Source organism: Passer domesticus, chromosome 5, assembly GCF_036417665.1.
Source record: "Passer domesticus isolate bPasDom1 chromosome 5, bPasDom1.hap1, whole genome shotgun sequence".
Lineage (NCBI taxonomy): Eukaryota > Metazoa > Chordata > Aves > Passeriformes > Passeridae > Passer > Passer domesticus.
Genome location: NC_087478.1, coordinates 7,449,451 through 7,521,539, shown reverse-complemented (window position 1 = coordinate 7,521,539; position 72,089 = coordinate 7,449,451). Strand labels below are relative to the sequence as shown.

Below are 72,089 nucleotides of genomic sequence, written 5' to 3'. Positions count from 1 at the left end.
TCAAAACCAAAGGAAGAAATACGGGTTGCTGAAATTAAATTACTTCTGCACTTTTTTCCTTTGTGTAACTGCCATTGGATGTTGTTTCCAGCTCTGGTGCCCATGCTTGAGGATTTCCATGAGAGAGCAAAGAGATGGAGAATATAATGTATAATATTGTATTGAATCCATCTCCAGATTTATCATGTGTGTCATTAGGCACCTAATTCAGGCATCTCCAGTTTGGAAGAGAGTATTGCAGAGCCCTTCTGCAGTTACTACTGGTCGTTCAGTGGAAGGAAAGAGTTATGTCCAGAGGACAACAGTATCAACATAAAAGATTAATCATTCAGAGGAGGTCCTTGACTGCCTTTGGTGAGTATACAGAGGAGACTATATAACTAGAAATTTATCTGAGACCAGTATCTGTAAAAAACACCACAATATTTTAGGAAAAAAAAAACCAAAAAAACAAAAAAAAGACTTTAAACTGTATGAACACTAATGTTGTAAAAATGAATAGTTGAAACTGGAGTTAGAAAAATTAAAATCAGTAATTCACCAATGGTAATTAACTGTTGTAGTAATCTGGAATTTTTTATCAAGTGTTCTGTGATTAATTCTGTGACTATTAGATCTGAAATAGGAATGAACTCAGAATGAATGTAATCCTATATCCCGTAATTTTGGTTAAACAGGTTTATAACTGACGGCTACCAAGTTCTTTCCCTTCCTTCCAAGTAATTAAAAATTAAAATTAAAAATATAAAAATATAATTAAAATGAGAATAAAATTAAATTAAAAATAGACCTGTTCAGTACTTCTTTCAAGTCATAAAACCATGCTGGAACCAGATGGGACCTAATCATTCTTTTGAGCCAGCAACAGACTGTGTACTTATGTGTTCCTAACACTTTTAATGTCTGTGTTATCTGAATGCTAGATCCTCTTTACATGTTGTAGAGGATAAAACCATGCAAAATTTTGAACACAGACAGCAGATATGGAAACATAAATAATGCCTATGTTAATTACTGTTTTTTACAGGTGAAGCAGATTTCTTCTCTGCCTCTTTGTGCAGTGTAGAACAGTCCACATGAAGCCTTGGGAGCTCTGCAGGTGGGTGTTCCTGGAGCACAGCACAGACCTGGCTTGGGGAACCCAAACCACCACCTCATGGTTTTTGGCTCCAGGTGTGTCCTGGGAGCAGGGCCCAGGGCACTGCTGCTCTCTGCCTGCTCTTGGAATCACCTGGAATCACCTCTCAGCACAAACCATGCCAAGGACAATGCAGACCTCACCCAAGAAAGGGAGCCACAAGAGGCTTCATTCAACCACAAACATTCCACACTCATCTGTTGAGAAAGTGCATGCAAGCCTTAGACTTCCCAAAAAGAGCCATTCTCATGAACTTCCATCATTTTAGAAAGAAAAATATAAATTAAAAAAAAAAACAGAGGAAAAAACACTGACTCCTTTAAAATGGATCATGCACATCACTAAAAGAGAGTAGAAGTCCATTATTTCTCATAGGCCTTTCAGTGTCACTAACAAATCCAGGTTGGCCTTTTATGTGACTGAGTCAGTATCCACTCTAACATTCTGTGATTATAAACTTGGAATATATTTTAGCAATCCTCTCTGTTGTTTTTTTTTTTTTGTTTTTTTTTTTTTTTTTTTTTGTAAAGTTTTCCAGCTTTATGTAGCATTAAAAAGTTATTTAAGTTATTTTCTGAAATGTCTCAATACTGATTTCCCTGTTTCTTTCTACAATTCTGGTTAATTAAAGATAAATTAAATCCAACCATGTCACCCAATTACATTCACATTGCCCGTTTTATTACACGTGTCTAGGTTGACAGCATAAAGAATAGCCTTCAATAGAAGAAAAGCAAATTATTCTCAATTTAAACTGCTGGGACGGCATTTTAATTCTTTAACACTTGATAAGCACTTAATAGAAAAGGACAAAATTACCTTTAAGAATCAAACCTTCTGTTTTTCAATCGACTTCAGTAACATGAAGCTTTTTAATTAAGCACACCAGAGCAGTTTATTGCTTTAGCTGGTTCTCTGTACCTTTGAGTCTTCTAAAGTATAAACCCTTTTATGTGGTAATAACATTCCATATAGGTTTTCAGACAGCATAAAGGTATTGCTTTAGCCCATTTCTGCGTAGGTCTCTACATCTGCTAAGTAATTGCTTTTTTCTTAAATGAAATATTAGAACACTAGAGCATGTACTTTGTATGTATAGACACTGTGGATAGTGTATAATAAAATCATTCATGCTGCAATAATTAAAGCTGTGTCAGCATTTTCATTTCAAACTCCATTTTTCAGGTGTTTATAATTCAGCCATAAAAAATTTTCTTGGACTCTTTCCACTATATCTGAAGGCCAAGAATATATATCCATAAAGAAGTTTACAAGTTCTGAACACTTGTTTTGCAGGTGTAGAACTGAAAAACAGTTTTGATTTACAAATGAAGTTTGACAAGTAGCCACTGGCATTTTTAAACCCAAACAAATCCAAAACACTTGAGATTGTCAGGTTCATAAACCTGTATTTTCTGTGAAATTGTATTAATTGCTGCAAATGGCTGTTGTCAACCCTCATCATATTTGTGATTGGTCATGAAAATGCTGATAAATGCTAACAATAAGTAAATTTGTAGCCTACAAGATCTCAAACCTAATAATGTGAAGTGTGATTGACATATTATTTATGAATGCAAGTATATATAGATTTAAATTTTTATAAAAGTGTTAAATAAAAAACGTGTGCTAAATCCATACATTATTGAAGCTGGTGTGTATTTTGGCAGAAATTTCCCTCTGGAGACAGCAGTTATCTGGTTTTTTTTTCCCAGATCTAATCCTGCATGGGCATCAGCTGGGTCTGCTCTCCCACAATACCCTGTTAGTGTGTCTAAACTTGGTGTGAGGGGAGGCATGGCAGTGACAAGAGAGTAGCTCACTTGACATGTCATTAATTCTTTCTTCTGCTAAAAGAGCTGCCAAGTAAGGTCACCTGGAGAAATGATGAACCACAAGAAGTTACATGAAGGGTTTATTTAGCTTGGTATATCCCTGCCACCTCACCCATGCACTCATCAGCTTGAGGAAATTTGGCCTGTGAGGAGGTGGAAGCACTGATCCATGGACCATCAAGCTTTGTTGGCACGCTGTGCTCCTGTGGATGTGCAAGGAGCCCTAACAGAGCTGTTCTCTGCAGTGCTGGCCATCTGCACAGCCTCCCCAAATCTCTGTTTCATCAAAGGGAAATTAACACCATCTCTATTAAATTGAGGGTGGGGTTTTTTCCCCGCTAAATAGTTGGAATTGTGATTATCAGTTACTTCTGTCTTATCCTTCTCCATCCACACCACAGTACTCTATCACTTTCCAGCTGTGCATTAGCCAATGGAAGATTTGTTAGGGATCAGTCTTTGTCTCGGTGATCAAAACAAACCAAAACATGCTTTTCCCTACAGAGCAAAAAGCTCTGCAAACCATTGCCTTCAGGCCATGTTCAAATCCCTTCTGCTTATTAGTTGGCTTGGAGAAGCAGAAGTCTTCACATGGCAACACTATGACCCTAAAATACAATTTATTGTTTGTTTGTTTTCATCTTGATTTGTATGAAATAATGTGAAGTCTGTGTTTCAGCTGCTTGAATGGCATTTTAATGCATGATGTCTGAGATCATGAGGTGAATGTCCTATTTTGTGTTAGGGCAGGTTATACTAGGAAAACTTTTTGGAATGATGCTAGAAGACTCACATGGGACAGAGATAGTATTGTTGGTGACATACTCTTCTGCAACTTATGTGTCCTTGCAGAGAGACTTTTTCATTCTTCAGAATCTTTTCTAGGAGAGTAAGTCTGCCAGTGACTGCCCTCCCTCAACCAAATACAAGACTTCTTATTGAACAGTAATATACTCAGGCTTAAATAATAAATAATTTCTTTAGGAATTTTATAAAATAAGATTTAAAAAAAACAGGGGAGGGGTTTCCCCTCACACTGTCACAGAATTGAAAAGAAAGTCCATGTTTATGTGGCTGTATAGTGCCTATGATTTAAAAATCAACATTACTAAAAGTGTGTCATATATCAGTTCCCCAGAGGTAAGGGTGTATTTGCACTCTAAGAAAACCTATTGTGGTAAAAAAACTTCCAGTGGAAATCACATTACATTGTACAATGCCTTTCATTTTAGACAGTGTAAATTTTGAGGATAACACTAATTTTGTTATACAGGTATGACCCACATCTGTGACATGCACCAAGTGAATTTGCTGTGTGGATATTTCAAAGACTGGTTTACATTCATGGAGCTTTTGAAGTTCAGTACAACATTCTGGAAATGTAACAAACTAATTTTTGACCTCAGTCCTTCCTTTGTGCAGTACTGTTGGCCAATTTGCCCCAATTTTACAGGTTTTTAAATTTCAAAGTTGTCAGAGTAACAAAACTCGTAGCTGGTGTTACTTTAAAACCAATCAAAATAAAAATTGTGCCCTGCTGTTAACGCCAAGGAAGAAACTGAGATAACACCTAAATTAAATTTAAAATAGTAAATCCAAAATAAGATTTGATAAAAAACCACAAGATAATCTAGCCTAGCTGAATATTTTTTTCACTTTTAAATTTAAAGGAAAAAAAATAATGAAAAATAAATTATTCTGATTCATGGTTTCCTTACCACTGTTTTCTGAGGTTTTACACCAGAGTGCAAGCTACTGAATCAAACTCATAGTCATTGTGCATGGGATTTGTGCATATCATGGGGTTCATATATCTTTATCACCCTTTAAAGAACAGCAGTAAAAAACCCCAGAAAGCCTTTCCCATTAATCATTTCAAGTGAAGTCACATTTTTAGGAGAAGGAGAGAGGCATGTTGCTCTTAAAATGCACTCCTTTGCTGTTTGTTTTAATAACATTTGTACTCCAATGCCTCATAGGAGAAAAAAGGGTAGTATGCAGCTTGTCTCTAGAAAGGCATGATTTTCTATTTCTTCCTGAAGTTTAACTTCCATTATTCCTGAATATTTGTAACTGCTGCCATCAGCATCTAAGCTCCTTTGAAGATCAACCTACCATTAATTATGAGAAAGACCACTTCACGAACTGGTACTAAAGTATCAGAATGATAAATCAGAATGACAGCATTATTTCATACAGGCACTTTATGTGAACATCTGCAAGTCTATATATTAGGAGGAAAATTATCAACAATCAACAAATCAACACCTCTCTACTGTGATACCAATGAGTTAAATAAGCAAAAAGAACAGCTTTATGGTATTTTAAGGCTTTCATGTTGATATAGAGCAGCAAGACACAAAATATAACATTGTCTGAATCTACTAGAAATTTTGAAAATCATTTTTTTATAGTTAAGGTGATATAGTTTTAATATAGACTTCAGCAAGAAATCTTATTGTATCCAGATTCCTAAAATATTTTTTATCTTTAAATCAGACCTACTTGGTATTAAACCTTATTTTAAAAGTATGTGTCAGACATTCACTACCAAAAACCTAATTATCACTGGACTTAAGCTTTCTGGATCAAAGGCTTAGTTTCCATGGCAGTACCCAAAATGCCCTCTTAAGTAGCAGTTCATGCATCAAATCAGCATTGATATTTACTTAATGTAAGAAGAAAGAAAATCAAACCATGTTCACGCCTACATACATTCACAGAAGCATTGAAGACTTTGCAAAGTAAAATTTGCAAGTTTTCAGTGCATTGGTGCAAATTATTGGCGAGATTTTAATATTTATAGCACTAGCAATGCTTGCTGACTATACCTGCAGCACATGGACTTAGCAGAAAAATTATCTGAACTAGCTTATGATTGGTCCTTTATATGAAGAATAATAATACAGATGAAGAGGAACTTTCATCAGTGATTGCTTATGGAAAATATTTTAGATTTGTGGAGCATACACTATTTGAGGTTTTCCTGTAACCCTAGCTAATGTCTTGGTAATCTTTTGATGCTCATCAGTAACACATTGTTATGCCTATAAGCACTTTTTCTACATCTTTTTTAGTTTAAGACTCATTAAATCCTTAGCAGCCATGAGTAATAGTATCAAAGAAGATAAAACAGGGTTCATTTTGTCATACAATACCTATAGCTTCCACTACACTAGCAAGTGGGAGTGAAATTAAAGCCTTCTGCTGAAATGTTGGTTGTAGAAAGAAAAAAGATGTGGTGAATACTTCTGTCTGTAGTGGTTTAGTTAGTAAACAGTATAGTAAGATTATGTTTATTAACAAAATTTTCAAAATTACTACTGAAATTAACAAATTCTTTATTACTATAGTTAACTGATGTGTTAGGCATTATGCTTCCATTATAAACCTGAAGCATAACTGACAATTTGCCACTGGGCTCTTCTTTGAACATGGAACTCATATAGCAAAATATCTCAAATGTCTTTGCCTAAACTAAGCCATCCAGGGTTATATTCATCCCTTTAAACAAAAGGCCTAATAAAGAAAAATTTAAGTCTGAACAATTAAGTAAATAACATGTTCTCTATGATCGGGATTGGTTTTCTTTCAGATCCTTGCTCTTTTTTGAGTAAGGGTAATAATGACATAAACCCAAAACTCTGCTAGTCATGAGTTGTAGCTGAGGTCAAGATTCAGCTTTATAATATAGAAGTGCCATATTTTTTTCTTGTTGAAATTATTTTGAGCCAACAGAAGTGGTCTTGAAAGATCCAAAATTACATTTCAAAGTGTGCAGATGCATAGGACATAATATTTCTTGTGGTTATATGTGTATATGTTAGGGCATATATATGAAAAATGGTAAAAGAGAGAAAGAAGGTTAGATTGTTACTCTGTACACACTAAAACTCACAATATTATAAACAGAAAAAGAGGGAAGCACATGATGCTTATTTAAAATATTTTAAAGTTGTTCTGTTGCAAAAATGCTCTACAAAGTAGTAAATGGTGGTGTAACTGAAACGCAAATATGTAATGTCTGAATTAAAAACATGTTAAAACACAATAGCTAACACAGCACATATGATCAAAACACATGATGCTTCTTTAGCTTTCTTGAATTAAATAAACCAGAAAACTAGGATAAATTTTATCAGGTATGTTTATATAAATGGAAACATAAGTTGGTAGCATCATCATCCTTTTTTTCTTCCTAGCCCTAAACACCTTATAGAGCAATGGGTTGCCTTGAAAGCCATCTATGAAATACCACTAAAAATTCACTAGAATAGATGTGAATTTCACCCAAATGATCTGTCCCATAACTCTGTCACCTCACTTGTACTCGGTTGTACCTTAACCTCATGTCTTACGGCCATGTTTTACACAGTAATATTATCTGTGCCTTGTTGCAAAGTTGTATTCAAGATCTAAACATTCTGTAGCTGAGTTAATATTGGAGTTCTGGATGCTGAGAATTTAAGACTTTTCCTCAACTTAAGGTAAGCAGAAATGTTTTGTGAACTCATTCTTGGACTTTGTAACTATGAAAGAAGGCACTGCTGACCATGGCTTTTGAAATCTAAAAGCCATTTTCCCCTCGGTTCATTTAGAAGAGAGAAAATGCCTACTGTTATTTATTAGTTATGCTATTTATTAGTTCTTTGTAAATGACTTTCTGCTAATCACAGTTTTTCCCAGCCATTACAAGGCAGTTGCTGGAGCCAGAGAATAACTTCCATACTCAAGCATAAGAGTTGGAACTCTTACAGTGCTCATGAATGAGAGAGACAATGAAATTAGATTCTCTCCCTGTAGGGGGTAGACATTGACCACTGCCTGATGCCAGCAACTACAGTTCAAAATATTTCATCTGGAATGATTCTTTTACCTTCCCAAACTCTCCGCTTCTGAATTGCCATATTTAGAATCTTGGTGTTAACAGATTGGATGTTTTCAGCAGCAGATCAGGCTAATGGCTATCATGCACAAAGGATAACTGTAGCAGCCCCAAGACACGGCTAATTAAAAGAACCATATATAATTGTCTGTCCAAGAGCAAAGAGAATAACTCTTCTGCAGAAAGAAAGACTACTGAAAACATTTTATAGGCATAAGTGTGCAGACTCAATTCTTCCATTTCCAGTGTTGACAACAGCTTCCAACCTGAGTAATATTTCAGAATAAATTAAGTCTAAAGTGAGAAGTGTCATCTCATTGGATCGCCCAGAAAATAAATTCAGACATACTTCTGTGCATTCTTATAGTGTATCATCATCTGCTTGAGGTGCTGGCAAATCCCTTTTATAATGCATGTGTTTATTTCTCAGAGAGAACATTCTGTTTATGCAACGGACACATTCTTTTACATTTCACATTCCACCTGAAAGTCCATCACAGAAAGCTTGTTAATGTCCTTCAGGATATACAGTACAGTAGTAAACAGACTCCCAATAGCAAAGTAAATCTCTGGTAGGAGGCTTGAATAATATGTGCTTGCTAAGATCAAATCTTGACTTCAAGTTCAAGTGCAGTTTAACAGCAAATCCAAAGTTGTAAATGCAAAGTAAAGGCAATTTTAAGGCTGCTTTAAACCAAGCATGAAAGACTGAGTATTCAAAGTTGAGATTCTGTACATCTGGTTCTAATATGCCTCTTGCATTTTAGACAAGCAACCTTCTTTTCTTTTTTTCAAGCATTACTATCACTGTAGTTTATACAGTTTGTGAGTTTGGCAACAGGCTCAGTATGTTTGAATTAATGGTTTGGTAAACAAAATAATACAGCTTTCTTTTTCACATTAAATGACTTCCCTTTTTAATAACTAACATTTCTAATTCTTGTTTCCTCCTTTCCCTCCTCACCCTCAAACCCCTCCCTCCCCCCCACCCCTCAAAAAAAAAAAAAAAAAGAGGGGGTTTGGAGTATTTAACTTTTTTAGTTTAAACATTTTCATTTATTCATTATTTAATAAAAGTGATTAAACCCTACTTCTGGTCAGAAATCAGATATTGCACAGATGCATACTTTAACAGAGAGATAGACCCACTCTTACCGACACCATTTATAGCTCAGTTTTAGATAAGAAAGTTGCCTCAGCCCAGCTGTATGGACTGAGTAATCAAGCTGAAGTGGCAGGATAAAGGCATAAAATGAAACAGGAAGATATACACAAGGGATATGCATGCAAACATTATTCTGCTTCATTTCTGCACCAGCCTTTGGAGGATTCCCTCAAAAGTAAACACAGTTAATTAATTCCCAAGTAAAATGAGTAAATACAAATTCTCCACTTACTGTGTGCTGTGCTTTGTCCGTGCACTGAAGAGAAGAGGCAGTTCTGCAGTGCTCACCTAGATCCAGGTTGCTTTCTAAATTAGTCATACATGTGAGCTGGAGGAAGCACATTGACTTTTTAACTGTGCAAAGAGCAACCCATCTCTGTGCTGCCAGACAACCCTTCAGGACACGGGGCTGAACTTCAGCACAAGAGCACGGCATCTATTACGCTTGAGGCTCTACCATTTCACCTACACCTGGGTGGATCTATCAAGCTTCATCTCTATTAGGGCGGTTTGATTATGTGGTTGAAAGAAAAAAAAAAATAAAAAGAGAGAGGGGGAGAGAGGGAAAGAGAGAGAGAGAGCGAGAGAAAAAAGGCTTGCCGTTGTCACACTTGTTTCCTATTAAAGAGCCTTACGGTGGATTGAGTAATTGTGTACGAAGGTAATCTGGCTGGCAGATGTGTGCAGCCCCAGTGGAGCACTCGATCTGAGGCAGATGGGTTGTACCAGGGCGCAAACAACATTGGAGAAAGAGAGGCGTGATTAAAACAGCAGGCCGCCGCTTAACGGCGCTTGGAAGTGGGGATAGCGTGAAAGCTCCCAGGAACTACAACTCCCCAAAATGGGAACTGCACAGGCACAAGCAAACTGCAATAAAGCAAACCTGATAAAGCCCAGAAGATGATCAGATTGACTGAGTTATGCAACAATACTGAAACCATCATGATTATTAATGAACCTCTCTCCCCTCCTCCTCACAGGCACTTACATTAGAAATACTCAGTTGCAAAGAGCATGAGCATGGGTTTATTCAAAACAGAATCCTGGGCTACCGTACAATCTGAAGCATCTTTTGGAAATGGATTAGAGTTACTATGAGGGTTTTACATTGTCTGTCATGTCTGGTTCAGTTTAAAAGAAAAAGAGAAGCTGAACAGTGGGAGTGAATCTGCCGTTAGCAGTTATTTCTGAGAATGGTTGAAGCAGATTGTCAGAGAAGTGAACAAGGAAACCTTATTACAAACTTCTGTCTGACATGCATAGGGCCAAAATCAGCCTAACCGCACCAGAACATGTCAGGGGTGATTTTGTCATGTGGCGTCTCCCAGGTTATTGAAACTTGGCCACAGCAGATGGTTGGAGAATCCCTGTTATCACAACAATGTTTGTAATAGTACACGTTACACTCCCACGCAGACAGGAGAGAAGGGCTACTTGTGCAGTGCTGAAATGATCCCAAGTGCAGGGCTCCCATGTGAGAGCTCATGTGTGCGCCGGCTGTCTACTTTGAGGTTTAAGTAGAACTTAAATAATGCTTACCCGCTCTTTGCTGGACTTCTACTCAGAAATGATGACTCTGATACAATTCTCTCAGTGAATCTTGACTTCATTTTTTTCCACTTACAATAAAACATCCCACAGTTCAGATGCCTGAATTTGAGCTGATCACCCTGGGATGCCTTCATGGTCAAAGGTGAGAAACAGGCACTGCTAGAAGACAACAAGTCTGAGCCTATGGAGGCATCTAAAAGATCTACTATCTAAAAGAGGTTGAGCAAATTGCATCTTGGTCCTGGTGATGATTGTGGCATCTCCTTTTGAGTTAACTAAAGTAAATGCACCTCTCCCTATGTCTGATCCACAACTGGTTTAAATCAGCACTGATCTATATAGTTATGATGTCTTATAAGAACTGAGATTATCCTCATGCAGCCCAAAACAATGCTACTACAGTGTTCTAGGATACCACTGTAGGATACTATGGTACTTATTTATTGTGTACAGGGAGTGCTGGTCCCTAATATCTACCAGCTGTTTGATCAGGACCTTTAGACAAGAGCGGTTTATGTACAAAATCCTATGGATATTTCCCATCTAAGCTCTTGTTATTAATTTTTCAATAAGGGCCATTCATATCAAGGTAACTGAAACAGCAAAGGAAACATAAAAATGGACAATTTTTTTTCTCTTCATAGCAGTTTCTTTTTTTTTTTTTTTACCCCATAGAATTGTTTCATAAATGTGTATTTTTCGCTTCTCCCTCAGTATAAAGTAGATTGCTGTAATTTTCTGTCCTTTTAATTATATTTCTTAGTCACACAAAAAAATTAAGGAAGATTTAGGGATTAATGAGCCTTAAAACACATATATGAGAGAGAGTTACCTGTACCTAAAGTTCGAAGACATCTACATCTAAAGTTCATCAAAAATTTTCAGTTCTGAGTCTGTCAGTAAAAGAATGCCTCGGCCTTATGACACTGAACAGTTTGCAGACCTTTTCATGCCTGCAGTTTTGGGATTCTTGGAAAATGAAGAGTTTATCTTCATTCTTGAAGCATTTTCTTAGCATTCTGGCAGAGTAGCCTTGTACGAAATGGACTTCCAATTTCCAAGGCAGCAAAACCAATTCTAATACACCACCCTACAGTACAGTTAATAGCAACAAGATATCTGCAATTAGATTGCAGGCTTCTAATGCCTGCACTTTGGGTGAGATAGGAAAGGGTTACCTGGCTCAGATTTATCATGGGAAAGGTAAACTCTTTAGTCTGGTAACAGAGACTCACCTGAAGTGAAAGTGATGGAAAATGTAAGTTTTGCTATTTACCAAAAACTGTTTAATCAAAGACAGTTTGACGAAAAATACACTGACCCTCTGTGGCAGAATGGATTTGATCCCTTCAGGAGGAGAATGCACAGGACCAAGTATAAGGATATTTATATTTCAGAATAAGGTTTCAACAGAAATATTTTAGAGTGAAGGGCATCTCTGTTACAGGTATATTTTTTGCCTTTTTTCTGCCTTCTCTGACCTTCTGAACATAGACTTTCAGAGAAAAATTCTAAAAGAAGGAAGACACAATCTGATAAATAAATGAGACATCTCAGATACACAGAAGGAAGTATCCAACCATGATCTCTTTTCTGTTCCCTGTGACATCTCGTGTTCTTGGGTCCTTGGGAGCTGTGGAAAGTGATATAGCTCCACTAACATCCCTCAGTGGTCAGTGAAGCTAAATGTGTCTACAAGTGGCAGCAGACTGGGGGAAACAGGCTGGGGACAATAGCAGTGTTTAACTCCTGCAGTGTCTGTGCTCTTAGTCTCAGGACACCCAAAATTATACTGTGTTTATTTTCTGTGCTAATTCTTTAGCAAGGTGACTGGTACAGATAAAAACTCTCAGGGTCTGTGCCTTCCCTGTGCTCCTCATCCAACCATGGGGAGATAGTGATAGATAGCACTCTGCTGCCTTGGGAAGCCAGTGACATATCTTGAGTCTCTCTCATGTATTCATGCAGAAAATACTGCAGCTATTATTTAGAACTGTTGTGGAGTTCTAGTTTGTACTTTATATTTTAAATAAAAATTTTTCTGGACAATCTGTCTTTTGCTATGTAGTTTCTGGCATGTAGTTTTTCCTCAGCTTCTGAGAAGAGAACCTTCCAGAACAGTGGGGTCTGCTTTTCTCCCATTTACAACTCACTGACTTCAGGGTAAGTCCCTTTCTGACATCTCCAAGAGTAGTCGGATGGCCCTGTTGTCTATGAAACTGTTACATGACCACCCACTATTAAACAGATGTTCTCTGGCTCAAAATATAAATACAGTCTGGAGTGTGAAGCTGGCTGTGATTTATTTAGGTAACGGTGACCTTGTATGGAAATATTCTCACTTTTTTTCTTTTTGGCCAAAAAGCCTTTCATTTTCCCATTTTGATTTTCTCCTGGGCTAGAAAAAGGCTTTTCCTTCACAAGTAATTATACTGAGATTTACCTGAGTTACAGGATGTAGAAAATACCTTTTTCATAAAAATGTTGGCAGAATAAAAAAGGAGGAAAAAAAAAAAAACAAAACAGAATATTTTTGGAAACTGAGTCCATTTAGAGAAAACTTGTCCCTTTAGTAACACTTCAGGTTACAGCTGCCGCACTGCAAACTAAAAGATTCAAGTGTCTAAAAAAACCCAAAAACCCAACCTAATTTTCAGTCAATATTTCCCATAAGATATCTCTGATTTAGATCTAAAAATTCTCAAAAAATTTTAAGAACTGGCCCATTGGACATTTGTATTGCAGGGGAGACTGATTCTCTGGCAGAAGAAGCATGGCAAAATGTGGCTCTGATGGGAAGGCAAGAGGAGATGAGGTGGCAAGCAGAAGAGTCTCAGTGAGTTGGTTGTGTAAGGATGGAATTCACCTTGAGCAGTTGTCAACTTGTGGATTTCATTGACACCTCCTCTCTGGAAAGACAGCCCTGATCTTTTTATTGGGCATGGGTAGAAAAGCTCACAGAAGCTACACAACTCTTAACTCTTACACATACAGAAGCTCTGAGTGGGGCCAGCCTTCTAGGGTGGGTGATCACTCCCTGAAACCAGCAGTGGAGAAGCCTGTGTGACACCTCTCTCTACCACGTCTGTGTGTTGGATCAAGCTCCATCCAGCAGTCCCAGAATTTCAGGTTACACACTGAGTGCATCTGTGTCCAGCAAAGCTGTGTGTTTTTTCAGAAGTGATGAACTCATGGGAGAAGGATGAAGAAAGTTGTAATGGAGGGAAAACATAATGTTAGGGGGCAAACTTCAACACTGCCAGAACAATTTATCCCACCTCCTGCCTGCTCCTAAGCTGCCTATGATAAAATAACCTGCCTTTGAGGATCCCATACAGCCCACACACTACTACAAACTGATTGCCTCTGACTTGGGCCAGAAGATTTAAACTGCCCTCAAATTGGATTTTGAGCCAGGATAATGAGTTGTGTGAGCTGGATGTAACTGAAGGGGGGAGGACAGTGCCCATAACCTTGACCACCCCTTGCTGCTGTAGGAAAAGTTCAAGGCCAGGGCTGGGCCTTGGAGACAGCAGTCTTACCTTCTGTTAGTTACTTAAGTTTCCCAAGGTAATGTTTTAGAAAGCCTGTCCCCCTGATAAAACTGTTCATTTAACTTCCTTTATGTAAACTTATTGTTTTTAAACGAGGACCTACTTCTTTTTCTGAGCACCCAGACAGGGCAATTTATTTTCCCAGGTTTCTGGGTGAGAGCCTGAGATGATGTCACATAAGAATTTTAGCAAGAATCCCTAGAAATCAAACCCAGGCACACTCTATTGTGAGATTGTTCCTGGAAAAAATATCACAATTTTGTAGCTAGTTAAATAGCATAGGAGACATAAAGCACACTAGAACTCAAGATCATTTTTGTGGTTACAAAATGTGCATATTCTCTATTGATGTACCATGTGTAGCAGGGATTGTATAACCCTGGTCAAATGTGGCAGGAGGTGGTGCAGGGGAGAAGATGCACAGGCATCATGTAACCACACAGCATGGTCTGGGACCATGCCCACACCAGTGAGCGAAATTGGGATTGTCACCTCTAAAAACAGTTACTTCAGACATGGACGAACATCAAATGTGGAGATCACTCAGGTCAGGGGTCTAGGACATGCTAGAGGAAAACCAGATGGTTTAAATGGTCTGAGAGTTAATAGAACAAAACTAACCAGTTGGTGTAAATAAGGGTTTGAAACTAGCCAGATGAGCTGGGAATTACTGAGTGTTCTTGGGGGGAGAGAGGGGGAGGAGGAATGGTAATTAAAGACTTGCCCTGTTAGGAGAACAGTTTGCCTCTGAGAGGTAACAGACCATGTTCTGCAGCTGTGATTTTGCCCAAATGTTGGCCAATCTGATACTTTGGCTGATCTGAACTTGGAGGTGTCTTTGCTCCTTGTACTGAATGGGGTTGGAAGGAGGAATGTAGGCTGCAAGCAGTGGAGAAGAGCATCTCACCAAGCCTAAATTTTTTGTAATTTCTTACTGTTGCAAAAGATGCATTAATTTCTTGAGATCTTTCTCAAATACTAGGTGAATATTAACCAAACCAGAGACTTTGTATTATTTCATCAGTAGCTTCTCTACTGGATTGACAATGACAGCAATTAGAGAATTGGGTCCATTTCCCTGCTAATGCCTTTAAACACTAAATGGGGAATATATTTGTGAATTAAATTCCTTGACAACAGAAGATGAAAATAATTGCAGTACTGTTACATTATAGGACTTTCTAACATGTACTCGTGCTGTGCCCACTTAAAGCAAACGATTTCTTTTTGTAGTGAATTTATGGTTGCACAAAGTTATTTTTTTCTTTTAGCTATATTAAAGGGAGAAGGAAAGAATGTTAACAGGGAGAACATGTTCATAAGTTTTTACTACTGTCTCCTAGTGGAGGTGCTTAGGGAATTACATCATGGTGAGTCGTTCCAGCAAGAGCAGAGACGTGTCTTCCAGGTTGTTTTTTCAGCAATTACCAGTGGTTACCAGTAGGTAATAAATATTTCTATAGTGACTTATTGCTGGGCTTCTTGCAGGGCTGATAAACGTCACTTGCTCAGCTCTTGCCACAAACCAGTTGCATCAAAAAACCAAAAGCTCAGCTTTCAGAGTGAAAATGTATATAAAGCATGTTAGTATGTTTTAGGATTCATGCATCTAATCCTCCCACATCTCCTCCTTCAGTAGCCCCTGTTAAATATATTTCTTTTCTGTGAAAGTGGCTGAAATCCAGACTAATAGGATGGGTCTAGTCTGCATAGAGGAGCAGAGCCTTTTCTCTCAGTCCAAACTTACGCATGCCACTCTCTACCTCCACCACAAATTTGCAGAAATATTTCTGCAGACAGAATGCTTCAGACCACCCCTGCAGCCTTGCCTCTGTATTTTTTTCTAATATGACTTCTGAACTGGACAAGCAGTGGGAGTTGGTGTTGTTTTGGGGTGATCTTGGGTAACTTGCTTTATTTTATTACTCCTTAGTCTCACCATCTGTCAAAAGGCAATGATACTGTCCTCCAGGAAGGTGGTTAGAGATTTATAGATGGCAAATTCAGGACAAGAAGTAGTTTTTGTAATTACATTACAAGGTGGGACTTCCACAAGCTCAGTAAATGTCACAAGATGCATACTTCAGTAGGGCTTTATGTATTTTTCAACAGTAATGCACTTTCTGTGATTCTTGAAGGACAAAAATCTGCAAGGGGAGAGCAAAATTAGTGGCCAGTTTCTAACTATTTTAAGTTAGGATAGCTCTGCTAGCTAAGAATTGAGATTGTCTCAGTTTTACTACATATAGGAATTCTCTTTGAAGATCCACTCTTTTGATGTTATCAAGGGAAAATTCTTTTGGTCCTTTAAGTAATAATATTGGTATTTTTGTAAATAAAATCCTAATGTATAATTCTTCCTTAACCCTACTTAAAAACTTTATGTATGTGAAGCTACTGAAGTTTATGGAACAAGAAACTTTGATTAAGACACTTGGGCTTATTTACATGTAACTGTTATAAAAAGAAACAAATCTTAAGGCCTTTTTTGCACAGGAAATTTCAAGTGGAAGAGGAAGCTGTTTCTCATTGTTCAAATTCTCATTCTACAATAATTTCACATTTCAGAGTGGCATGTTACATGTGTCATTTAATTTATGTCGTGGAACCCTACAAGGCAAATGCAACCTATTTAGTAAGTCCAGATTTTGCTATGACCACAACTTGAAAGCACAGGAAGTTCAGTTTCTTTAACATAACATTTGCCTCTCTCTCCCCATTCATAATTTAGTGGTGTATTACTGCCTGGGTTCCCATAGAGGTTTCTCATTTTGACCCTTTCTACTTGCAGTTTCTACCAAATTATTTTCTGCTTTTCCACTGACCAACTCTCCTTCAACATCCCACACTCTGCCCTCACATTTTTACTTTTCCCTGGTTGGGGGTAGTGAAGAAAATAAATCCTTTCCTGTTGAGAGTTGCCAGATCTTATTTCGGAACCAAAATGAAAAACTTGGGGTTTGGAATTTACTCCAAATTCAGCTCAGGCTCCAAGAAGAATTGGTCATTGGACTGAATGGGCTCAGATTCATCTCATCTCTGCTCAGATCTCATCACAGCCTTTTGCTTATTTTTCTAACTGAGTATCTCTGGACTATGCTCATTTTTAAGTATCATTATATAATTTTAAATGTAAGTTCCAATACCTACTCATTTATTCACTTACCCCTTCTCCCTGTCCTTATATCCCAGGTAAAATTTTGTCCCTGTTTTATGCTCCCATTTTTCCTTGTTCCTATTCCAGCTTTAAGTCTTCCATTTCTTGCTCACTGATATCTTGCTCTCTCTTCCTCTCGCTTCTGAATTGTTTTTCCACACAGAATTTTCTCTTGAACCTAGAGCTGAAACCTCTACCTCTGGAGCTAAAAGAGCCTCAAGTGATCAGCCATAACATTTGTCTGCCCTCCAGCTATAACTTTCCATTTGTAGTTTTATACAAGCTGTTTTAAAGTTTTCAGAATTAAGACACAGGACACAAAATATCTCTGATGGATCACTACTATTGAACAAAACCACTGAAGAATATGCCAAAACACATGAAAATCTTGAATTTCTGTTCTTAACTCTCGTGAAAATGACAGTTATGAAAGTTACTTTATTTTCCTGAAGGTTGTTTTCAGCTTTTTCATACTTATTTTCACTTTTTTTTTTTCCTTTTTTTAAACGGAATATTAAAGCTGAATGTAGGCTTGATAAAAAATTATGTGCCAAAATGCAGAATATTTATGAGAGAAATAAGGCTGGTTCACTTAAAAATTAAATTATTGTACCTTTCAGCAAGTTTTTCTTTTCATCTCTGCAGCTTTTTCTCATGGATTCTACTTTAAATCTTCGTGGTAGTTCATGCCAGCATCAGTCTGCCTAAATTGAAGTTTTTTGCTTCAGGATAGCATATATCTTTTCCACACAAATAGAAATGTCATTACTATTTACTATTTCATTTACTATTTCATTTGCTATTTACTATTTGTCATTACTATTTACTTACCTTTGTGCTCACCCTTGCTGCTTTTTAATTTAGTTGACATTTTTGTTGCAGGGGAAGATGGGACATTCCAAGCTCAAGAACATCAGAGACTTGAAAACCTCCTATGCTCCTTTCTTTCCTGAAAGTTTGTTCTATTCCATCTCCTTTTTCAATTGCTTCTAAGCAAGATTCAAACTTTTTTTTTTTTTTTTCTGATTGACATAAGAGATAGCTCAAACCCCCTTGTGGCAATACACGTGTAGCCAAGAGAGAAATATCCTTTTTTCATTACTTCACATTTCTAAATGCTGAATTTGGTCACACAGTTTAAATCAATGCCCAGTCATTGAAGTTACATCCTTTTGTAAAACCAAAATGGTTTACTCACCCTCCTCAGCCCTTTCTCTCCTACTACCCCACCAAAGCAGGACATCCATGAAAAATAGGACTCACCAGACATATTTAGCCATGCTTCTTTCTTTTAAAGCTCTTCATAGAAAAAGTTTAGTTTTCAGAGGGTCCCAAATAAATCAAATATTATTTTCCAGGGAATGTGTAATCCTTACTTTTCATTGAAATGCTTCTAATACTTTCATATATTAGAATACAGATCATGATTCCAGAGAAATAACAAAATACCAGGGAGAAAACAGCCAGCTAATTATAGCTCATTTCATTCAAATAGAGTTTGTCTTGAAGGCTAGCTTTGTTTCAAACTCATCTGGTAAATCTAAGCAAGATGTCAAATTTTCCACTACATAGGGGAGAAAAGAGATGGGCTAAAAAGTGATGCTCCTCACACCTCTGGAATACCTGTTTTATAAGGAATTAATAATCCTCTGAGAAGCTTAGTGCTTTCTTCTGACTATAGAATGAGGAAGCCTCAGAAGGCAAAATATTCCTTGTCTCTTCTTTAATGTTCCTACCCTGCCTGCCCAGAGCACTGAATTCACGTTGTTTCATGGTCTCTAAACCTACTTCAGTCAAAATGCACCCTGAAAATTAAGCTGTAATTATCCATCTCTGGACTATCCAGACATCAGCTCCAGGCTGGTTACTTTCCTATTTTGGGCCATCAATGCACCTGTCTTCTCTTCTTTCAAACAGGTTGTGAAGATTCACAGCAGCTACCACCACCTCAATGGCTGTACTGCCCTCAACACAGCCAAGGATCTGTTTTATATTTTAATGGAGCCAAAAAGTTCAAAGAGATAAGAGCAAACATTGTATTTACTCATCCTCAAGTACCCTGTGCTCTCTTCCCTTCTTCCTGCTCCCTCAGAAGCTCTCATGCACATATTACTTCAGTGTCCAAACAAATTGGAACCTCCTGCTTCAGCTAGTGCCTTGGCAAATTTCACTCTTCCTGGAGCTCATTCAGGATTTTTCTGGCTTTGTCTGTAACAGAATGGCATCCAGACAAACTTCACCTCCCAAACCAGCTTTTTTATATATTTTCAAAAGCGAAGGCAGCATTTAGGAAACTGTGACTAGGCATAAATGCATAGTGCAAAGGCATTCACATTTCTCCAATGGGATTGATTTAAGGCTTAATGTACTCACAGGGAGGATCCCCACAGACATCAAGGGATTTGCATTAGACCTGTTATTGGCATTCTTTCAGAATACAGACCAGGAACGTGGAGGTAATTCTAAAATAATGCCATTATTCTTACCGTAAATTAATACAGCTTGCATTTTCTTTAAAAAAAAAAAATCAAGATGGTTTACTTTGAAGTTGGATGAAGGCCAATAGCTACAAAATGGAAGGCAGACAAATGTGTTATGCTGAGCAATGGAGTAGCTCTGATCAGTAATCCAGATATCTCCCCTGATTGCTTAAGACCAAATCTTAATAAAAAACAAGGTTGCTCCTGCTCAGCTCTGATGTGGTTTCAAATGGAAGTTAAGGAACTCAGCACATTTTTAATTTTAAGGGAAAAAAAGAAAGAAATAAAAACCAGGACAACTGATTCTCCCCAGGATAATCCAGGACAAAATCATTATTTCCAGAAAAATAGGATTTCATTTCCAAAGTTGTTTAATCTATTTCTCTTTTTCACCATGGCTGTATCATGTTCATCCACCAAGATGTAACATTACTGGCACTAAACAGTGTTCTTTATAAAGCCTGTGGGACATGCTAGGTATAAATGTCAGTCAGTCATATAAAAACTTCTGTGACAGCCCTACTCTGCTTAACCAGACTTCCCAGAGTAGCCTAATAGCTGAGTGAGGTGGAAAGGTGTGCATGGAGCTCAGCCTTACAGATTAAATTGTTGATGGACAGTGGTGAAAGACAAGAGTGATCGAATGAGGCTGTCTACTATGCCAGTGATTTAACCCTTTTAATTCTTGCCTCTGAGCTCTGGTTGTCTTGAATATTCTTCTTTATGTGGTTACTTGTGGCTGATGCTCTTCCATTTTTATTGTTATTACTGTTGCTATTGTTATTATTCTTCTTACTGCTCTAGCACCTGCTGGCACTATTTTATAGATGATAGAAATGTTTTTAATACTGTTATATGAAAATCAGAACAAGTTCTAAATCCTCAAGAATGTTTTGAAACTAAGAGTGGATTCAGTCTTCCACATTGTAAGTTCCAACTGATGTTTAGGGCAAATTTATTTAACAATCAGAATAGATACAGCTTTAATTTGGCTGTCTCCTATACTGATAGGTGTTAGAGAGCAGTGAATTGATATCAGTGCTGTTGAGACTGTAGTGGGGACCATCCTGGTGATAACAGCTTGGGAAAGTTTCTCCTAGTACCCCATCCTTTCTGACCGTGGAAGAAAATTCAACTCATGTGATATGGTCATAAGAACAGATTGGATTTATTTTACTGGTTAGGCTGGGACAGCAAAATACAGGACTCCTCCCCAAAGACTGGATTAGTACCCAGTCCAGACATAATTCCATTATCTCAGTTTGGTTGTTCCTCACAAAATGCCCCTTGAACTACCTGTGAAAGCCAGCCCTTCTCCCACTACTGTTTGCTGTTTTCTTGAACTTCTTACATTACTATCTGCTATGTCAAGCAATTTCTCATGTCATTGAGCAATTTGCTTTGCTTTGTCCTGTTAACATCATTTCAGGCCAGGGTCAGCCCCACAGCTCATCCAGTTCCCTGTAGCTTTAACAATAACCACCGATAACAAACAGCACTCTGGACTTCTGTGCCAGCATTATATGTCCATCAGGGTTCACATGGCAACCCAGTCACTTTCATTAGCTGATAAAATGAGTATAAATAAAAAAAATCCATAATAATTAGTGGGTTTGTGGTTTTCACATTGGCAATTAATTCAATGTTGCACAAAGATGGATAAACAAGGGTGAGAGAATTTCAGCTTGTAGCAAAGTCATTCCAAATCTGCCCTGGAACAATGCCCAGTTCCCTAAATGATGCCCATATCTGATAACACCATTCTTCTATTGAAGAGAATTTTGGTCCAAAATTCCCAAACTCTCTCCTTCATGAAACCACAGGGGTGTGAGACTACCTCCCTCCATGCAAGTGTGTTCTAAGTACTTCAGGTGAAAAAGATCCTTTCATCTCACCCACAAGACTCCTCTAGTGCGAGAGATATTCCCTGCTGTTCCTCTTATCTTTAACTCCCTTCTAAAGCACTTTCAATTGTACTTTCCTGTATTTCAGCAAACAAGAATTCTTTCCCCCTTGTGTTTATGTATTTATGCTGTATGTGTATGGATTTAATTTCTAAACTGAGCCAACAAAAGCACAACACTCCTTAATCAACATCTGGCCTCATATATTTCCTTTCACATCTGTGAAGTCCTTTCCAATTTGTCTGCATCCTTTTGAATGGTCCCTGTGCTGCACTGTGATCACTTATATTCAAGGAGACACAATGGGATGTTCCCAGACAGACCAATATCACATCCACCTAAGCCATCATGCTGTGCTATGAATTCCTATCTGAGTCAAACACCTTTGAAATGTACTCTTTCATTACTCTTTCTTTACAAGTGATGGGGGTGTCTGATTAATTTTCCCTTTGTACATTAGAATCCATGTCTCAATGAATTTTATTTTATAATTTCCTGGCAGACATTTCTAATTTCTTTAAATGTTTTCTATTTCTCTTTTTTTTTTTTTACTGTTTTTTTCTTTTAATTATTCCATTGTAACATACGATTATAGTTTTAATATTTGTACTGTCCATTTTCATAAAATTAATGAAGGCTTGAAAAAAACTTAACAGAATGTTGTTTTATAGTTTAATAAACCGTCCATTTTTATAGAGAAACAAGTATTTCTCCTGTTTTAACTGTTGGTAATTATCTATTTCTTTATGTAAATATTTTAGCAGGAAATTTGGGCAGTGGTGCAGAGTACTTCCAATAGTCAATATTGTAAGATACTAATTAACAGGAGCAGAATAACAGCAGCATCTAAAACCAAAAGGTGACACTAAATGTTATATCTGACATAGAATCATAGAATGGTTTGGGATGAAAGGGAATTTAAGATCACCTAGTTCCCACAGCCTGTCTTCATTCTGGAGGTGCTCCAGTCCTCTGATTTACATGACCTCCTCTGGACTTGTTCCAGCAGGTCTTTGTCTTGCTTTTTTATTTAAAACAAAACAAAACAAAAAACCCAAAACAAAACAAAAAAAAACAACAATAGCAAACAGACCAACCAAAAAACCCAATCAATTAAACAAAACAAAACCCCCAAATCAAACAAAATTAAAACAAATTATCAAATAAACAAAACCCCAAACTGGTACCATGACAAGACCAGTGCAGATCTTTCATAAAGACAAAGTGTTGTAGAGTAACATCATCTGAGGCCCCAGCTGATGTTTGACTGTTTTGCCATTAGAAAGAGAGTTACACCATAAAGAGCTGTGTGACTAACAGATGGAACTGTGAAGCTGTCAATACCCCTAACATGCTATGTGGGTTTTCCTTACTATTTGAAACTATATACTTACTATATTTTCCTATATAAAAGTTTTTTGTGGTTTCATATTCTCAGAGCTCCTGCATACTTGCAACAGGAGAAGAACACCTGTAAGAGGTTGGTTAAATTATTAAATTCCTAAATGTTGGTTTTTTAGGTGTGGGACCAAGCCACCATTTATATTTATTTTAGAGGGAGTCCCCTAGACATGTTATTGAACCCAGTTCTGGTTACTACCACTAACACCTGGCAGGAGGGCTGCATGTGCAACAAAAGTAAATTACAAAATTCCAGCACTTTTATTTCTTCATTCTTAAGTGTATAGATGGACACTTCCAACTCCTGCTGAAATTGGTAGTTGTGCCTATAACCTACAACAGTTTGGTGTTCTAACTAGAAAGCTTCTGAAAACATTTCTTTAGGAAATGCCAACTTGCTAACTCAACAGAATTTGCCAGGAAAGAGCCAATGTCAAATTGTCTTTCATGAAGATTCAAACAACTTTCCTGCTTGACAGCAGTGAAAGTGCTATGTTAAAAGGCTATTCCATTTTCCTCTTTGAAGTGCGTAAGGATTTATATATATACATTTATATGTGTACATGTGTGTGTATGTATGTATATATACTCATATACAGTATATACAGACAGAGTACAGCATTGGAGGTTTTACTTTTTTTACCTCCTTCCCTTTTCTAGTATCACTGCAGTGAAATACTCAGTAGCTTTAATGTTATACAGTCTGTAAATCTATGCTTTTCTGGAGACATTCAGAATCTAGGATCCTGACTCACTCAGTAGAAAGGATCTGGAAAAACTTGTACCCTTGCCTGAACTCAAAGCTCCTGTCTCAGTAAGCCGAAGACAGTTGTCTGATGCATTTTCTTTTGGAAAATGAAGACCCAACTATTTACAAACTCCCTAAGATATTTTACAGCGTCATAAAGATACAGTAAGAGACAGGTTGATTTAATTCCAAACTTAAGGAATAGTGTTACCTGTGAAATTTATGTAAATCTACAACAATCTGAAATTATTTAGAAACAGAAAAAGCCAAAGGACAATTCAGAAGAAAGACTTGATGAACCCCTAATTGAATCAACACATAGGGAAAGCTTACATAGAAATTACTCATTGTTCCAAAACCTACTGGTTTCATTAGTGGTTTACCTCATCCACTTTTTACTTATTGCTAATGGTCACAATTAGAAACATATTTGCTTATTTTGCTACTGCTTTTATCCCAGTTCATATTATGAAACTGAGACAAGAGTGCTTTATTTTTTTAGGGAACTTTCTTTCAGTCCACATGGTGTGAATTATTAACGAGCTTTTCTTATTTTTATTACAAACTCATAACTGTACAAACTTGGGTCCAATCTACCACAAACATCATTAAAAGAGTCACATTATGGGGCCTGTGTAGAGGTGGATTTTCAGAGTAATTCCTCCTGTCTTACAGGTATATTTGTCTGAAGGATAGTGCAAAATGTGTCTAAAGAGACAAATATTTAAAACTGCAGGCTAATTGTATATGGACGAGTTTATTCCATAGCAATTGGGTGAAGAGCATCTGGATCCAGATTTTCACGGTTGTTTTGATTCCAGTTATTGATTGAAGCTTCTTTCTGTTCCCTATTCATGTAAATTACAGTGCAATGGGTCAAAATAACAAGGCACACTTTGGAGTTGTGCTAATACATCTGCAAATTTAAACAGAAACAGATGGGAAATGGAAGATAATTTTGAAGCTTACTAACCATTCAGATACCAGATATCCCACCACCATCAGTCTTTGCAGTGTAACATCAGGCAAATAGCACTTATATGCCCTTTGTACACTCACAAGTTACAGGAGCTGTGTCCATGTCTTCCCACGTGTCATGTTGGAAATCCCTTTCATGCCATGTAATTGGAAGTAATGAGGCTAAATGAAATACAGTAGCCTTAAGAGTGAAGAGAGTTAGGAACTCCTAGGGTCTGTAAGTTGTTCAATGCAGAGCAAATGCCTGAATTAGTGTTTCAGAAATTACAATATATCAAAGAGCTTTTAAATGAAACCATATATGTACATTGCAAGTGCAAATAATTTTTCAAATGTTTAGGTAATGATCTGCATTTCTGTAAAGGTTTCATGAGTGTTTAACTTTAGAAACTATCAATACATCTCATCAAAATATCTTTAGGCCTGTATCTAATATATTATAGTGCAACATGGCCATGTGCAGCTAAATTAATTCCTGAATTTATTTTTGTGCGTGGTTTGAGCAATAAAAATTTTAGTTTTATCAGGTAGAGGTTTCAATAAAACCTGAGATATCATGATTGTTATAAACCTTCACAAATTGTTTACTATTATTACTTCCTGAACTGTGGAATTTCAAATATCTTTGTAAGGTTAACATCAAATAGATATAAGCAAACCTATAGAAAAATAGCTCTTGTAAGAAAAAAGTGTACTTTTGCTGGCAGAATAAGCACTTAACAAGTAATTCTTCTCTTAATCCTTGAAGAATAGTTTTTAGAAAATTTTTAGGAAAATGATAAATGGTGAAAATATGTTAGGGTTTTTAAGATCTTGTTTTATATAACTAATTTAATAACAAAAAAATACCAAAAAAAAAGGATTTTGTTTTACAAATAAAACTAGTCTTATTTTTTCAATGGAAAATATTTGTTTACTACGAAATGACATTCATAGAAAATCAGACAGAATTCTACTGCCTTAAGTAGGTCTGTACCATGTAACCTTGTTCTTGTAAACTTGTGTAGAAGTTACAGCCAAGAGAGAGAAATAGATCCTTCAAGGGCTTGAATAATTTCTCTGGAGAATAAAAATGCAATGTAACTTATTCAAATTTCTTCTTCAAAGAGCCCGTTTCTGTCCACTGATTAAGGAGCCATTGAGACTTGATAAATAATAATTAAAAATTGCAGGTGAGAATCTCACTGTAAATATCTTCAGTGAATATAACTCCCATTATGAACAGAAACATAAGGAAAGCACTGTTTCCTAGAATTTAAAACACACACACAAAAAAAAGAAAACAAATGTGAAATATTCATTTTTCTTTATTAGAATGTTATTTGTCTGACATTATAATAAAAAAATTACATGGTAGGGAATATTTCCATACTATATTAATTTTTAAATTTTTGGTGATGGATTGAGGTTATCTCAGGAATGCCATTTTTAGAAAAACCTGATAGCCCATTACACTAGAGGTAAAGTATTCAAATATACAATTTAATATCATGTATTAATTGTAAAAATAGTTTTGAATAATTTACTTTATTTTTAAATTTTTATTTGAAAAAAATTTCAGCATTACTTTATTCCTAAATCTCCACTATATCCTAATTTTTTTAGTGATGAGAAGTTGAATATCTTAATAATCATTTGGTCATGGCTAAAAGTGCACCTCCAGAAGAACTGAAGTGATATGACTATAGTAGCACAGATCAGCTTAGAGTATTATGGTTTAAGGTTTGTATTGACTTGTAAAACTGCTGTTGTAGATGCTTTTACTCCAGAATTTGTACATCAGTAAAAAACCCTGAAATCCTGTCTTTAATCTTAAAGGCTGTAATGTCACACCTTTACTAGAAATGACATTGTGGCAACTGACTTAAAAATTTAAAAATTTCATGGCTTCATTCTTCTGGCCTATAAAGCAATGATTCAGAGAGAGGAGAATTACCACAGAGATTATCAGACCTTAAATTTTCATTTTTAGAATGCCTTTTTTTTTTTTTCAGGGAACATAGGCAGATCTTTCTTTTTTCTCTTCAAAAAGGGGAATCTGAAGTGACATCTGTGTGAAACACTTGTAATACCAGCAAATACCACATTAAATCAGGAAAGTAAGTGAACATAAGGAGCAGTGTGTCTACTGAACACTGCACATCACTGAGTGCCAATTTTGCTGTTCAGCAGTTGGTTGAGGCTTCTCCAGAAGGATACAGAAATGACTGGTGTATAAAACACAGAAAAACCTCCTGAGGATATTTTAGCTGGCATAGGAAGATAATCATGGCTTACAGAAAGGGTTTTCACAGGTGCTAAAAAAGCTATTGAAGATTTCATGGAAATGCTACACTCCAAGTGCTGAACTGGGGGACAAAAATTTCATTCAAGATCATCTACACTGCAGTCACCCCAGGGTGCTATAGCTGGTCCCTGTGGCCAGGTGCTCTCTTTGAGGACACACCACAGATCACCCCCAGGCGTATCTTGGACCCAAACTATTTGAACAACTAACCTCATATGTAATTATTTCAAGCCACTGACAATCATTCAGATTCAGCCTACTTCAAAGGAAAAAATCCACATAAAATTATTCCTTGTGCTCTCTCATCCTATATGGATTCCTCTCCTGAGATTTGAGAGCACCCAAAATATTACTTGTCAGTAGTGTAGGATCATGGCAAGTAAAAGATATTCCAAGAATTACATGAATATAAATGGTATGAAGACATGATTTAGAATTCATACTTGAAATCTTTCCAAGTGCTGCAATTCCTGTGGGTACATTTATGCAACACCTAAGCAGAGTTTCAGTCTAAGCTGTGTATGCTTTTTGTTCTTTTCAAGTATGATTTGATACCAAAAGCTCTACTAAAATCAAAGAAACAGAAGACAAAAAATAAATTCAGAGGAACAAAAGAAGAGGGACAAATACTCAACTCTGTAAGGAGATAAATTGAAAGCAGAATAAAATGTGATTAAAAACATCACTGCAGAGTGTTGAGACAATTTACTTGGTTGCAATTTTTGTGCATTTATTGAAAGAAATTGTAGCAGTCTTATTAAAGTCTATTTACTTTAATTGGAGATATATGAATTACAATCTCAAAGTCCAATTGAGTGCAAATTTCTGGATTCTATTGAGTCTGGGGAAAAGACCATACATGAATGGAATTTTTAGATCAAACCACTTTTTTAACAACAAAATATGAGCTTCACATAAACATCTTTTTCCCCTAGCAAGACAATGGATGTCTTGGCAAGAAAAAGATGATGAAATGAAACGAGAAGTCCAAGACTGAAAAGATGCAAACTGTTTTGAAACAATTTAAGAATACAAATTTGCCAATTTTTCAGGAACATATTTTTGTCATTGAAGTCCTGGAGCTAGAATCAGAGACCTGAATTAATTTCTAGCTCTTTTATAGAGCAGCTAGTAAGAAATATTTTTGATTAACACTTAAACAACAACTAAATTCTCTGACTGTCACACTATTACTCTAATGTTCAACAAGGACTTCAGGTTTTAAATGTCTGTGTCTCATTGACCTATAGATTTTAGAAATTTCACATTGGAATTCCACTGATAAAGTAATACATGGTCTGGAGAAGGTGAAGAAAGTTTCTTTTTCCTTTTATGTGAGAAGAGCCCAATACATAAAATACTAATTTTTTCCTTCCCCTTACAAGAAAGTGAGAAATTCATAAAACCAAAACTTTTCCAGTTACAATCCATCCCTCTGTTTCCTCCTATGTCAGCAGCTTCTGTGGCAGTGAAGTCTAGAAAACAGAACTCAAATTAATTACAAAGTTGTAAATAAAGCTAGAAAGATAACATTCTCCTTGAAAGGATTATGTGATCAGAGCTAACAAGCAATTTACACCATCAGGGTAGAAATTTTTCCTGGCTAAACTTCTTTCAAAGCAGGAGAAAGCTCTGCATGACTATCAAATGGACCTGTCACCATTACTGCTACTGTCATTCAGGGGAAGCAAAGCAAGGGCCATATAGATTCAGGTAAATATCCACCCCTGAGCTTGTCACTTCAGGCTCATTTTGCAGTCCATGAGGAGAAGCAGGATCACAGAGGCAATGATTCATCTCATCCCAGACAAGGTATCCAACAATAAATTATGTGATCTGTAAATGAGTTTTTTGACATCTAAAGTTGAACAAGACCATACCACAGCCAGTGGCCAATGTAACCATGATAAAATTCTAGGATGTTGTCACCAGCTTTCTGATACAAAAGACTATTTCTGGCAGGAAATAGTGTAAACTTAGTGATTCAGCTACTTGGCCCATGAGCTGATTTGTTTGCCAGCTATTTTGGGCCCTATTTTAAGCAAGTATTCACATATATAATTGGACTCCACATGCAAACAAGCCTAGAGAAATCATTCTTCAAGCAGGGTAATTAAGTTGCTTTAGAAGGACAGAATATTTTTCCTAGTTAATTAAGTTTCATTACATCTCAATTTAATTTTTAGTATTTGTTAACTAGAATATAAAGCACATCTGATTTTTCAGCTAAGTGTTATTATGAATAAAATAGTGGCTTTAAAAGCATAGGACCATTTGATTCAAAGCTCAGTAAGAACAGCAGAAAACTTTCCCTAAAACTAAGCAGATCTTTGATCAGGTCCATACAATTCATGAAGGATATGAGAAGAGAGATGGGAACATCTGTCCATCCTTTGCTCCTTTAGAAAAGGAGCACCTTTTTGTGTGTCTAAGCATGTTAGAAATGCAGCAAACCTATTTCATGCCCTTCCCTAAATCAAGTTCAGGACTTCATAATAAATGTTATTAATACTACAAAATTCTCTTAATTATTTTTGGCATATCAAAAAAAAAAAATAATATAAAAGCAGATCTCCTGGCATCTTTAATAATTCCCAATTGAATAAAACACCGAAAAGGATAAGTAATATAGTCTAGAGCTTTGGGTAATCCCAGCGTAAGTATACTTGGACTTTCAGTAGTTATTGCAACACGTGAAATATTCCAGCTTTTTTCGGAGTCTTCTTGAAACTGGCTCTGTCCTTGAGGTGTCAGATTAACACTCCACTGAGAAGACAAATTGCTCATGGGCATGCTGGACATATGAGAGCCATTAGACAGTGTGATCTACATTCTTGAAAAATGAAAAATTCTAGGCAACATTACATTTTATAAATGCAAGATGTTTATTATTACTGCACTAGCAATAAATGTTTAGAAACTGGAGAGGGTTCACAATGATTCTGACTAGGAACATATGAGTATGGAGCCATTGAATTCTGGCATGAAATAAAAGGTCTGGAAGCTATTATGCATTTAGCCCACTATGAGTATTTAATTATATCAATAGGAGAACACAATTTCTGTTGCGTGCTTTGTGATGAATGTCTTCATTTATTCATGTTACAATGAATGATAGATGAGTTCAAGCCAGATGTGGGAACTCATTTGCAATTTGCTTAAACTATTTTAGTGAAATTTCTTCTGAAGTTTGTAGGACACCTCACTGAATGTCAAGGGAATTAATCTGGTATATAAAATTTGATTTCTTCTTGAGAAGTGAGTTTGCTTTTTCTGGGCTTTATGCAGATAAGTGGTAATGAGCATCAAATGTGCTATGGTTAGCTGCTTTTAAGACAGTAATACTGTCTTTAATGAGAAAAATGGATTTCAGCTTCAGAGTGTCTCATCTAAACTGTCATATGAAAGAAAGTAGCTGTTAAGCAGTTTAGCAGTACTCAGGTTAGCTTAGTAGATGATTCTGCCAAAAGAACTTATTCCAGGTAGGGGAAAAAAATCCTTGATCACAAATGAAATATCTCCAAGGGTCTTATCATTTAAAGGATTTTGAAAAGAGTAATGACACAGAAATTACCAGTCTTTGTCTTGAATTTCAGCCCAACAGGTTTTTTAATAGGTTATATTTCCAGTGATAAAGTGAAAACATACTTCACGTTGTTGGTGTGAAGGCATGTACACCCTACTAGAAAGCAAAAACATGACTAAGGAATGTATGGTTAAGAAGTCATAAAACATAAGGGATGAATTGAGTCATTCAGACCTGCTGATAGTTTGGCTTTTTTTTAAAACATATTGATAACATCATTAAAGTTTAACCTGTTTCTATATTTTACTTTACACAGCAGCTATGTCCACCCATTCATTTTTATTGTCTTGGACTGTTTATCCATCCTTTCACTTGATCCACCTTCTTCACTGTTGCTTCTGTTTGTAAAAAAAGTCATAAGAGACAAGTTAACCCATTAATCCCGCAAATTTACCTTGTGTGCACATTTGCCATTTAAAATTCTACTTCTCTCAGTGGACAGAAAGATAAACAGATATTATTGCACTGGAGATCAGAAGAAATTTTCTCATGATATGCTGTTATCAAAACTTTTATATTCAACTGCATCCAACTAAAGGAAAGAAAAAGGAGCATTAGGATGAAATTTTTAACCCTTTTTACTATTTATTTAGGGTCTTTTGGTATCTTAAATTTTTGTTGTATTCTATCCACCACCTATCCTATCTTGAAAAACAGGAAATTTGAAAATATTTTCAGAGAGCTGTAATTTGAACAGACCACACAATTTAACTATGTATTAAATTAAAAGTAACATTCTCAAATGACTACTACATTTGGTACTTTCCAAGTTCAGTGAGACCCAGTTTAGAGAAGTGGGTCCAGTTTCAGCACCTAGGCTGCATCAATGTTTCAAAGATGAATTCTCAGTACCTAAGTTAGGATCATGTATCTCTCCAATTATTACATATGCAGGTCAGATACTAAGACACTCAATTATTTTTCATAAAATCTGATAATCAAACTTGCAATATGCTTCTGATTGCCACTTCTGTACCTACATTTTCCCCCTACTGTCTCTTTTTTCCTATGAAATTTCTCATTTAATTCTGTCTTCTCCAGAAATCATGGTCTCTTTAAGCAACATATGAGTCGAATCAACATGTGACAAAATGCATTGCACTGTTTACTCACAAGGCAATATAAGAATAAGTTATGAGTAGGTTGATTCCAGAGGAATCTTTCAACAATGTACACCAAAAATATCTTTTCTTTTTAATGAATGATTACTGCTTAGCATCAGAGATTATGGTGGGGGGCTGTTGGGTTGAGTCTGCATGTGTGTATTCCTCGTGATGGTGATCCTTTACCTCAAAAGTGTATTATGGTCAGTCCTGATATTTCTTTCTATTAATTTTTCCAGTTTGCTATTTGGGAAATATTTTCTGCTGCATGAGGCCGTCTTGCTTTCAGTTCCTGGTCAAGAATTTCAGAGTAACGTTTTCATAGAAGCACGAAATGAACATAATCTGGTTCCAACACCCCTTCTATGGCCAGAGACACTTTCCACTAGACCAAGTTTCTCAAAGCCCCATCCAACCTGGCCTTTAACACTTCCAGGGATGGGGCATCCACAGCTTCTTTGGACAACTGTTCCAGTGTCCCACCACCCTCGCAGAGAAAAAATTCTGTCTAATATCTAATATACTTTCTTTCAATGAGTACACAACACCCCAGCCCTATGCAAGAGGCTTTTTATTGTTATTGTAAGAGATTATTGTAATTAATTTGGGGTGAAGAGATCAGGTAGAGTATGGGACATATCCATGCAACACAGGCCACTATAATCCCTAGAAATTAAAGACAATGTTATTTACTTTGCAATATAATAAAAATTAGACTCATTGCTGGAAATAATGCAGGACACATTTGGTCTCCATAACAAAATCACTGCTTATCTGGGAAAAGATATAATGCTAATTAGTGGTCTTTCAGCAGAGTTTTCTACCAAATATGACTTGTCCTTATATAAATTTGACTTGTCTTTGTATATCTACTAAAAACTATTTTTGCAATTACTGTTATTCATTATCTGAGTACTTTTAATTTTCCTCAATTTTTCTTCTTTTTCTTCTTTCACCATCCCTAGCCTCATCCTAGCTGAACCCTCTATACCCATTTATTCTGAAAATACCTCCAAGACACTGATTTGTCTGATTAGGAAGCCTCCTAGTGAGATGTTTACTCATTTTTCGAAGATTTTGTTATTCAATTAGACTTCTCCAGGGTCTACAAATTTAGTGTATCACAGTACAAATGGGGGATATTTCCTGAGATAGGTGAATATCAATAACATTTTCTCTCACCAATGATGTTATCTATTTTACTTGTTGATGGATTGCACCTCTCCAAATTATCTTCACCCATCCATTTTCAGCTGTCAATAATTATCACACTATGCTGTATTTTTGGCTGCAGGTGACAATAAAATTTTCCCTGATCTAACTGGAGAGGAAAACAGAAGTAAAAGACCAGAAGATAAAACAAAACAAAACAAAAGAAGTTTAAACTACATGCTTATTTATGTATCCTGTTATACCTTGAAATCATCCATGCTTCTGAGGCATCCATGTGCCTTGTTTCTATTATCACCAGTCAGTATGAAACATGATTTTTATTGTTTCTTTCTCTCCCTGTACCACAGCTATTTATCCTGGAGATGGAACGTTACTGTGTTATGAATTCCATTACATTCTACATTTGTTAGCAGATATTTTAGCTGAAGTCTACTATGTAATTGACACCATTCTGTATGGTCTGAATACCAATGAGATACAAAGAATTCCTTTTGTTTTAATTTCTAATGTGTTGGGGCGATATGATGTATTGCAAAACTTCATTGTACTTGATCTCAGTACAAATGAACAAGAAAGTCTCTTAGCAAAATCATCTTTCAACACTAAGAATGATTTTTTTTTAGTGATATCAGCTGCTATTTTATTCTAACACAATCAAGTGGTGGTTTTCTCTTCATCTCTTCATTGTTAAGATAGAAATATTAAGCTTTCTTTGTTGTAACATAGTCCTAGTAGAGTTAAACCATAAAGAGTCTTTTTTTCATTCTGGCATAAAAAAAGAGAGATAATATCAGTGAAAATCCACAACAAAAGTATCTTTTTCAGTTCTGTTTAACATGGGATTTTTTCTTTTCTTTAACTTTCTTGTATTTCAGAGATGAAAAAAACTGCTGCTAAATAGGTGATGAAGTTTATTAAAGTATTGTTCCTGTTTCTCTTGGACCCTTTGCAGTTTTAAGTACAAGATTCCCCACCATAATTCTTTATCTGAGCTTTTCTTAAACAATGCTAGATGGAAAGTGACAAGCCATCACTCAAGGCTGAAATGATTTAACAAAAAAATCTTTTAACCATAATGGCAAGCTTTCCAGACAACCTCTTCTCAAGACACTTTGAACAGCTTTAATTGTAAAGCTATACTGCTGGAAACAGACTTGGTTTACAGAAATGAAATCACAGGTTTTACACACTTTTGTTTAAACTTTTCTCCATTACATCAGTCTTAAGCCATTTTAGATCTATTGGTTTATGAAGGTGAAGAGAATTTCAAAGGGAAAAATTATAGGGAGTGACATCAGTTAAAATGGACATCATTCCAAATAATGTAAAGAATAGGTCTGTCAGAAACCTATTTCCAAAGGGAATCATCTTGGCTTCTAAAACAAAATAAAAAGGGTAGTACTTTCCATTGGTTTGTGACAAAGGTATTGGCAAATTATGTATGATGGAGAAGAGACCACATGACAAATATATCCTACTTTCAAATTTCTCCTTACATCCTCACAGTGCAGTTTGTATTTAGTCTTCCATGCTGACTTCTAGTAATGACTAAATAATGATGAGGATTTACATGCAGGCACACCAAGACTTTTTTTTGGTTAGATGGTTCTGAAGGAATCGAATTAAATAATAGCAAGCACATGGCAACAGAGATTATGTGGAACAATGTAAAAACAAAAACATGAAAAGAACAGGATTCTTGATTTTGCTTTGGTCTGTTATTCTGCTTTTCTGTAACTCCAGTATGGTGATATTCACTTAGCTGGACATGGTAGACCAAGTTTTAATTCAATGAAAATCTAAAGCCTGCAGAGATCACAGTTGGAAACTATTCTTAATTACACTTCTACAAAACAAGACTGTGATTTCTTCATATCAGCAGTTTCCAACTTTTTCACTTTATACTTTTACAATATTACTTACATTTGTATTGTAAATATAGGTTTATTTTCCTTCCTTGAATCCCTGAGTTGTACATTCCCCAAAAGACCAAGAATAAAAGGTTTAGATCAACTGAGCTTTACTATAGTTAATGTCAGAAGACGCTTTCCTGGTGGAAGAAGGAAATGGTGTAGAATGAAAAGAAAACACACATCAATGCAAATGTAAATATTTCTGCATTATTGTCTATTTGGAAGGAAAAGCACAAGAGTTTATGAGTATGATGTATGGATAAATAATTGAAACAAGGACAGAGGATGATCTCATTCAGTGTCAAGAATTTGGCAACAGGCTTTGGCTTGTGGTACTTTATTCTCTTATCTATGTGTTACATTTTCAGACAGGCGTTTTCTTACTTCCTCCCATGCTGCTTCTTATGTTACTTATAAAGATAGACAAGACTATGTAATTTTCCCCTTTTCAAATTCTGTCTTAAAACTCTGACTTCCATGATAATTAAAACATGTCATTCTTGAACTTGTATTGTGTCTTCTGTTTTTGTTTTGCCCTATCAATTCTTTGTATCTCTTTATATGGCTGTCTGTGCGTTTCTAAAGCATCCGGGGCACTGACATCTCATCTCTGTTGCATTTGGTGTGATAGCAGAAGGAAGGTAAAAAAGGAAACTGCATTAACAAAATCAATAAAAGCATTTAAAATATTTTGTTCAGTTTGAGCAGGGAGAAAAGTGCAGTTTGACAATTGTTTCTGTTACATATTGCTTTCCTATTCTGTGATACTGTGCCGCAGTCTGGGTAGACAGACATGTGCATTATTTGGTCAGCAAAACAGGAGTAAAAATTTGATCAACCAAACAGGAAAAATCTCAGCACAATTTTAAAGGCTACACTGCTAAAAATAAAAGTTTCATACTCTTTTCCTATATTCAGTTCCTTAGCTCCCTAAGGATCTGTCAAAGCACCAAAGTATGAAAATTTTCAATTAAGTGTCATGAGCTTCAAAATCAACATGCAATTACCAACTAAGGTTCATAGAGGAGTTTTGGTTTTGGTTTAGTTTTTTTCCCCACTTCATTCCAGCATTAACTACTGAAGAAATGCTGTTTGCATAAGCTTAAGAGTTTGTGTGTAAATGATACATATACAATGAGACCCAACCTACATGACTACCACACCTAATGAAGAAAATTCTGTATTTCTATTCAAAGGTTGCACCAAACCTTCTGCAGAATCAGGTCCCTCTTTTCACTAGCAACCCTATTTCTCCATCAGAAATGCAACACAAGTAATTTATATCACTGAATCAAGAATGATAAACATTGATGCTAACCCAATAAATACTGCATTACTTTCTTAAGGTTGACTGATAGTGTATTATTAACAGCTTTATTACCAGGGCAAAGTTCCACGGGCAACAGCAGTGAACTGTCAAAGATTCTCATAAAGAAATAACAATAAGCTTACATTTATAAAGCGGTTTTCATCCCAAAGGAGGCAAGAGTACTTTCCGAAGTTGATACAAAAGAAACATAACAACATCTGTTACTGACTAGAACTGATGCTGAGAGGAGAAAAAAAAAACCTTGTAAGGATGTGAAATGTGCTCCATTTACTGGCTGCAAATGAACTTGAAATAACTTTTTTAATAAAGAAAAGTTTAAGAAAACTGGTCAGTGGTAAAACAAACCATGATATCTTTGTTGGGTATTATTCCAGAAATAGTGCCACCTCATAATCACACCCTTTGCCTACATTCCAAAGTTTTTTTAAAATCAGAATTCTTGGAAGACCAGATCAATCTATCATAAAGACCCTGCAAGTAAGAATACTGCAGTCACAGATACTGATATGCAAGAAACACTCAGGAAAATCTCAAACAACTTGAGGTCTAATAGAAAGAAGAAAGGGAGAGTATCTGACTATATGTTTGGCTGCATCTGCACAAGGGTACATGAACATTTCTCTACTATGCAATACACAATCAGTTCACCCTTGGGCAAAAGTGAGGTATGGCCCAAAATGAAAGCAATTAAGAGGAAGGAATTTTTGTTGGAGATTTCTAGGCTAGAGGTGTGAGTACAATTTCTTCAGTGAATATTTCAATTTATTGTAAAAGCTAATTTTTCTTTTTTCAGTTTTTGTTGCAATGATGAATACCACTCTCCTCCCTGTATTCTGGATAGGCTTTCTTGGGAAAAATGCACATCACAGCCCTGACTACAAAAAAAGGGGAGGCTCCTGTGCAGTTCTGGAGGGGTGGCAAGAAGTCTCCTGGAAGGTGTTGATAGGCAGCAGCTACAGAAACCTAAATACAGTGATCCTAAAGGTGTATGGGGACTCATACATATCTAGGTTTATGCATGCACACAGATACACATCCACCCACATGTACATACATTCAGAATTCTCTCTATACATTTAGCACCACTTTTCACATTCATACTGCTTTTCATCCATGGATTTTGGAGCACTTTGCAGACATTAGCTAATAATCTCACAACCCAGGGTAGGTAAGGGATATTCCTGAGTGGAGTATTTATCTACTGACCTAGTGGGAATTCTGGTGTTTCTGACAAAATTCTGTCAGCTTCTAGCAGGCAGGTGAAAGCATAGAAAGAGAAACATGGGAACAAAAACCAGCCCTGCTTCATGCCTTCTTGTTGATGTAGGATCACACCAGCTGAGGTCACAAGTGGAAAAAGCATTTGAATGCCAACCACATAAAAGCCCCACAAGGGCAAACATCATAATGAGCAATGGACAGGAAAGTCAGCATGAGGCAAAGGGGCCAGTTTGATCTTCAGAGTTGTCATTCAAGAGTGTGACACTGAGATTACACAATGTCATGCAGGTAATGCAAATGTTAACAAATCACCCATCTTGAAATTTCTTAAACTCCTGCTTTTACAGCTTAAGATCAGACATGGTTTTGATACTTGTAATGTTTTTCTTTGTCAGATTCCCTAATGAATATAACAGTCTTTAGCAGGAAATCTGGACCGACCATTTGTGGCCTGTTTTCTTTATATCTTGTGGCTCACAGGTTTGCTTTTGGACACCTAATAAATCATTCACTAACATCTCAGATTTTGACAATTCCTCCTCCTTACAAACTCACTGCTAAATCAAGGACTTAAAAAAAAAAAAAAAAAAAAAAGTCTTGGTGAATTTAGAGCTCTTTTTCAAATTTTACCATTACTTATGCTGCAAGTGACATTATAAATAAAAATTCCAGAATTTTCTTTCTGTGTTTCATGGGGTTGTCATCTTTCTGTGTTTCATGGGGTTGTCACAGATTTCAACCTATGCCCTGCTACAAGAGAATTGTAGGCAAACTTTTGAACTGTGGGGAAAACTAATCCTTGTCAAACCTCATTATAACTAATTAGTGAAACCACATCGTGCTTTCATTTAGTTGGAAGGCAAGACAAAGATATTTGAAGATCATGGCAAAACACAAAGTCTGTTCCCTATGGATGACATGGGGGAACATTAGACCTGAAGTGTTAAATTCCTTGAAGACTTCTAACACCTGAAGCTATGATATTCTTTCAGCTTGTGTGAGTAAGCAAAGTGAAGGATCTAGACCAAAGCTTGTTAATAATATTTAATTATATCATGGCTGTGCAAACACAATGATCTCACTGAAGACAATGCAATTATTCTCTCTGTTGATGTAATGAAAGTAGAGTGTGACCCAAAAAGCATGCATGTGTCTTAAAAAGCCTTGGAAATTCTACTCATGAATAAGTTACAACAAACCAAACTGTCATTCCCTTCCCCAGTAAAATATTCATGTTTGGCTTTCATGGAATTCCTTCCTGACTAAGGTAAGAGAGGCTGTTCAGCTGATTTTCCTCTCAATAATACATTCTGAGGGCCTTACACTCACAGTCCTCAAGGGAAAATCGTTGCTTACATGGTGTATTTACTTAAATCAGGATTGTCTTCTGAAGGATTGGTGAATATAAAAACCACATTGAATTTCCTTTTAATATTTCATTATTTCATCTGATCACATTGAGGACAATACTGAAGACTACACAATTTTCTTTAAAACTAACATTAAATTGAATAAATTAATATATATATAATGTACGCCTTAATGAAGATATACATTAAAATGCAATAGAGGAAATAGATTCTTGTCAAAAGGAAAGTGTGCGTTTGTGTGTATGGAGACTTCATGTCTTTCTAAGAATGCTAAGTTTAAGCATTTTGCTAGTATTTTTAACTTATTTCCTTAAATTGTATATTAGCTGGAATTTCTTTCTTACTGAAATAACCAAACCCAAAAGCTATTTTATCCTTTTTAAGCAACAGAATTATATGGAAAATTCCATCCCACTGAGATGCTCCTGTGTGGCTGGACTCTGTGAAGAACAGTCATTGAGGGACTCTGCAGACCCATGCTAGTGAAATAGGCAGTTTACTGGAATTCTCAGTGGTAAAATCAGCACAGAGGAGAGCCTGTGACAGTGATCTGTCATTACCAATCAATCACACAAAAGCCTCACACCCTAAGGAAAAGACAACTATCCTGTGATCAAAGGGACATGAAGATTTAGAAATAAATGGAAGGAAAGCAGTGTAACAAAGGTAGAATTATACCTTTAACGACATGAAATTCACCTGACTGCCATTGGTTTCACTGAATGAAGTTTTAATAGATTTCAAAAGAGTGGGTGAGGATGGAGGGCACAGGATTGTCAGTGTCAGAGAGTCTGGATGCTAAAAGAGCTACAAGGCAGGAACTCTTAGGTACCACATGTTAATTGAGGCTAGTAGAGGCGGTTGGTCAAGTTTTGTTCCTACATCTACAACATCTGGAATTTCATTTCTTGAGGAATGTGAAAGGGGAATTGAGAAAACTTGTATGTGAGTGAAAACTCACCTGCAGAGAACATTTCCAGTTTTGTGTCACCTGTTTCTCTGGTTTGAATCTTTGCCTTCACAGCAGACAGAGATTTTATCCCTTTACTCAGAACAGTTAAAGAGACTACAGAAATGTTGACTTGCCTGACAAGTGCATCATGATGTGCTTAGTTCCTCCCACGAGATGGAGCAGCGGAGCTTCACCTCTTGGTGCTGCACCTTCACCCAAAGAAAATCCCCATTCCTGCAGGTGCAGGGGTTGACATTCACCTTGCATAGGTAGTCTACTGTGACATGTATCTCACACCTAATCAACTGAACTAAAATTGCACACTTTGAATGTCTCCAAACTGCTGAATCTTTCATATAAGTTAATAAATTTGGACAGGTGCTAAGAATGATACAATCTACCAGCAGACTTGTTCTCATGAACAGAAAAACCCCCATGACTGCACACAAAATGAGCATGAAATGCTCTTAAGAAAATAGAAGTGATGAAATCAACAAGGTCAGTGACAGAGGAAGGAAGGGAAATGAGACACAAGATAGACTGATTGGTTCTCTACCTCACAACTTCCAAGTCAGTATTTATATAAACTTTGATTAAGCCTCAGTTCAGGTCTGATAAAGTATCTTGGAACCAGACAAAGATCAGACATCAGACCAGCTGTTGGGAAGCAGAGGAATGCTTGAGGCACAGGGAACTCAAAACCCCTTAAGCATCTTACAATCCAAATCTCTGGTGGGCAAGAGTTCTCTGGTATTCTTTGTACGCGGCCTCACTCAAGAAGAAAAAGGTATGGATGTAACTGTGTGCACTGATGGCATGAAGAGACCTATCAAAGTGCCTCAACAAATTCAGCTCTTCCTGAGTGAAAGAGGACCAAAAGAGATTCCATCTAAACCTGTTTTCCCCAGAGCCAGATGCAAATTCCACATGGTATTAATCTGTTGAATGTCTAAATGTGTTGTGCCAACATTTGTTTTCAGCATCCATGCTGATGTTATTTGCAGAAGTGAATCTCAATCAAGTTACAATCTCAATTAGGAAAACAAAAGAAACAAGGACAAATAGGAAGGACAGGCTCACAGAAAAGAGGAAAGTATAAGTTAAAACAATTAAAGGTTGGATTAAAAAAAGGTTAGGGTGATTATATTTTGGAGCGGCATTTCCTGTTTCATTACACCTCCTTATTACAGTTTGTTTCCTTTTCAAAGTAAATGAACAGGTCCTTATTTCTCATATCTTTAAAATTTTGACTTGACATTTTTAGTAAAAGGAAAATAATACTTTAAAATCACCCAAAATAACTGGTAGTATGACTGTAGGGAGAGTGAATTGCCACCATGTCTCACCTCTGTCAAGAACCAGCTGATGAATGAGGTAAATGTGCTCTGTTCAGGGTTTTGTACTAACTCTCTTTGTTAAGATACACAGACACAGACATGAAGTCCATTGTAAGGTACATTTCATGTAAAAATATGACAACAAATCTCCAAAGAACAAGATAAAAAAAAGAGTTTTGTTCTTTGCTAAAGGTGTTGATAAGGAGATCAAGTCCTTGATGAAACAAAAAGAGGCCTTTAACTGTTTAATATCAAAAGAATGGATTTAATTATTTTTTTTTTTACTAAGAAATCAGAAGCATCTTCCATGGTTAATGAGGAAACTGAGAGTTTTTACAGAAGAGATTATGTGCACTAAAATACCTCAAAGAGTCCATGAGAGCTAACATTCTGCAAGGACAGGTGCTCTCTCGTGAAGTCACTTAAAGGGACAAATTATCACTAAAAGTTGAGAGTTAGACATATGGCAACTACCTAGTCACAAAAGAGGAGAAAATCAGCTCAACAAGAGGAAGAGAGAAAAACATTGTGATTTGAATTTGGTATAAGATTAAAGTAATTTGAGCATACTTTCAGTCCCTCACATGTATCATTTCCAGCTTTGCTGTTTTGTAAGACTATTATTTATTTTGGCTCTTGTGAGAAAATTATTCTAATTTCACTTTCCTTTAATCTGGTTTAATTAAGTGTGAATTTAATGGCTGTATAACAATAAAGCATTGATTCCTCATACATAGATGTGAAAATCTCTGAATTTGGTCACTGAGGATCTAGAAAGTGTCTGCCATCTTCCAACTCATCCTTCAAATTATCTAAGGAGCAATGGACTGCATTCTCTTCCCATTAACCTTTGCAGCTGCCTGGGCCAGATGTGGATCTATCCCTACAAACTCAAGACAAAAGTATCTTTCAGTGACTGATGGTGGTTAGGAGAAATGTCTGGCATGAAATGAGACTTTAGACTTCATAGCTAATTGTTTCCTCCTTCTTCTTGCTTTTGGGAAGCTTTTTATTTCGCTGGGGTTTTTTAATCTGATTACTACCAAGGTATTCATGGGATGCCCATGACTGCATTGGGAGTTAGAAAAGAAAGTATGGTACAAAAAAAAAAAATTGTGTTTGTTTCAAGTTTGTCCTATTTTCGTGTGTTTTCACCCTCTATTAGGTACTATTTTGCAAAAAAGCTGCAATTACTGACCAGTCCTTTTGCCCAACAGAAATTGAAGTCACTGTGCAGGAGTGTAATTTTAATGTATGTCCTGGGACTGAAAGTCCACCAAGAAAGCTACAGTTAATTTAGCAGAGCTCATAATATATACTCATTTCTTAGCCATGGGGACTTGACTTTAAACTGTCTGAGGGTCAAGCATACAGAGACTGCTACAGAATCCTTCAAAAACGTGAGCCACACCACACATCTGCCACTCCTCGCTTAAAACAATTCAGCACAGTTAGAAGCCTCCCTCTAAAAAGAAGCTGCAGATAAAGTAAACACAGCAAATGAATTACCCTTCTCCCTCTGGAGAGGTCAAGTTTGAGGTTCACTGCTGATGCAAGATGGTGAAGCTTGCACCAGTGCCCACCTGCCAGGGATTAAACAGAGAGCTACAGTCTCCAGTGCAATCAGTGCCTAGTCTTTAATGGGCTCTAAATTCAGCACCGGAAGCTCTGACAAGCCCATAATCCATTCATTAATGTGTGTTAATATGTGCCCTGTGGAGCTGTCCTAACTTAAAAACAAAAGGCAAGGCATTCACATATGTTATTTGGAAAAGGTTGGAACAGGGAACCCTTAGCGCCATGGAGAGAGGAACGATTGCAAAAGGGTTTTATTGCACGTCTCCCAGCAGGATGTTTAGAAAATAAAGATCCAACACATGCTGCATCAATAAAGCAATTCCTCCTTGGCCAGATCCAGACAGTGCTATGCAATTGTTCCCTTGACTTATTTCAAATGAAGAAACGTGTTTTCTTGTGTGCATCAAGCAGGTGTGCACAGGTTCAAAGCTGTGATCCTGAGTACGTCTGGTTTGGGGAGAGCCAAGACATGAAGAAGGTCAACAGTCAGAAAGTGAAATGCTAAGGCCCTGTCTTCCTTCAGCCTTATGAGTCATGAAAATTGACCTAGCACTGTGCAAATTTGGCAGGTGTCTCATTCCAAAAAAATGTTGAAGACATGTAAAAACTCTTCCCCAAAATGTGTGGTCCCTTCTTATTGCTGGCAGTTTGGTCTGGTCGCTGATACAGAACATGGATTAGAGTTACAGCTGAATGATAATTCAAATCTTCAAAATTTTAAGGACCTTGAAAGAACCAGCATAGGTGCAAATAAAATTGAATAAAATAACAGTCAAACAGGAACCAGCTTATATCCATCTCCTTGTCTCTAAAGTTGAGAAATTTATAAATATATTATTATGCTCTAATATTGTTGTGATAGTTTGATTATGGTTTAATTAAATTTAACATTTATTTGCATCAAAAAGTAAAAAAGAAAAAAATTACTTTTAAATAATTATTTCAATTATAAACAATTTGCATAAACACTCTTTCTCTTTGTCCATATAATGGGGACAGCTTTCCTAACATTATTTAAAGAAAGACTGCTGATCTTGCTAAAATTAGATTCACTACAGATTATGAAAGAGGAAGTTCGATAAGAACTTCTGAGCACTAATGAATTTTACAACATTTGGATCCTTTCTATCATTTTTTTCCCAGTTTTGAATATTATCTTCCAAAATAGAACATTACTTGTTATGGCATTTTCTCTACCCTTAAATAAAATTATTCAGCAAGCAGTATTGAGAAAAATACATTAGGAGGACCTTGGAAACTGCATGAAATTCTTTTTATGAAAAGAATGGTGCCAACTGAAAATGTCATTATTCTTTTGGATTCTTATACCTCAATTTTAAATTATTCCGGGATTTACTCTATCATCCTACTTTGTAGTGATAAAACTTAAGTACTGTCTACAAAATTTCATGAAAAAACACTTCAGAAAGCCTAAGAAATCATGTTGGTGGTAGTCCATAATATTTAGGGTCTGTTTAACTCAGAGGCCACAGTGGTTTCATATCTATTTTCTCTCTGACTAGCCTGGTTGCCACAAATTCTCAGGCCCAAAACTACCATCAAAATGAAAAAAAAAAAAAAAAACAAAAAAACAAAAACCGACTGTGATTCTGTACAAGGTATAAACTAGGAATTACTACATAAAACACTTCCAGGAGACTATTCAGGAAATAACCAAATGCAAGAGCAGTTTGTCTCTCTCTCAACACTGACTATAAAGGGAATGTGGGGTAGCTGATATCCTACACTAGGTTTTCATGGATGTTCCTAGCTTCATGCAGAATTCCTTTTGGAGGACACACCTTGGAGGTGCTTCTGCAATGACAGAGAAGAATCTGCTTTATTTTCACTGTGTTCATCTGAATATCTTGTACTAAGGAGCAATAAATACATCATTCAATTTTTTTCACCTAAAGCAAATAGTAGATTACTCTAGTATTGCATTTTAGATTGTAGCCCATAACTGAACCTTAAAAAGTTCAATCCTTTCTTTGCTTCCCCTCTTTTTGATGTCTCTATATCAAATTAACTGGAAAGAGTAGCTGTGATGTAGATATCTTTCCACACCTACTGTGGTGAAGACAGATGCAAAGAGACCATTCATATTCTGTGCAATCTTGTGCTTTTTGACTGTCTCTCTCTACTCTGATGGACCAGCAGACCTACTGCTGCTTCTGCAATACTTCTGATCTGTCAGGATAATTTAAAGGATTTCTTTGTCTTTATGTCTTCAGGTTTTTTTCTTAATTTTCTTCTACATCTTAGGTTTCAAACCTTACATTCTTTTATGTTAATTCTATTTCTCCTGGCTTTCTAGGATTTAAACTGTGATACGTAACATCTCATTCTTGCACACATAATTTACCTATTTTATCCCTTTTTGTTTCCTTTCAATGCACTCCATTTTTTTTTTTTTGAGAAATATAGGGATCCCATATTTCCTGAATAAATTCCATTACAATTTTCTGGATTTTAATTTCCTGAATTTCTCCTTAAATTACTGTTTACAAATATCCTCTTTTTGAATGTTGGTGTCATAAACCTGACTCTTCATTTCATGCCACTACAGCACAAATCAAATATTCAGTATTTACAACAAACCAAGCCATCTTACAGTCTATATTGAACAAAACTCTATATCTTGTGCCAGATTTAAGTCCAGATTAGTTTTCTCCTTACATTCAGAGTCCAATGATCAATCAAAATCATAGTTGATTATTCTACTCATGTTCTGTTCTTACTTTGTAATTAATCCAAACATGCCTCATGCTCATGAGGAATAAATTTGTAATATAAAGAAGATTCATCTTCAGGCAAATTTTAAAGTGCAAGAATCTAAGATTTACCTCTTCTGCTACCAAAAAATACAACAAATGAGATAATGTCTAGGGCAGGTATGACCCAAGTTATTTAAGGCTTTGATGACCAAACCAATAGAAAAAATGAAATTATTGTAGGAGCACCCAGGTGTTGTGTCACAGATGAATACTGTAGATGCTCTATTGTTTCTGCAGTCTTGACTCACCAAAACAAATGAATTAAATTGAAAGCAACCAGCAGCTTTGTTTTTCCAACTAAAGAACAGTTTACAAACCTATTTTAAGGGTAAGGTGAAAACTTCAGTAATAAATCAAGTGTAAATATATTTGAAGAATTGGGTGGTCTAAAACATCTCTCTTCCATTTTTAAAAGTAACACATACACCTGAGTCCCCTTGTGCAGCTGTGTCATCTGTATCACCACTGCTGGGGGACCATTGAGGGTCTCTTTGCCCTGTGCAGAAATGGATACACAGTGTCAGAATAGAAGAAGTGGCATTGAATTGCTCTACAGTCTGCATTTACGTCTGCATAAAATGTGTGCAAAAAGCCCACTAAATTAACTCAGTAACTATTTTACGCTGCCTGCAATGCATAGAAATCTTAGGTGTCTAATGACAGATCCATAATTATTAAGGTTTACTGGAAAATAATTTGATTTAATTTGCCAAGCATGGTATTAGTTAAAATTAATCAGTTTAATCCTGCTCAAGTATTTCTCACCAAAATTACACTCCAATGCCAATACTCCTCAGAATAACTGTCTTGATAATGAGGCTTTCTTTCAGTGGTCTAGGAGGATATATTTGGTGCTATAAATATTTATAAATAAACATGATTTATTTTCTTGACATTCTTTGAAGTTGTTTGCCTTCTCTAAGCATCAATGCATCAAGGGAAAAAAATGGCTGAATGTCATTTTAGGAAGCAAACTGTTAAAGGATGACCCTTATTAGTATTAACCATAGAATTATTTTGATCTCCAAGCACTGTGCCATAAAAAGTCAATCAAATAAAAATACTTAGCCAGCTCTTAGACATCAAAACCATTGTATTTTCTTTTGTGGCATACCTTCCTGAAAGGCTCTGTTTACAATGGAAGATGGCACAATAATAGAGACTGTTATAAAAATGCAAACAAATAATAATAATAACAATAATAATAATTTTTAAAAAATCCTTTCTCTTAACAAGGAAAATATATGCCAAACTGCATTACTTATATATCAACAAGAAATAATTCTTTCCTGACAGAATGAACAGATTCAAGAATTCTGTGGAAAGGAATGGGATATTTCACTGAAATCTGAATAATTATTTTTGTGACACACATCAACTTTTTAAAATTATTCAATTTGTTTGTGCTGAACTCTGAAATCTGTCCTGAGCAGGTGAACAGAGGAAAAAAGTGCCTTTGGCGGCTCACATTTACTTTTCATTTCTGTTCTAGTGAATTCACCTTTACCATTTAGAGGACGATTGGTTTCACAGCCCAGCTATTTTTTCAATATTGATGCCAACTAGTGCTAATTGTGAAAGGTGTTTTTAATGATATAAACTTCTGTCTATTAAGAAATAGAATGAGACCACTAAAACAGTGCACTGTTCAGTGTACACATGGGAAAAATTCAGTCACTATTGACTGGACTGGAGTGCTGGCTGAAGAAGAAAAGCTACATTTTCATGTTATTAATTTAAATTGTTTATTTATTTGTCTATATAGATATCTATTAACAGCTCATCAGACCATATACATTGGAAGATTTCAAAGTAAAAATGTGTTAAACTATTTATGTTGAGCATCCAAATAGTTTACCTGGGTATCTATTTTGCAGAAATTCTATTTCAAAGAAGAGGAAGTGAAGTATGGGGCAAATAAATAATTTTCTTGAAGGCTGTGGGAAAGCCATTGATACAGTCTTTAAATTGAATACCAATCTCCAAAGCATCCATCCTTGCTTGTAGGATTATTTTGCTAGTTTAGAGAAACTAATTAAAACTAGTTAAAAAAGCAAGAGAGTATTTTTCAAACAAGATAAAAATACTGTCCAAGAATGCATCACTGTCTGTGACAGAGGTTTGATACGGAAAGTGAATATGCTTAATTCCATATTCTATATTGTTGAACAGTGGTATCACACAAAATGTATCTAAAAATTACAGATATAAAATGATTAAAGTTTGAACAATGTAAGAAAAATGTCACAGTTAAAATTATACGTTTCTGTGATTTCAGTGAAATTGCTTTATTTGATGGTAGAGTTTTTGTTCCAATTAACAATCTGTTTTTTTCAGAACTGAAAATTTAGGTTGAAATACTGGAAGCACACCTAGAAGGGTAAAGGGACTCTTTTGTCAATGAAAATACTTTAAAATAACTGTTTTGAAAAGAAAGACAAAATGTGAATCAGTGTTTAACCCAATATCTAATTTTACTCTAAATAATAGAAATAAAAAGTACAAACAAGCTTAAAATCTAGATGGGACCTCAGTGAGTTTTTTTCAGCCACCATCCATTTTTCAGCCTCCTCACTGATTTTCTCTGCTGTGCATCACCACTCCTGACAAATTTGGAGTGGCTGAAAGAAGTTGAAAGGAGCTGAGCCACAAAGCAGAAAACCACACTCTTTGTCATGACTAGCATTTCCTTGTAAATTCCTCTCTAAACACTCTTTCCTCCTCCCACCCCGCTACTTTCCCTTTGGGGCTACCATTTCTCAGCTTGAGATAAGACTGTGAAGGGTGGACTGAAGGCAGGAAAAAAACCCAATGAAGTGGCCCCCAATTCAGCACACTGAGCAACCAGTGATGTGACCAGGTGGATCTACCTCAAAAATCCTGTCTAGAGTGTCCTGCACATCCTCCCCACAAATTCTGCTGTGATCTGAATCACAGAATCATAGAATATCCTGAGTTGGAAGGAACTCACAAGAACTGAGGTGTCCAACTCCAAATCTGAATGCAGATATGTCTTGTACAAGTAATAGCAGGATTTGAAAAAAAAACCAAAATTTGAAAATCAGCAGAGTCATTTTGGGAACATCTGCTGACAAGCTGGGAAATTTCAAAATTATTTTTACCACTGCTGAGTTTTAATTTTGCTCAGGTAACTTAAGACCTTCAAAAAATCTATTAACTGGGAGACTGAATGAAGGATCTAAATTAGATGAGATGGATTACATCCTGGAAGTACTGATTTCCAGACTATGTAGAGAATCTAATTAATTATCTTAGACAAAATTTCGTCTGCAAAGACCTAATGTGATAATTCCTGCATTAAGTGATATGCTCAAGAGTACATAGGAAGATTTTAATAGGACTGGAAATATTTTTCAGATTTGAAGTGAAAAGCCAAACTATAAGTTGGGCCTGACCTATGCCTGCTGCTTTCCTTCCATCAGTATCAATGGCTGATACATTGCACAGTCCCACATGGTTCAGAGAGCAATGGATTCCTAAAGTAGAATGAAGCCAACAATGCTGCAAAAGCTGAAGTCTGCTAAATCAGCAAAAAATGTTAGATTGAAGAATTTAGATAAAAAGGTTTCCTAAATCTTGAGGATCAACCATGACCAGCTGGGAGAAAGGACTTGATTGCCATTTAAAACTTATTATACACCTTTATATTAAGGGCCTATAAGAAGAGAACATTCTGTCTTTAATACAGCAGTAGATAAGATTACCTCAACAGGATTACAGGTATATTATGAGATTTATGTGTTACTCATTGCTGGATTATGTTTCAGAGAGTTTGAAGCATAAAAACAAGAAAGACAATTTTTTGAAGGCCCGCATTTAATTATAGATTTATCCAATAACCTATTATTGAACTGGGCTCTGTCCCATAGATTATACCTAACTGTGCAATTTTTCGTTGGATTTAGTTTTAAAGGCTAACCAAACGTTTTGGAAATGAAAGCAGGAGACTGTCAACAAAATGCTCAGATTTTACCATCAAAGTCTTTAGCGAAACATAAATCTCAGACAGGTGGTTTGCTGATTATCCTTTGTAATATTCTTTATTTGCTGAGCGTTCCAACAAGAATTTCAGGCATTTTAACAGAATCTTCAAAAGAAATTTAACAACCCTATCTAAATCTCTCCAGAAAGACTGGAAGTATTAATTTTATTAATTTTAGGTAGCTCATATCTATAACTCATGTGCCCTTAAAATAGAGGAAAAAAATACAGAAACTTGATTTTTCTTGTAACCCACCAGACATGAAAATACAAGACACCTGAGAAAATTGACCATAGTATTGCACAGGTCAAACTTACTGTTAATAAATGAGAAACAATGAAAATAATAAACAACTCCTTTGTAGTATATAATACAGTAGCATTAAAACTCAAGAGTGGACAAAGAATCAATGAGAAATACACCACTAACTTAGTCACTTCATCTTCTTAATTAAAACAATTTCCCAGTTTAGCGCCAAGGTAAATAACAGAACTGCAGTTGTTGGGTAGTGGACAATTCAGCAAAAATCTGCCACTATAAAATTCAAATCTGTTTGAATATTTGCAAAACTTCAATCTAAATAAAATATTTCTGAGAACATTGAAAACTCACTCTCCTTTCACAGGTTTCCAGAACATTGACCCAGTGCAATCCAGAAATTACAAGTTTGCATGTTTGTCTTCTGTATAAGAGAAAGTAAGAGGCCTGCAGGAATATCTGGAATATTCTGTCTTCTTTCCCAGCTGGGAGGAAAATACAGAATGAAGCATCATCACTAAATTGTCATCCTCATCCAGTCTGAAAAAAGGTGTAGTAGAAATGTGGCTTGCATGAGGTAACGTCTCTCAGATTCACTCACTCTCAGGTCAGGTATGTACTGACACAGCAACCTCCCAGAAGTCTGTTCGGATCATACCTTGAAGCCAGGGCTCCCAGATGTGAATATGCCACTTCAATGTGTTTCAATGACTGAACTGGAAATTTTATCAAAACCCAGTGGTGCTTCTTACAATGACAGATAAAACTACAGTTTGCCAAGGGACACAGAAAAAAGGGAAGCTGAAATAATGTGGCTCTTCTGTCAGAAACTCTTCCTTTAAACTTAAGATAAATTTGCCATGGCACAACAGGATGAGCACATGTGAATAGATTGATAGCATCAGCAGAATAATATGTAAATGCTTCAGTCCTTCTGGGATCTTGAGTAATAAAAAGAAAGAGTTTCATGCCCTGAACTTTTTCATGATTAAGGAATGCTCTGTTTGCTCTTGTACATTGTATGCACTAGTTTATTTAGCCAAAGTTTGTTTGTTTTTTCCTCTGTTCCTGAGAGGTCACATCTGTAAGAATAGATGAGATTACAGATCCCTATTACACTTAGGCAATTTCTTTTGGTGTATCTTGCTGGGACAATAATAAAGCCCCCTCTTGAGCACAGTAAAGATCTATTATAATATTCAATGATAAAATGTTCTTCCATGTGTTGTTACTTGTTTTTTGTTTTGGGAAGTTATATTCTAATGTCTAAAATAACCCTACAGGGTTCACAAGTAAAAAGATTACTCAGTCCCTAAACTTTTGCTCTCTGCTATTGTAAAATTCCCTTCTGAATATTGTTTATCCTTTGTAGAAACTCTCTCATGCTGCAAAGTTCACTCATAGCTTCTAAATTATTTGATCCAGAGATGTAATGTAAGAGCATACACATTTTCAATAGAGTTTGTATTGAGTTCCCAAGACTTTAAACAAATTCATAGTCATAATTTGAAATTGCATCCAAACCTGAAAAATGTCTAGGTCCCAGTTTGTATTAATGCTGCCAAGTGTGTCAGAAGTGCTTTGAGAGCAACTTGTTTTGAGGTATATCTATTTCCAAAAAATAGATTTTGGATTGATAGCTCTCAAGACATTTCCTAGAGCACAAACCCAATAACACACTCCTTTTGACCCAGACATAAATAAAAAATTGTGTTCAAATGCACCATTAAATACAGCCCCTTTGCCATGGCTAACTGCAGAGATAGTTTTTTTTGCTCGTTTCAGCAAAAGAAAATACTTGGAGTGGTTCCTACTCTTTTTCCTGTACCTTCATTTTGCTGAAAGCAGCACTGTGAGCTAAGGATGTGAAATGGTCACATGTGACAGGCTGAATGTCAGTGTCAAAGCACGGAGCCTGACCTGGGCTTGCAAAGGGAGGCTCATTACAGGCACACTCAGGCAGCCTTTCAATCTCCGGCATCGCTTCACTCAATCCTTAGTTCAAACCAGAATAAGCAAATACCTCTCCAACAGCCTCCCCTGAGTCACTCTGCAGGGCTGAAGTGTTAAACTGTGCAGCTCTGTTTTGAGTTTGTTCAGTATTTGTTTAACCTGCAATGCCAGAAACACTGTAAATCCCTCGTTCCATTTCGCATGTCCCTTTTCATTTACTAAACCTTCCAAAGGTCAGAGCATGCACACCCCTCCCTGAAAGGGCTGCCCCTTCTTACACTGCACATCCAGGGCAGGAGATGGCATGAGATGTGGGAACAGCAAAAGCCATCAGGAAAGACAGATTGGAAGAATAGCCAAGACTAACACACCTGCTGAAATATGTGTTCCGGTTATTTTTTCAGTAGCACACCCACTGAAAATACCAAAAACATGTTTGACATCATCCTTTCGACCTAGGTGTTACAATAGCACTGCATCACAGGAAATGATAGTTGCAGCAATTAAGCCCAAAATGGCAGGAAATTAGTCAAGCATGATATCTGAAAGATTATTATCTGCAATAATCTGGTTTCTGTAGGTGGATGAAGAAGTCAGGCTATCAGTTTTCCGGGAAACTCTATTTACTTTGTGAGTAACTCAGCTCAGTATGGGAACCTCCATTTGGGAAGGATGGCTCTAAACCCTCTGAATCCACATCAGACACCGAATATCAGCTCTTCATGGGAACAGGAATCCCACAGGAAGCTTCTGTGGTGCTATTTGTATCTCAGTAGAAAAAATTGGGGGTGTAAATGTTAAATAATACCTGTGGTTCAAAATCCCTAAAGCAAAATCTTTGTTGTAGGGCCTTCTGCAAGCTTCAGGTCCTAGGACCCTTGCAAAACCAACCAAAAAACCTCACTTATTTTCTGTGATAGCCGTTGTCTACACAGTTTATATCTATGAGAGTAGAATAAAATAGAAATATCTATAGCTGAAAAATTAACTAGTTTTTAAACTTTAGAACCTTTTTTAAGTGTTTATTGGATAAAGAAAATATTACCAAGAATCAAATCTTCCAGATACAAAATCTTCCCAGAACAAAATAAACCAACATTACTCACCAATGGGAATTATAGAATCTTTTGCAAGTATGCTTTACATTAGAGTAACTAAGTGGAGAATCAGTCCCTTGAATTCTGATATAAACAGTGCTTTAAAGTGTACACTACTAGGAAATTAGAAGTCAACAGAAGGATTTGCCTAGAAGCTGTTTGTTCTTAGAACAGCTTTCAGAGACAGACAGAAGCCTCATACATAGCAATGGATGAATAGTAAAGTAACATTTTGTTTTGTTAAAATTTACCTTGTCACAGTGTTTAGAGATTTGTTCCAGATTATTTGGTAATAAATCTAGGAATTCCATTTTGGGAACAAAAGTAATCTTCAGATGAGATAAAGTATATATGCACATTTGCAAAACTAGATTTCTGGAACTCTTCTTTAGGACTACTTCATTTTTCACAAGATGTTGTTAATACAATGTGGTTACTCGGCTAGACTTTAGTGTCTTTGTTTCAAAATAATGGACTGCTCAGACATTTTATTCTGTATACCTTTCTGATAACACACTTTCCATAAAGCAGAATCTTCTCTGTCAAGGAAAAGATTTCTGTGACCAGAATCAACTCAAGAGGAAAGAGGAACTAAAAAAAATCATAGAAATCCTTTGCTTGATGAGGCTACTGTAAGATAATAAAGAAAGGAATATAAATATTTCAGTCCCAAAGTTTTTCATAGTCTGTTTTAGACTGCAGTACTTTAAGAACTTCATGGTAACTCAATTATCTCTGACATTTCATATCTGCTTTTTAAACAGAATGGGAGGAAGGCAGCTCTGTCCTGGGCTGCATCACAAAAAGCATAAGAAGTTAAGGGAGGTGAGGCACTCTCCTACATTCCTACAGTGACTCTACCCCTCTTCTCTGCTCTGGGGAGACCCCTGGAGCGCTGTGTCCAGTTCTGGGGTCCTCAGCACAGGAGGGATGTTAATGTGCTGAAGCAAGTCCAGAAGAGGCCAACGAGTTAATCAGAGGGCTGGAGCACCTCTCTCATGAGGAAAGGCTGAGAGAATTTCTATTTTTCAGCCTGGAGAATAGAAAGTTCCAGGAAGACCTTATTACAAGAAAGATTGGACAGTCTTTTTAGCAGGGCTTGTTGTGATAGGACAAGGAGTGATGGTTTTAAGTTAAAGAAGGATCGATTCAGATAACATAAAGAAAGACTTTTTTTACAATGAGCTGGTGAAATACTGGAGGCAGTTTTCCAGGGAGGTGGTAGATGCCCCAGCCCAGGCAACAGTCCAGGTCAGGCTGGACTGGGATCTGAGCAATCTGGTCCAGTGGAAGGTGGTCCTGCTCATTGCAGGGGTGTTGGACTGGATGGACTTCAAAGGTCTCTTCCAATCCAGACTACTATGTGATTCTGTGAACAGTGGAAACCTGAACTAGCTTTTATAAACTAAAAACCAGAAAAGGTCACTTTTCTGGCTGGTTTTAGGGTTCCTCTCACCATTCATTCACTAGGTTTTCATCAAAGGTCAAGGTATCCTTATTTCTTTTTGTGATGTTAGATAAGTATCTTTTAGTTTCTCAGTCTCAATTTCTTATATAAAAAATTATGTTTCATACATTTGATTTTTATACCTATTTAAATTTAGTTTCTGGGACAGAGCATCCACATTTTTGTAAGCATGAAGGGCAAAATGACTCCAACTTGAAAATGTTCCCAAAAAGTAGCAGCCTCTAAATGAATTATATTTTAAAATAAATTGCTTATTAATGAACTAAGTATCTAATTATGTGGGTATTCAGCATCCTCTTTGGCTTAATATAGAGTATCAAAATAGATAGAATGCAAAAAAAATCAAAATAAAGGTCACATTAAGAATGAAATCTAAAACACCAAAGTGGTCACTTCAAGTATTCAGGCAAATATATTTGAAAAAATACCACAGTGCATAGGTTCATACAAAAGCATCATGCAGTTGTTAAACAAAACAACATGGAACTTTAGAGGAAAAAATGCATTTTATTCTGCAAAATAGTTCACAGATATTTTCCTGATATTTTATGCAACTTAATCCTTTTTATAACTCCTTCAATACTATGTATAGTTTTGGAAGTGTGCAGGGCAATTGTGAGACAGCTTCCACATCTGCTTGAGCCTAAAAAGTTTCCTGCTCATTCATCCCTGTTAAATAAGGAATGATTCCTTGGATTTCTGAAGAGGAGCCTGTCCCTTAGCAAATTTCTTTTTTACTAATTGTTTAAACATGCATCCTAAAAAGCTGGTGAGAGCACAACACTTGCTTAAATCCTTGCAAGAGTAATCAGCAGAGGAAGAGATTTAGGTATAATGTAAGTGTCTATTAGGCTGCAGAGATTTCCCCAGACTTTGTCTTAAAATCCCTTTGCTGTGAACAGAAGTTTAATTTACTTCCAACAGCTGAGGATGCCCTGTTGTTTTCTATCCCAAATTAATTTTGATTCACAGGATTCTGTTTAGTGTATTTCTACCCAGACACAACCTCATGTACCAGGGCAAGATGGAACAAGGGTTAGAGAGGTACGGGTCTAGGAGGTTGAAGTTTGAATGATTCCAAAGTAATCTGATACAAAATTGTGTAATAAAAGTTAGGGGAAGAAAAAAAAAAAAAAAAGCTGGCACTGGTTAAAAAAAAATTACTAAAGCATAGAACTAATCTTGGAATCATGCTAACAATTTCTATTTTATCTGGCTCTGAAAAGCTCCACAGTCAAAATAAACCTGAAGCAAATCTAAGCAGACCCCCAAAATCTGATTCTCCTCAAAAGGAATGAGACACTTCCTTACTGCTCCTTTTTATCAATATCATGTCCACTCGCCCTGCTATATGAGACAAAATACTTTGGTGCAGTAATTACAATTATAATTTTGGTCTAGGAAAAAGAGTCAGAAGCTGAAGGACGAGACCCTTTCAATGTCTTCAAGAAAAAGAACAGAGCAGATTAAGGGAAATCTGGATACTGTGAATATATTTTCAAAAACCCTACTCTGCTGGAGTGACTGTAATATGGAAAGCATAAGGAGACTGCTATAGTGCAAATGAGCCCTCAGTGCTGCTTAAATTGAAGCTGGACTTACTGTTTACTCTGGCAATATCCCTGGAACAGAAAGGGACAGTAAAGGCACAAAGCCATTGTAGTCTTTGCACTTCCAGACTTGGAAACTCTTTCGTTTAGCATTACAGCCTAAAATCACACCTAGGTGTGTTGGAGTGAGGGAAGGTATGGAGAGGAGAAACCAGAAAAGGAATTCATACATGCAATTGGACAAGCAGTGACTGATAAGGAAGCTGAATCTAAAGGCAAAAGATTGTTTGAAAATGCAGCTTTAAAGTTTAAAAACTTTGCATGACCTCTAGTCAACTCTTTATTCCTCCAAATAAACAAATAAGTAAAACTTCTAAAAACTGCCTTAGGTAAGATTTCAGGCCAAAAATAGCACATAAATGTTGTATAGTGGCTTTGGTTTTAATGCTCTCAATTAAAGTAGTTGTAAAAATACATTTACATATGTTTAGTAATTAATGCCATAAAGTATTCACACACAGACAATGGTGGGACAGTAATTATGTCTCTACCAGTCTGTCTGTGCAATTATTCTTACCATATGACCTTTCTTCTTTTTTTTTTCTCAACAATCAAAAGTTATGCTTTTAATCGTTCCAATTACAACTTATTATGCCAAGATTTTCCAATAGTTGAAGTAATTATCCAGTACTCCGTTCTGATACACTAAATTATTTTGTTGAGATTGCTGTACATATGAATCAAATTATATGAGCTGCTGCCTTCTGTTTCTATGCTGGTTGATAAAGAAGATTGAAATAGACCCTCATTTCAGTTTAATTCCCTATTTTTTACACCATGCTGCCCCTAGTATTGTGTGGTTTACTTAAAATATCTTTCTTGGCAAATAGAATTCTCTCAGAAGACCAGATTATAAAGGTCTATATATAGAAAGAAGCACACCAAAATCTAACACAAAACTTCCTATGTGAAAAGCAGATTGAAAGTTTTTTGGTATTTCACATGTATGTTTAGTACAGCCCATGCTAGACTTAAAATATTTAGTAAAAACGAACATGCTACTAAGAAATGTGACATAATTATTGCTTTTCCATCACCTTGTGTTGCTATGCATTAATTATTTAGTGTAAAATATCTTATTGGAATGCAACATTCATCACTTCAGAGCTGTGGTCTTATAGATGATCTCCAGGGACATATTTTCTACTAGTGTCTAATCCCATTCCTCCTCACTGGAAGGAGCTGCTCCAACATAGGTTTTTGTCAGCTGCAACAGACATATGATATTAAACCTCTTTTCTTTGACTAAAAGGTTTTATTGCAATTCTGACTGGATTTAGCTGAGATGGAAAGTAATCAAGCTACTGTAGCAAATTCAAAACTGTGCCTAGCATGGAAGTATTAATATCCACTGTAGCAATGCAGAAACTCTTTTGCTTTATCCTTTAAATCATCCAATTCTTTTTTGGCTTGTGCTGGTGAGAGTTTTCCTGGCTCTTTATGGATCATTTAAGAGGAAATGTTGAATTCTACTGGAGTCTGGAGCCAGAGTATTTTGGCTCTGTGCTCTTGAGCTGCAGGAAGGGAGATTCATTGCCACAGCCTTAGCATGAGCCCATCTCCTTGGCGTCAAGCACCTTCCGTGTGTTCCTGCAGGCTGTGCTGCCACCCGCACTTCTCCCAGCCTGCCGGGTGCCCCTCCACTGCTGAGATTAATTGATTTGAAAATACAGTCTGTCTGCAAAAACCAGACGACCACTATTCCTGACACAAGCTCTGAACTGCCGACTCATTTTGCGTTTCAAGCTTAGCAGGAGTGTTCCATGCTCTATGGCAGCAGCAGAGTTGAACATCAGGAGATGACTACTGCATTGCATCCATGATTGCTATGGCAGTACTGCTGTGGAAATACATTATGAAAATAGCAATAATATATATTTCAAAGGAAATTCACTAAAATTCTGTGATAAAGCATGATTAGATTAATTTTGAAGGGATAATGATTGATCAATTTTGTTGGACTTATGACTGTGTTGTCCACCAGTGTTTTCCAATACCTCCCAGAATAACATTTTCCATGATTTTACTGTGCATTCAGTGAGACGGACAGGTATCCTTGTTCTTGCCCTTCTTGGAAACTGGGACGATGTAAGCCAGCTTCCACTCAACATAATTCTCAGGGTTTCTTTCTACCTATTTTTCTTTCATCATCTTTAAATGTACATTTGACTTTCCCTTAGGCCTTAAACATCTGGCAAGATTCATAAAAGCTTTAATGAGTCGGAAATTAGTCAGAAGACATTTGCAGCTTGTAAACCCATCCCCTAGTTTCAAATTGATGGCATCTTTGTAGTCAATCTGCTAACTGGCTTGTATTCAACAACAGGCTATTTATTAAGAGAGAATTCCCCACTGTGGATGTTGTTATCCCAGCAATAACAAGAATGTGCTATTGAGTGTCTAATATTAATTGTCTATCTCCATATATTACATAGATAAATGCAACCAGTTTTTAAACTGTCCTGTTGTACACACAGAGAGCAGACTAAATCACTTCAGTTGATAGAGTGGTGAAACTCTCCTGATTTCTATGAGGATTTTCCTTGAAAGCTGTGATAAAAATTCACAGAAACTTCACTGATTTTAGTGGATTTAATCTGAATTCATGCCAGCTCAACAGATGAGAATATGCTATGGGTTTTCTGTCTTTCTTTGGAAACTAAAATTAAATTAAAATTAATAATTTGCAAATATTTGGAGACAGGAGACTATTTATAATTTCTCTGCAAAGTAAGTGGCATTTTTTTGCCATTTTATGATTATGGATGATGACAGAGCTCATGAGTAAATAAATACATAACCAGAGACCTCCAATCAGAAAGCCTGCAGCCTTTGCAGTAGGGAGAAGAATGAGGATTGAGTGGATGCTCATCTGGAATTTCTTCATGTTTTAGTGTCTAAAAAGTCTTAAACATTTGGACACATTGTGGGATATGCTTCCCAGTTTTTCACATGATAGAAATATGACCTCATTTTATGGTAGATATATCACTAAAACTTTGAGCACATGGAGCTAAAATGAGCGAAACCAACAGGTTTAGGATATTTCAGCTGGCTGTATATCTCTCATCCAGGTGAATTAGGTTCAAAGCACTAGCAGTGACATATTTTCTGTATTTAATGGAATGAAGAAGAAAAATCTTAGATTGAGGGGAGGTTTTATATATATAATTATTGTAATTTTTTCCCTTGTAATTACAGTTGGAGATACTCTTCACTGATAAAATCATCACAATGAATGTCACTTCTACATTACTAATATTGCTGCTTTTGTCTGTTTCCTTGTCTACTATTACTATGAAAAGTAGATTTTTTTATAGGTAATATCTTTGCAGTGATAATTGAAATTAAGTGATAATATCAACATGTATAAGGTAATAGAGAAAAAATTATGTCTGCAGTACTCCTTACAGAAACTGTGTCAAGTCCACATGAAAACCATTGGTTATTTACACCTGAAGAGAAGGAATACTCAAAGATGACTGAGTGCAATCTAATGTAGCTTTGTTTATATGCAAAATTGTAACCTGAAATTTAGTTTTTCTCCTGAGAATAAATTTTTAGTTGTTGAAAAGTGAAGTACTGAAAAATCTGTGCAAGAAGGGAAATAGAATCGTATGCATAGCTCTGATTTTGGCAGGTTAGTAGTTTTTGGAAACATCTGTTTCTTAATAATTGAAATCAGTAGCTGAAACAATTATTTATCTGAATATTAATAACCCTTTAGTAGCTCTAAATTTTTACATTATTCATTTTAACACATTGTTAGGTTAAGAATTGGGTGGAGACTTCCCATTTTTAATTGATAAATCACTGTGGTGAGTGTTTGTGGAACAGGAAAGGTGATGGGGGATTAGGTGTGCATTCCTACAGCTCTGAGGTGTGTGGGGATGCACTCTACATCCAAGCAAGGACACCTTTTTTGATTTTTTCTGGAAATCACAAGATTTTCTTGTTGGAAAATCCTCTGGAGATCACCTAGGTTAACCCTCCTGCTTATTGCTTAGTGTTTTTGTGAAGACACACATTCTGCATTTAAAAATCTGCTCTAACAGTGCTCATTTCCCAGTACCTGGGAAGTGAGAGGCAGAATGGAACTGGAGGGAAAAACTGTATAAGTAACTTGAATCTGAAGCATTGCTGGAGTAGGGAAAAACAATGTGATAAATTTTTACTGTACATAGAAGTAACTTTGCTATTTTCCTTAGCACTCTTCCTTAGAGAACAGTTTGCACATTTCTAAAGCAAGCTCTTAAACATTGTTTTCTAAACTTACATGTAGTTTTTTGCTCTCCAAAAATAAAATATAAATTCAGTAAGTCCATGGACTGTTTATAGAATCCAATATATGCACATTACATGTTATATTAAGGCACTGTGTTGCACCCAAATTTCACAAACTCTGGCCAGCTGATGCACATCCTGTCGTGTGCAGTTGCTTATTCATTTAGAGGAAACTGGAGCCCATGAGCTTTGATTCATAATTCCCATTTCGATACTCAGAAAATTCTTTTTCCAGTCATAGAGTGCACATTTTTCTGATTTAAAAAGATGATTTCAGGGGTAGGTCACTGTTTTGTGCCCTTTGCATGAGTTAAAAAGTTCAGCTGGGACACAAATAGTCAAAGTCTTTAAGTGTCTGAAGCAAGATGTTGAGAACTCTTAAATTACTGCACTATCAAGATAGATGAAATGGTAAACAGCACTTGAGCAATCAAAACTCTGATTTCATGCTTCCTTTTAAAGAATAAAAGGTCCCCAGAAAGTATTTCTGCATTCCTCTTCACTCAGTTTTCCCTTGCAATTCAAAAGCAAGTATGACTTGTTTGATACAACAAACTGAGGTGGAGGTGAACCAAAAGACCCACTGGTACATGGCAATCATGGAACACACAACCATGAATTATGCAGTGAACTTAATCTGATCCCATGCAAGGGGGGGACCTAAAACACTGCAGTGTTAATGTCACATTGCTTCTCCTGTTCTGGTATAGTAGAACTGACATAAAACATCTTGGAACAAACTCCTATTAGACATTAACAATTTGCCATGCAGGTTAGATTCTTGTCAGATAAATGCAGAGTTAAAACATCCCATTTACTTGGTACCTTGTTTCCCAGAAAAGGAAGTTAGGAAAAAGCCACAGAAATCCAATCTGTGAAACATTAGGGGAGTCTGAAGAAATTCCTCTTTCCCCCAAGTGTGTTCTCCTGTTTTATATGTCTGAAAAGGGGATGCATACAATTGTGGTGAAAGGGTTGAAGCTATCTCAGTGGATGGGATTGGGAAACAAGGATACACAGCACACTCTTGTGTAGACTTACCAGTATATATATACACACACATGCATTTTAAACCTAATGTTCCATATATTTTAATGTTATTTCTATTACTATTATGAAGTAGAACTGAGGCACCATCATTAATCTAGCTCTAAACTTTACACATCCCCATAGAAATACTTTTATTCACAATAAAGGTCCCCTTTCCTGCCTTCATAAGGAAGATTTTATTAATTATCTCAATTCACCCTTACCCTAAAATTTGCTTTGCCTTGGCAAAGTACTAACACATAGAGTTAGCATGTCAGTAATGTGATAGCAAATCTTGGTCATGCAAAAGGAGTGATAATACTGGTTTATCCTTGCTCTGAATACTCAGCTGATGACTGTTTGCAATTGTGGTACACAAGCAAGGAGAGGATGGGGCAAAATACATATCCTTCCAAAACGAGTAAGGATGAAGAGCATCCTCTCCTTGATTATAAGTATGTTAATTTATGAGAAATCCATTTGAAGTTTTAGGATATAGCTTTATTAAATAGAAACATGAAGATTTCAGGTTTCTGGGACTGATCTCCAGGGTCCTGAACCCTTCTTTTATCCTGAAATTTCTTGTTTCTTTTTTTTTTTCCCTTTGGGAATTGAGCACTCTGCAAAACTGAGTCTTCTGATTCTTCAAATTATGTTACAAACTAGCCACCATGAAGATGGGGCTTTTTCTATGAAACATACAGAAATAAGTCTTTCTTTAGTACAAGCCAAATAAAAACCACTGCATGCAATCCAAAGAACGAACTGAAATATGTGATGAAATTTATCTCCAAATCAGTTTGTATTCTCAAATTCTCGTATCCACATTTTGCCCTTTCTTCCCTCTACTCTGGTTTCTTTTCCCCACTTTATCACCTCTTAAATATGCTCTGTTTTCTTACTGCTGGAAGAAACGACTACATGTCATTCTGCCATTTCCCAGATGTTACAGGAGCTATTGAAAGAAACAGAGATACCTACAAGGGTGTTGGCTAAACTTTTAAAAATATAGGTGGTCACCAAGTTTAAGTTGCCAGTTAAGAAGGTTAAATTAAACAAATCTGATAAATTCTTCGGAATTGCATTTAACTTGATTTAACTCATCAGATAAAGTTGTTTAATAGTTTGTCTACATTCAACTCCCTAAATTTATAATTCAACCACATATTTTTGTCAATAATAAAACAATGACTTAATTAAATGGCCTGAAATATCAACTGCTTCATAGAAGAATATGGAACTATAAAAATTAAAGCAAATCAAGATTTATTATTCTCTGCGGTGGTTCAGTAGTTGCTCCCCTTTTACTCTGAAGCTGATTAAAGATTGTTGCTGTCTACAATGTATTGAATTACAATTTCAAGATCAGACCTAGCAAGAGAAAATTCACTGTTCAAGGAATATTCAAGAATCTTGAATCAATCAACACAATTGAAGACTTATTTTCAATATAATCAGGTTCATCATGTATACATATACTGACAAGACTGGCATATTCAGTATCAGCAAACCCTCTCAAAGTTCTTATAAAAACAGGCCAGAATTGAAACTGAACTTCCTTGCACTGTTAAATCACAATCAAAATGAAACCCCTTATTGGGTTAGTGTATCTTTCTATCCAATCTTTATGTATAATCATAAATTCTCATTCTTTAGATGAAGGGCTTTAACTTATTCTTTCTAAGATATATTTTATATTTTTTATGCATCGGTTTTGAATTCCATGTCATCCCCCAGTATCATTCTATTTCACATACCAACAAATACAAATTTGGAACAACTTTTGCTTCCTTTAACTGTCTAGACCATTGCTGAAGGAAAAGCTGACAAGAACAGTTGAGTTTCCACGTTCTGTGCTAGCTTGAACTAAATCTGATTTGGAAAATTGAATGTGAATAAACACGTATGTCAAGTAGTCTGCAAGTTAGCAGAGATTTTGTGAGAAATATAAACATGGAGCAGTGCTCTTGTATAAACCAGAAACGTTGATGTCAGACCACTTTCTTTTTCCTTGAAACAGAAAACAAAAATGTTATTGTGCAGGCAAAAGAAATAAAGATAACTTACAGAGGTTCTTCTATCACTTCATCCAACTGACTACAAAGCTTCTGTATCTTCTGTAGAAAATGAATTATTATGAGGGGCTTCATCAGTAAACTGAGTAAAAATTGATCCACAACTGAGATATCAATGTGAACTTGACGTTAGATTTAATGTGGTACATCAGAAAAACATTCTGAAAGGAACTGCAAAAATATTATGGAGGAATAAGTCCTAGAGGACCAGCTTTCTACTATGGTGGATTTTTTTTGTTGTTTTTGGTTTTGGGTTTTTGTTTTTGGGTTGTGGTTTTTTGTTTGTTTGTTTGTTTGTTTGGGGTTTTTTTTGGGTTTGGGGTTTTTTTTTAGGAAAAATGTCCTTTCCCCAAGGATTTTCCTCTAGTCCAAATTTAGAATCTTAATCTTTGAACAGTTCAGGAACCCAGCACTGTTTCAGTAAGCCCACTTTCAATAAATTTTGAGAGAAACTCTACAAATCACGATATGAAATGAAGAAAAGGTAATAAAATGACTAATAAGAAGAGAGAGTTAATCACTAAGCTGTACATTTATGCTATGGCACAAGATCAAAGGAACTTAACACACTTGACAAATTTATCTATCTTGGTAGCCTTCTCTCCAAACCAGCAGCAAATGATGGTGAAATATTTCTCTGCATTTCTAAAGAGAGTTCATCCTTTGGTCATTTGCAAACTTGTGTTTGCAGTTTGCTATGGAGGCAAGTGCTCTATCGCCTTCTGTAGTTATCCCAGTCTGCACTTTTGTCACTCCTGTCCACACACAGGTGTTGTGTGTGACTCCTGGGACCCTACAAACAGCACGTATCCTTTTTGAAAGCATCACCTCTGTATTGCCCTCAAAACTGTCTCATTTGCAGTGAGCTAGGTAAAAATCCAGGATGGAAAACCTCAGGATAGTTGCACAGATTTTTTTATGGCCAGTAGGGGTGTAGAAAAAGTACACTTTTAGGCCAATAAAAACATTTTTGGAATACCCTGAAATCTTTCTGTAAAGCTTCACCAAACACTATCAGTGACTGGGACAAGATTAATTTCAGGTAAAACAATGAAGAGGCAAAATGCTACCATAGAGTTTGTGATAAAGTGAAAAAACAAACCAGAAACAGAAGAAAAGTGAAAATAATAAAATTCTGACTTCCAAACAGCCCAAATTCAGAGACCATCTGGCTTGTAACAATGTATGTTCCTCATGAATTCTATCAAAATGAAAATGTATAAACCTGAACAACTGGTCACTGACTGTGATGATCAACTGTGTACTAATGGGCAAGGAAGTCATTCCATTCTGACTACACCATTATATTTTCATTCTTTTTAGAACATAAAAAAGAACAACAAACAATGTGATCACACATTTTATTTTTTCTACATAACAGAAGTCAAAGGAACACATAAGTTAGGTACAAAGATTAGTAACTAATTCATATATAACACAGCGTTGCTAATTAGTATACTCTTATTCTCTTTTTTCTGCAGTTCACTCTTCCATGGAATTTTTCACAAAACCCTATTTAGAGTTCAATATATTACTGAGTTTTATTTACAACTGTATTTTTAAAATATCTTTATTGCACAAACACCGTTCCAGTGCTATATCCTTTTACCAATATTCTGGCAGGCCATATCTATTTTATTCCCTCTGCCCAGACATGCCAGCTGTACCAGCTGCCTGCAATTTTAATGTGAGCTGTCAGAAATGGAGAACTTGGCCATTAATTATTTTGTGAGGAGTCTCATTGTTGATCCATAAGAAGACCAAGTATTTTTGTGTGCTCAGCATCTCCAGGGAGCCCACACAGACTGCTTTCCCAGTGCAGCTGGAGGCAGCTCCAAACACATGCAATTCCAAATCACCTGCTCCACTTCTTTCTCCCATTAAAAATTCCGTATCCACTTGGTGCAACCTCTGGGATACACAGTAAAAACAGCCCAGGGTTTCACATGGAGCAGGGATAGTCCATATTGACATGTTTTAGGTTTTTCTTTCCCTCAGCCTAAAAGGCACGTAGGTCTACAATTAGGTCTGTGTTGTTCCAAGGTGCAGACATGTAATTGGTTTTGAGTGTGGCTTGTTTGAATTAGTAATGACTCTGGGAGGAGAGCTTTGGGGTCTGCTGAGCAAACAGCTGCAAAAAGCTACTCAGCTCCATTACAATCAGGAACATGAACTGTCAGAATGCACTAAAACTCAGTGAGGATACAGAGAACTATTTGTTCATACAACACACTGGTCCAGGCAGTGATTTCACAGAGAGAGTGAGTATAAATGCTATTTTCCTTGTAGCACCCAAAAATAGTTTTTTGCCAGTAATTGTTATTGTTTCCATTGGCTTTCTTGCTTGCAGGTGTGCTCTATATCAAAACACCAGGAAAACTGGAGTTATGATTACTGTACATTCCTTCGTTTTTTACTTAATTAATTCCTTGACTAGGTTTTCTGAATTTTTATCCTTAATTATAACATTTATTTCTTCTGCAGAAGAAATAGATATATTGTATTTCTTGCAATGGTCATCTGAAATCCTGTTTAAAAGTCTCCCATTAAGAGTCTCATTAAAATTAACAAAAATAAACCATAGTCTTTCATTAAAATGAACAAAAACAAACTGTAGTCTCTGAGATATCTAAATGGGGAGCTCGATACCAAGTAACAGGTGAGCAAAGAGCCAAGTGGAGGAAGGAAGTGGGAGGACAGCGAGTTATCAGCACAGGTGTTGCTTCATAAATTGTCACAGACAGGTCCATAATAAGGAGACAAGATCAAGCAAGAACTATCTTCTGGCTTGTGTTTCAGAATAACAATTTTTAAAAAATTAATAAATCTCTTCTCTGGGATGCTCAACGATAATGTTTGACCAATGAGCATTCTTTTCCTTATCTATAAGCCCTGCTCTATTGGTCAAGTGAAATCAGTGATTTCCTGGCCATAAATTCCATGTATTGGTGGGTATTTTCTGCTTCATTTTCTATTGTTAGCTTAGAAATTAATATTAAATTTTATTTGAAAAATAATTCGTGTCATGTCTGCTTACATTTAAAATAAAAAATAATTTAAAAAAAATATTGGGAGGGGGCAGAATGAATCAAAATTCTAGTTTCCTGCAAAGTAGCAAATGGCTGACACCTGAATCACATATAGGGGACAGAGAATCACATTCACACCCTCACTGGTCAGACAGGAGACTCTTTCAAGGGAAGTGGTTTAAATGCTGGACGACAGAAAGGATATATATGCTCTTCCCATAATGTTGAAGGAGTCCTCTTTTGCTTAATTTCATTTTCCTTGCTGCCATGTCAGGTCTTTCCAGTGAAATCACATCATCAAAAAATCACAGATCTCTTCTAAACATACTGTTACTAAATGCTTTATGACCTACTCTCTGGTTTTACTAAGTATATATGTTACACACACTGAATTTTTTGAATAGTAAAAATTTCTATTATAATATTTTTGATCAGTGACAGACTAGCTTATCTTTACATTTCACTGGATAGTATCAGTTATTTGGATAGTTTTAGAAATGCAAAAGAAAATCTTGATAGTCTCTAGTTTTCATCTAGTGGATAGATGAGATTCAAGAGATTTTACATGCTCTGTTTAAATTTTATTTATAAGCTTTATTACAAACCAATTCAGATGAATTCCTAATGAAAATAACTGAATAAGACTGAGTTAGAAAACTGCTCTTCCTAGGTCAGGAATTTCCCCTAGCTGTTGTTTTTAAAGGGCGACAGTCTCATAATACATGCTCCTTTTATTTTCTTAATTGCATAGCATATACTTGATTCTTCAGGGCTACATTGTTAATCTTCACAATGAATAAACAGAATAAAATGTTTACAAGGTCTCCCGCTTTGTAAGCAGAAATGTTAATTTTGGCTGTGGTGCCCTCTGTGAGTAAAGAGATATATTTACAGGAACAGCACAGAAAATACAAACAGAAGTGGTAATTCAATTCTAGTTGAAACATTTTAAAACACACTTTGCAAATGACTGTGTGAGTATATTCTCATTTCTTCCAATACTATTTGTTCCAGTCCTGTGCCATAGCTTTACAGTAATGCTAACAAGCTGGTCTGATCAATAGCCTCTGTGGATTTCTGGACAGTGGCATCAATTATTGTGCTGTTCCCCAGTGAAAAACAACTGCTGATATAATGATTTATTAAGCAGCATGGCTGCCCTGGAAAAAGACAAAAGGCCTTATTCTTCTCTCATTTTCCCATACATGAGACCAGAAGAATTTCACAGACTTCAAAGGAGCTACTCCTGCTTTGCAGCAGAATGAGGCAGACCTGAATCAAGTTTGAGTCCTGTATGCTGACAGGTTGGAGGAAAGTGTATCCATTACACAGTTAGTGCACGGAGCAGAGCGGATCTGACCACTCGCAAGCTCCTCGCAGGGATAAGCTGTTTATTAAAGGAAGGGAGATGTCAAAAACTGAGCAGAATGAGAATATCAATAATATTTGTTCATTAATCATCTAGAAGGCCAGACACCACTGTCATCCTTAAAATCCACCACGAACAACTAAACTGGAATACCCTGGAGGAAACAGTAACTTAACCGGGAGCAATGAGTGCCTATGATGCAGGTGTTTCCTTAAGCTTCTGTTTTCAGATTGTGACAAATGATTTATGCAAATCAAAATGACAAAACTAAAATTGACAGGTGAAAAAGAATTTTTAATTTAAGAGTTAAGAAATCTGTAGGTTTTTCACTCACTCTAATGCCAAGGCTGGGAATAGGACCTCCCTAAGTCTGGTCCAGTATGTTTTTTCACTAAGTAGTACAGTCTTTCTCACAATGCACTTAATTCAGCACCAAAAAGGGAGGATAAATTACAGCCTTATCTAAAAAGCAGCAACAGAAAGGCAATTAAGATTAGAATTTCAGTTTCCACATTTTAACAGGTTCAAACAAAACTGAACTGATCTGAGTTAATGAAGAATATACTTCACTGGGAAAGGAGGGATGAAATACTTTGAAGATTTGAACCAGACTTATTTTCCCTGCTCTGGTTCCTTAAATAATATTTATTAATGAAAGTTAAGTAATTTGATTTACAAATAAGATACACTTCTAAAACTGCACATTGATGGTAAATTTTTGTATATGTTTTCGTTGTATATAATTAGTAAAGTAACAGCATTGTCAAAGCTGGAAGGAAGAAAGAGAAGCCACAATTATGGGGAAAAAGCTTTTCAGGGTTTTACAAACAGCTTTTGCCTTTGGATGGAGTATGCTCACAGGATAAGATACACAAACTGATAAAAAATCTTGCTGCCTACAGTAGATCAGAATTATGCATGTTTCTACAGTTCATAAGATCTAAATTTTCTTTAGTGTCTTATTCTTGCAGGAGGATTGAGTTTCAGTTATTAGCACCTAATATTGCTATAACTTCTAAATTTGTTTTTTTTAAACTTTCATTTGGGTTAAAGGTTTTCCATTTTAACTTATGTCTTCATGGAATTTTTGTAGGTACTGTAATTTTACAGAAAATCAGCATCTACAGGATATGTACAAAGTAATTTCAACAACTAAGAATGGTTATAACAGAAATTGTATGACCCATGGCATATAAAAGCACTTCTGTGGTTTTGTGTACAAAATACCTTCTTTACATCCTTTTGTAAAGTTTGAGTTGATTTGGTTTCTGCAAGGCTTCATTAATACTTTTGGAAAAAATGCAGTACTATCTAATGCAATCAAAAAAGTATCAATAACAGTAATCATGACTTAGGTAAAACTGTGAAAAAAATAGGAACCAATAATTAGTTTTGACTAAAAATACCTTGAAAAGTGGTTTTATTGAATATTTGCAGAGAGAAAACACTCCCCATAAGACACTGCTATACCAAGTGTGTTCAGGATAGAGGGTTAAACCTAAGCAGTTGGAAGAGAGGTTGTGAAGAATAAAGTCTTCAGTTAAGGCAACTTTTACAGGAGCACAGAAGAGCAAGTGGACATTCTAACAGCTTGCTGATGGAAAACTGAATTTTACTACAAAATACCTAGGGACTAAGAAATTGGTCAGTCCATGTGCAGTGTGAATGTCTTTATTAAGATCTAGGGTAACCTGGGTTAAAAGGAAATAGGTCAGATAAACTGATTTTCCAGACTTTATCTACTAAGGAATAAAATTCTATAAATACATGTTTTATCCAATATGTATCTTAATGTTTTAAAACAGTGTTTATTCCGTCTCTGTGTATGGTCTTTAGGAGCCACATTCTTTGGAATATTGAAACAAAATAGCATTCAATTTTCCTAGAATTGCATTATTTCACATTAATAAGGAAGAAAAGCAGGCAGAAACGTTCATCTGGACACAGATTAAATTGCATTTTTATGAATACAGTTGGTACTGACAATCAAATGAAAAGAAGCATAGGCAGGAATGTTTCAGTCTCATATCTGATTAGACAAAGAAACAAAATCTATCCAGTGTATGCTGTGCAAGCACACACAACCCTTCTCTCTCTGATTTGAGGGATGCATCTACACTCTGGTCTCATACATCTCAAGTATATGTACTGATCCACAACTCATTTAATAGCACTCTTCTATTTCTGTCTTCAAAACTATGTAAATAATTATTGGTTAATCAAGAATAATCTATTAAATATGGGAAGTACTTTTCAAGTATTGTTAATCTAAATTTAAAGTCCCTTATGAAAAGCAGGCCTTCAACATAGCCATAGGATATAAAAACATTGTGGGATTCTGCTTTAAGGAGTGGATAAGTTAAATGAAGAGGGAAAACAATGTAGTCAAGGCGTAAAAATCAGTCTGAGAGGACAATTCCTGGTAGTTCTTCACTTCTTGTGATATTTTATTGTTGGGTCTTAGCAACTGAAGGAAAGATTTGACATGGTGTAAACTCAAAGAAAACACAAGTGCAAGCTTCCAGCCAGCTATTTGGTGTGACTCACAGCCCAAGTTATTAACACTGAATGTATGAGAACACAGGTGGAAGTAGGAGCTAAAAGGCCAATGAGCACTCTGAACTTTCCCAGCATATTGCAATTACAAAACCACATGTATTTAAGACTGTGACTGTGCAAAAAAACACCCAAAAACCCCACAAAGCAAAATAAACCAGTGCACTTAAATGATTTTTAATTGGTGGTCTGTAATTTCACTTGGATTCCAATGACAAACAGGTCAAGAGAGTGTTTCAGGTTTGATTTGAGCACAGAAAACCTTTGCTGACTACTGAAATTAGCAGTGAAAGTATTGAGTAAAAGCTGTTAAACGGGAATTTTATAATGACAATATTCCACTGAAATACTGCAGCAAATTGCATTTACTAGCATGTCTCCCTGTAGATTCAGGTCATTACTGGAGAATTCCATATGTTAGGGAAAGAAAAGGTTATAATAACAATGTAAAAATGACAAATATTCAAAGAATGATGGTGAAGAAATGAAACCCAACAGTTTTATGCCAGAAGTAGAGATAATGGAAGAAACTCATGTGTTATATCTTAGGTATCTAAAAATTAAATGCTGAAATGTGTGAGCCAGGGATCCTAAGTCCCTTTCAGAGTCAGTGCAGATAAAAGACTGACTCCAAAGAGCAGCTCATCCAGTCCCAAGATAAATGTGTAGATCAGGCCAGAGGAATTAAGTTCTGTCTGTTGTGTATCTCTTCTTTGACTTTAATGGGACCGTAGGAGGATTAACTCAGATTTACACAAATTTGTGCCGTAGAAAGCATTAGATAACACTGTGTTAGAGCTTTATAGCCTGTTTTTGCATTATCTTTGCCTACATGTGAAGTCCACTTGCTAAATACATGTGAGAGCTCTTGTTCCTTTTCTTTAGGAACTGAGGATTGAGGTGTTTCCCCCATTTTCTGAGGGAAAGGTCTACAAGTCCATTAGGTTTGAGTGCTGATAGATGTGATGGTGAAGCACAAAACATCAGTATCATCTTTGCCTACTATCCCCCAACAGCATAAAGGCCCAAAATCACAGATGAAGTCAAAAATTACATTGCAAGTGCACCTGTACTTGTTTTGACCACTCACCCAAGATTAAATAATCCAATTAAAACAAAATATATTCATTTTGATAACTGTACGCCAACTGCTTTCTAATGTACATAGATTTTCTCTTACCAGCAGTAAACCTGAGGAAATCACACAAGATTTGAAAATCAGACAAGAATAAGAAGTTTAGCAGCAATTATCATATCCCTGGGCACAGAACACCAGTTGCTGTCTCGCTGGCCTTTTGCAATTTGACCTTCTCAGTCAGAAATGATCTCACATGAAATCCACATCAAATATTCTGAAAATCTAAATTGTAATCCCTTTATATACTTGAGACCCTCTGTTTTTCAGCATCACCCACCTATCTTATTTCTTGTATGCTAACACTACTGAAAGTGCATTTTCAACATTAAAACCTAGGAAGTTTTTTCATCTATGTCTTTTACTGTCATACTGGCACTGAACTTGCTAGAATTGTCGCTGACTTTTTTCTCAGTTTAAATAAGATCACTGTGAGTCTCATTGTTATGCAATGCAATGTTAAACACACAACTCACTGGGCTGAAAACAACTAATGACAAGATCTGTGTGGAAGAGGGAATTACACTCTTCAAGATTAAAGATGTATACCGGCAGCAAGAACATTGTCCCAGCTATGAAAGATAAATGCAAAATACTTTTCAGGATCTTATACTGCATTTGGAATCTAACCCAGGAATGAACTTCTATCTCCACCCCAAAACTTTTATTTTTTGTATCCACCACTTTCTGGCAAGTTTAGGAGATGTCTCCTTTTTAATCCACGAGTGATCAGATTTCTTTCTGAGGGCGTAAATGCTTTATTTCACTAAGGATGTGTGCTATTTATAACATGGAAAGGA

The 72,089-nt window shown here is 36.2% G+C and overlaps 2 long non-coding RNA genes across 2 annotated transcripts; one reads left to right on the top strand and one right to left on the bottom strand.

The window, feature by feature from the left end:
* Positions 1-24,591: 24,591 nt before the first annotated feature.
* Positions 24,592-31,009, bottom strand: LOC135301235 (uncharacterized). Its single transcript, XR_010362969.1, has 3 exons — positions 30,900-31,009; positions 28,508-28,558; positions 24,592-24,666 (listed from the first exon to the last, which is right to left on the bottom strand). It is a non-coding gene; the product is annotated as an uncharacterized LOC135301235 (long non-coding RNA).
* A 5,649-nt stretch (positions 31,010-36,658) lies between these two features.
* LOC135301234 (uncharacterized) lies at positions 36,659-39,352 on the top strand. The gene is made up of 3 exons (XR_010362968.1): positions 36,659-36,793; positions 37,516-37,697; positions 39,164-39,352. It is a non-coding gene; the product is annotated as an uncharacterized LOC135301234 (long non-coding RNA).
* Positions 39,353-72,089: the final 32,737 nt, after the last annotated feature.